Source organism: Salvelinus alpinus, chromosome 14, assembly GCF_045679555.1.
Source record: "Salvelinus alpinus chromosome 14, SLU_Salpinus.1, whole genome shotgun sequence".
Taxonomy (NCBI): Eukaryota; Metazoa; Chordata; class Actinopteri; order Salmoniformes; family Salmonidae; genus Salvelinus; species Salvelinus alpinus.
In genome coordinates this window covers 22,114,511-22,175,714 of record NC_092099.1, presented here as the reverse complement: position 1 = coordinate 22,175,714, position 61,204 = coordinate 22,114,511, and the positions used below count along the sequence as shown (strand labels likewise).

Genomic DNA, 61,204 nt, shown 5'->3' with positions numbered 1-61,204 from the left:
GCTATGAAAAGCCAACTGAAAATTATTCATGATTATTATTTGACCATGCTTGTCACTTATGAACATTTTGAACATCTTGGCATAGTTCTGTTATAATCTCCACCCGGCACAGCCAGAAGAGGACTGGCCACCCCTCATAGCCTGGTTCCTCTCTAGGTTTCTTCCTAGGTTTTGGCCTTTCTAGGGAGTTTTTCCTAGCCACCGTGCTTCTACATCTGCATTGCTTGCTGTTTGGGGTTTTAGGCTGGGTTTCTGTACAGCACTTCGAGATATTAGCTGATGTACGAAGGGCTATATAAAATAAACTTGATTTGATATCCTCTCTCTCATTATCCTTTTCTTTGGACGGACCAGGAGGCAGCAAAGGTAACGGTGTCTTGACCACGGCTGGCGCAGTCTCACTGGTCCAGCGGACAAGGCTGGAATTGCTGGAAGGACTGGGGAAGACGAAAATGTAACTGCGTCTTGACAGCGGATTGACCCGACTCCATGGACCACCCCAAACCCCAGCACCAGACCAGCTGCCTGTGGAGGAAATGACAGACTGCAGGCCTTGAGGCGAGTAGAGTGCTGCCGAGGCGGGCCTTACTCCCTCTACCCTTGGCCTGCAGCCCTCCTCCCCTGCCTTTCTTTTTTTCTTTTTTTCTTTTTTACATCTGCCCTCCTTAGGCAACCACCGACCTGACCAGAACCAGCAGAAGACCAACAGAAAGAGAGAAAAGACCAGACAGTATCACCACCAGAACCAGAGGCGTGAAGAAAGGATCAAAGACACCAACTAATGCCTGGAGTGAGCAGACCACAAAGGAGTGCCTCCATTGACATAAAGGTCACAGGCTTCCAGGTGTGTCTGCTCAATCTGAGGTTTGTCCTTCCTCCCCCTGCAGGACCAGAGTAGATCAACACCCTCCTTCTTCAAAACCCCCCCACCCAACCTGAACAAAATGACCGGGATGAACCCAGGAGTGATGCACAGCTACAACGCGGTGAGGCTGGCACTAATCCCCATCGAGGAGGCTGCCAAGGACGGAGCGCCGCCAATTGCTGGGGAGCAGCTGGAGCAACTTGAGCAGCAATAACAACCGCCAGACCAGAAACCATGACCCGCCTGGAATTCAGCAGGGCAGTTCTACAGAGAGGTATGGGCTTTGAGAACTGCCTGGTGAAACCCCCAGGACCAGGAATCATTTGAAGCCAGTTTCAAGATCCCCCGGTTACTAGAACAGTTTAGATTAAAATATAGAAATTGTAAAGATAAAAGGTCCCATTTCACAGTAATTACACTCTCAGACAGAATCATAAGTATATAGTAACAGTCCAATTCCACAACAAAAGCATCCAAGAGTATGACATAGAAGTTCGGTTTACACCATTTTGCCACTCAAGGCAGTGGCTAGGAGGGTCCTGGACGAAGACAATGTCTGGACTGGGGCACGAAAATGGCTGGTTCAGTTGAACCAGACCCAACAGGAGTGGGTGGAGTCTAACATCTCCCAGTACCATCATGCTCCGTCCACTACATGGTATGCCCAAACGATGCAGGAACTGCGGCCAACTTGTCCTTCTGGGCGCAGCCTGCACGGCCATCGCCTGCAGAATCTGTAACATGACCCTGCAACCTGAGTGGGGAAGGGGGCCACTTCTTTAAAACCTGCCCCAATTCCTATGCCGGCAGGGCAAAGCTTAAAGCAAGGTATTAAATCAATTCATATTTATATCATTTACATTTAATAAATATAAGTTTAATTGTTCAATCAATGCACATGCAAAAACATAGATATTGAAACAAACAATTCCTAAAATCAACCTGCAATAGAGCATGCTGGGAAATATAATGATGGCAGTGGTTTCAGCTCAAGTCTGGTTATTAACGGTCCTGTTTATCATGAAATTGGATGATATTTGAAGGAAACCAGATCAAAGTATGATGTTAATTATTTTTATACATCTCCCGTTTGGTAGGTCTCTTGTGACGTGGTTTTCAGCAGCACAGACGGATGTGCTGACTTGACAACTGCGTTTAAGTTTTGAACGATCCGTCCCCTCTTTCTTTCCATGCTGGCTGAAGACCTAGCTAGCCAGTAACTAGTTAACGCCAGACACAGATGAAAGGGGAAACACAGTATTAGTATCTTCGCCACAGATGAATAAGGTAAGCTTTTAATTATATTTGCTAACACCCTACAGTCAAATTCTGGCACCAGTAGAGTAGCTATGTAAACCAAAACCCTCTGCAAGCACACCTTCTCCTATGTTGGTTACAAGGCAGTACTTATTTAAATTAGGTAAATATCATGTTACCATTAGTGTATTAAAATGTGAGTTAGGGTGATGCCACCCTATCCCCTTAATAAAACTGCCTCCTGAATCCAAGTGTTTGACATGGGGAGGGGACCAGTAACTTTATGATCAAACTTTGTAGAAGCAACATTCATTTTTCACATTTTCATCATTCTTTTATCTGGTTTCATCCAAATGTCATCCAATTTAATGAAAAACATGATTTTTCACTGTTCATGACCTTTAAGGTAAGGGTTACGGTTGAGGTTAGGGTTAAGGATCCTGTATAGCGTCTACGATATGGAAATGTTAGCCTATTCTGATAATACAACACTGCCCCCTTGTGTCTGAATAACAGACTTATTAGATGAGTAAATTCCAATAGCATACATATTGCAATATAAAAGGGGGCTTTGAACAGAATTAAAATATCCAGAAGTGCAATGTGGATGACTACGCAACATTTTATTTAGGCTCCAATTCGTTGATTATATATGTTCTTTCCAACTATGTTAAAAAAAATGTAATGTGCATTTTTTCCATGGTAAGACATTACTCACATGAAGGAATGATCTTAACCTGGGATTAAATAATTACACTGATAATGTAATTGATAGAGATTGAGCTTTATAGTAGTGATATTTCATGGGCAGTGCAGTGCTATTGGGTTCCTTAATGTTAATCATTTGTCAATAAAAACAAACTTGTCTGGTGTCCTCAGGAAAAACATCACAATGATATACCATTTTTTAGGATGTGACAGGGAAGAAAATGTCTACAATTTTGATATTACAAAACCACTCCTCATACAAAGAGCTAAAAGGTTAAAATAACAAAATTACATAATAGGCCAAAACAAGCCTTTTATACAATTGCTGTAAAACTACAACATAATACCACCGTCAAATAAGAACCATATAGATAAAGTGTAATTAAAAAGTAGTGTAAGAATGATTTAATACAAGGCCTTGATTTAGACAGTTTGAAATAAGATGTTGGTGTTCTTCTTTATCCTGATGGTCTTTTGTGAGTGGGATCTGGAAATGGAAAACACAAATGACAAGTTGCAATCTTTCAAACACTTCTCTATGGCACTAGTCAAGAAACAAACATTGCATTCTTAAGGTAAATGCTATTTAGCAAAAACACGTGATGTTTAAACGAAAGGTCAAAGAGTGAAACAAGTGTGGCACTAACACACCTGTTTCAAATAATCAACTAGTCATGGTCTTCAGTCTGGATGTTGATCATTTGAATCAGGTGTGCTAATGCTGGGTGGGAACAAAAGCCTGCACACCCAGTAGCTCTATAGGACCGGTATTGGAGAAAACGGTAACTTGGATCTTACTCGGCTTCACACACATCTTCATGCAGTGTCTCTTGAGGACAAAGTTGTTCTTGTTGCCCCCACAGCTCCTGTTACGCAACCAATGACATCTCTTTGTCTTGGGGTTGTACACATATCTCCTTCCCGTTCTCCTCTCCTCTCCGTCACACATCGTGCCCTTGTTATTGGTACTGAGACAGAACTCTGGAGGACTGAAGTCTGAAAGAATTACACAAAGGCAATAGTAAACTGAAATTACGTACAACAATGACTCCATAATACCAAAGACACATTTTATAACACTAAAGAAAGTGTGTAGGCTACATGGCCAATGCAACTCCGATAGAACATACTTTAATAAAAAAATATATATATATTTTAGCTTTATGGAAATGAGGTTAATGGTAATCTACTGTAAAAGTGACTACCCACTGGGCACACACTGGCAGAAACAAGGTTATTTCCACACAATTTCAATGAAATTACACTGAACTAACATGGAATAGAGATCTGTACCCAGTGGGTACTTGATTCTACTACTTTTTCTTTTACATTTGAAATTTACCTCAACAAAGGAAACATTGTTTTTACTACCTCAAGAGTGAAACTGTGGAAAAGCCACAAGATGTCAGCCTTGGGTTACGGGAGTACTGTAAGTATCCTACATCACTTCACTGGAATGACAAATACGAATACAGAAACACTCCTTTCCTGAATTCACTGACCTGGGTGGAATTTTGTAACATGAATCATAACTACTTGTCTGTGACTGAGGGATGGCAGACTCCCTGTGCCCCCTTTTTACTGTGTTGTGACCTCTGTATCAGACAGTGGTGGTCTATGAGTACTTACTCACTCCTCATGCACCATACACTCCCATTTTAATAGCAGTGAATCAGTGTTACATGGAAGAAGGAGGTATGGTGGGCGATATGCTGCCTTTATAAGTTGTCGTTTGTTTACCTAACTGCTTCTGAAATGGTGCATATAAAAGTACTGTCCCTCTCACCTAGCTATTGCAGTTGCAGCATGGTATGTGTGCAATAGTACACATGAGAAATGACTGCATTCCTGGGTTACAGTACTAACCTGTGGCCTGGTGTTGATGATTCTGCTGCATGTGTGAGGCGCTTAAAGCAAACTCCCCTGAAAAAGAGGAATACTCAGCATTCACATGCTGCTTTCAATATGAGACTGGAGCATGGTGGAGCATGCATTTTTTCCTTTTACCAGTATTAGAAGTTGTGATACTGTAGTTAACTTAGGAGTTAATATCAACTCACCATGACAGAAGAGATATATACTGTAGCAATACAGTTCCACAAGTGTACAAGGTGTTGTCATTTCTACTATCTCTATAAAACTTCTCCCTCAGCTTTTTCCTCCCTCCCTCAGAATTCTCTTAAACAGAGCTGACAGGATAGCAGCCCTTCCACTTAGTGTCTGTGGTTCATAGTCTTCAGAGACCCCACAACCCCACTTTCCTGGCCTTGCCAATCAGAAGGGCTGACAGAATGGGCAGACTGGCATGCTGGGAAAATGAAAAGCTTCTTGGACAAACAGTTTAATATACTGACGCTATGTACAGTAGTATCATAAAGAAGTACTGTAGGGCTACATGCAAAATGAATGCACAAATGAAACAATGACTTTCTGTCTGGTTATTGAAACATTAGATCAATATATGGTTATGTTTATAGACATCCATTTTGTTAAATCAGATTAGGCCTGCCTGAAATATCTTTGGTGCTACTGCACAATTAATTGTCTTCTTTAATCAATTACTAGAGCTAACATTTGTTTAAGAAATAAAAATACATAAACATTGTCTTACCAGTTACTTTGACAGGTTGTACATTAGGTTTACTAGTGGGTTTTGGGATGGTGACCTCCAATATAGGAGTCACATCCAATTTAGGGGCCACATTGGTGTTTTCTGCCATGAAACCAAAACATGGTTAGAGTTTACTTACATAATAAGTAACAGCATGTAATAGAAATGTAATATAATACAAACAGTTTACTACTCTATTGTTAAAACCTGTTTACCGAGGAACTATTGTAATATGACATACTGTACAACATACAGAAGTTATTATACTTATGGATTCAGATTTATTAAAGAGAAAAAATATGAGCCCAAGCCTTCATTTGAGCCCAATGAAGATGGATTAGGGATTCTGATACAGAATGAAAATGTAATTATCTTTGAGTTGTCGTCAATATTGTTTTTTTTACATTGTTTGTCCATTTATATTAACATAGACTGCCAGCTAGCGTTGGTCACAGTAGAACAATTTATCCGTTATTTTCTTTGACAAATGCAGTAAATAAATGAATTTAAATTCATTCAAATCGGACAAAAATAATTAACTATGCTCAAAAGGCCAAAAAAAACGATCTAAATGCAAAATGAAGATGAAGCATGACTTGATGGTTTGAAAAAAATCCATCAACAAGATAATTTGCAAGGTAGAGCAATATCGACTGGTCAACTACATTGAAATGACTTATCTCCTGTGGGTATTTGGTCTTTTGAAGAGGTATGACTGCCTAAAAGCCCAGGCATCACAAAAATGACATAAATGCACTTTGGAGAAGTAATATACTCCCCTAGCACATTTCTATTAAAAGAAGCCTTGATAGTGCTGCTACGGCCATAAGTCCAAAACCTTTTTCCTTACATTTGAAAATATTGATTAGCCTCACTGATCAAATCTTTCTCGCAAACCATATGATTGGTTGGTCCCTTTTAGACTACTTGGGTGTAATGCAGTGTTTTGAAGGGCAGTTTTCGATGCCGATGCACTACCTGGGTTCTGGCACCTGGCCTGGCACTCTTTCATACTCTTAAAGTTATTGGCGTTGCCGAAGCAGCCTCCGTAGTAGAAGTGCTTGCACGCCTGGCTCTGGCTGTCAAAGAAGTAGCGCGTCACCAGACCGCGGCATGGCCCCGGAGCCTCATCCAGGTGACAGGGACTCTTGTCAGCTGGAGAGAGATGGCGGGAGATGGACAAAGAGAGATGGAGAGGGCAGAGAGAGAGAGAACATGATTGAGAAACTGAAAAGGGGAGAAATGGGTACTAGCAACTGGGTCATTTGAAAAGATGATAGCTGGGAAATGTGAAAAAGTGCAGTATAGGGAATGGGCTAATGAGACATCCTGTTCACTGAAATAAAATACAAATCTACACTAAGGACCCTTGGCACCCAGTCAATTGATTTCAAGGGAAATTGTGAATAATAGAAAAAAAGTGGTGGCATTAAGACTGGAGTGCTAGAGAGACTGACTGAAAAGATGGAGAAAGGTAGAGAGAGAAGACATACTTAGGCATGGAGGAAGATAGTGTGGGCTGCTGACACAGTCATGAATAGATAGATGTAAAATAGATGTGGAGAGAAAGGTGAATTGACTGCAGACAGAAAAAGAAAGAGAGAGTGAGAGAGAGAGAGAGAGAGAGAGAGAGGGGAAAAATACACCACATTACATTGAGGAGAAATGGAGGTGCAGAGATGCTGAGTTGAACATCTTACTGGAGCCATAGTCAAATGCTCTAGTGTCGATGAAGCATGTGATAAGAACTAAGCAGATACAGTGCATTCGGAAAGTATTCAGACTCCTTGACTATTTCCACCTTTTGTTACATTACAGGCTTATTCTAAAATGGATTAAATAGTTTTTCCCCCTCATCAATCTACACACAATGCCCCATAATAAGAAAGCAAAAACTGGCTGTACATAAAGTTTGCAAAAGTGCACCTGGATGTTCCACAGTGCTACTGGAAAAATATTCTGTGACAGATGAAACTACAGTTGAGTTGTTTGGAAGAAACACACAACACTATGTGTTGAGGGAAAAAAAGGCACAGCACACCAATATCAAAACCTAATCCCAACTGTAAAGTATAGTGGAGGGAGCATCATGGTTTGGGGCTGCTTTGCTGCCTCAGGGCCTGGACAGCTTGCTATCATTGACAGAAAAATGAATTCCCAAGTTTATCAAGACATTTTGCAGGAGAATGTAAGGCTATCTGTCCGCCAATTGAAGCTCAACAGAAGTTGGGTGATGCAACAGGACAACGACCCAAAACACAGAAGTAAAATCAACAACAGAATGGCTTCAACAGAAGAAAATATGCCTTCTAGAGTGGCCCAGTCAGAGTCCTGATCTCAACCCAATTGCGATGCTGTGGCTTGACCCCAAGAGAGCAGTTCACACCAGACATCCCAAGAATACTGCTGAAGGAGGGTCAACCAATTATTAAATCAAAGGTTTCACATACTTTTTACACCCTGCACTGTGAATGTTTACACGGTGTGTTCAATAAAGACATGAAAACATAATTGTTTGTGTGTTATTAGTTTAAACAGACTGTGTTTGTCTATTGTTGTGACCTAGATGAAGATTGGATCAAATTCTATGACCAATTTATGCAGAAATCTAAACATTTCCAAAGGGTTTACATACTTTTTCTTGCCACTGTGTCCTGTTGGAAGGTGAACCTCCGCCCCAGTCTGAGGTCCTGAGCGCTCTAGAGCAGGTTTTCATAAAGGATCTCTCTGTACTTTGCGCCATTCATCTTTCCCTCGATCCTGACTAGTCTCCCATTCCCTGCCACTGAAAAACATCCCCACATAATGATGCTGCCACCACCATGCTTCACCGTAGGGACAGTGCCAGGTTTCTTCCAGACGTAGATTGATGAAGAAAAAAATATAATGTTATCCATTTTAAAACAAGGCTGTAACGTAACAAAATGTGGAAAAAGGGAAGGGGTCTGAATACTTTCCGTAGTCACTGTATATCATTGATGCGATTTCGATGTTTGAGTTGCTTTGTGTATCACCAACTTTGTTTGAGATTATATTACTGCAACACTGCTCACTGCATCCAAGTTGCTTGACATAGGCGTTTCAAAGAGCTGTCAGTCAAGGCGAGCTCAAAAATATGAGCTCCCCACCCACAGCCTGTCTTTTCAAACTTCCTGGTAGTTAGCCATGAGAGAAAAAGTAACTTTCAGAATGACTGTTCAGGACCCTTAACATTTTTAAGAACTGTTTGTTTACGTACGCCATTCAAACTGGAACAACCATTTCAGTAAGGGATGCAAAAAAATCTAACTGATTGGATTAGTTTAGAAAAGGTATGTTATTTATCTTTATGTAGCATAAGATAAATCAATCAATCAATATACATGCAAAAACAATTTGAAAAAAAATCTATCTGCAGTAGAGCATGCTAGAAATATGACAACGATGGGTGTGGTTTTGATTCAACTATGGTTATTAACACCAACGGTGGGGTTATGTTACACCAATGAGTGGTTTTGGTTCGATGTGCTGTGTATGAGGTTCAGGCCCTTGTATTAGAGTAAAGCTTGGCCTTCAAAGTAAGGCCTTATGAAACACTTTTGGTATTGTGCTGCATTATATATATTTAATTTTTAAATTTTTATGACAACATTCACTTAGGATCTCTGTCACTAACAAATAGACATGGGTGGTAACTCTACAATTCACTCGAAAGGTAAAGCACTCTGGGAAGTATTCAAATAGGTTTTACATTAAACCAGTGGTTCCCAACTCCAGTTCTCGATTACTCCTAAGCGTACACATTTTTATTGTAGCCCTGGACAAGTACACCTGATTCAACATGTCAACTAATCATCAGGCCCTCAATGAGTTGAATCAGGTATGTTTGTCCGGGGCTATAACAAAAAATGTGTGCTGTTGGGGGTAAACGAGGACCGGAGTTGGAAACCACTGCACTAAGTAGTGTGTTAATTTAACACTGGTTCCAGTATGTATGTCAGGGTTTCCCAAACTCGGTCCTCAGGACCCCAAGAGGTGCATGTTTTGGTTATTGTCCTAGCACTACACAGCTGATTCAAATAATCAACTAATCATCAGCCTTTCATAATTGTAAATCAGCTGTGTAGTGTTAGGGGGGGGGAAATAGTGATGTTACGTTTGATACCGGCGCGATGAGGCATTCGTCGAAATTACGAAATTTGAAGCAGTATCCCGATGCTTATATGACTTTATTAGAAGCATGTGATCAATGACATCCAAAGATTCATTTTTTCAAACAACCACCTGATTGGTTTCGGTAGAAGACAAAAAGGCTGTCCTGCGTGTGTGACGTCATCTATAATAATTTGGCTGTTCTAAATTATTTTCACCAGCAGGTTCTACTAGTGTAAACAATGTTGCTCAAAGCCTCGCGTAATGAACCTATGACACAATTGGCTGGAAATGCTCAATGGCTTCAGGAAGCTTAGTTTCCCCATCACTAACAAAAACCAAAACGTTCACCCCTTGGGGTCCCGAGGACCGAGTTTGGGAAACGCTGGTGTATATGGTCCCACTCTTTCAGTGTTTTTAACACTGAATCATTTGCTGTACACGTAGCCAATCAGCCAACAGCGTTATTGTCCCAGTCTTGCCAATAGATTTGGCTGATAGTTTAATAGAAAAACATCCACATTTCTTTGAAATGGCACTGGGTGCATTATGGGAATGTGTTTGTGAGTAAATGTTTGGTCTGACAGTCTTATCAAAGTGAAAACAATGATAGCGTTCCTCCCAAAACCATAAAGCACTAAAACTATATTGCTAATTTTAACATATGATAGGACACTGGGAACTACTTACTATCATTCAATAAAACCTGCATTCTAAAGCAACTACGTCAATGATGTCATTGTGTTTATTGTCTCAAAGATAATGTCTAATCTATTTTGATAGATTGGTAACATGGCTGATGATTGTCTTGAAGAGGACTCAAACCAATAACATAGTAACCAGGGAATAAGTTGACCAGGGAACAAGGTAAAGCAAGTACAAACTACAAAAGGTACATATCCAAACAAATATGTATGCTTGCTTCAGGTGTCAAAAAAAAAATAACAAGTGTCGCTCTGAATATGCAGAATGTTTCCTGGTAGAAAAAGGAAGCATTTTTCACATATCAACAGTCACATTTTCACATTTGACCAGCAGAGAAATCAGAGAAAGGGTCCAACAACTCACCAGACACCAGGCACATTCCCTCACACGCTTCCAAGGTCTCAAAATTGTTGGCGTTGCCTCTGCAGCCACCGAACTTGAAGGACTCGCAGCGGCCCGTGTCAATTTCGAAATAGAAGCGCTCCTTTAACGCCTCGCAGGGCCCTTCATCCTTCTTTAGGGCACACAACTCGTGGAAAATGAAGAGCTCGGGCTGGGCTCCATCTGCTATGAAAGGAAGAAAGCCAAAGTTGGCATACAGCCATGCACAGATTCACAGAATTCATGGAAATGCTCTGGTGTAATTTAGGTCATCGCTGTGCTTAAACCTGAGGCTTTGGACTAGGTTAGAACTTCTCTGGTACATTCCAAACGACTCCAATTTTAGTAGTTCAAGACCCCTCGCTGCGTTTGGATAAATTATTTGACATTACAGCCTCGCTGGTAACTCTCAACAATCCTGAATAGAATTCAACATGTACAGAATTCTCAAGTATTCAACAAAACCCTAAAAAGTATAGCTGAGACTTTCACGGTGATTTTTAAATGCATTCCACTAAACGCACATACCACGTGTTCTACAAAACATGGGAACAGATGACTTGGAATAGTATCAAAACACTGTAGCATCTTCACAGCAAGCCATCAAGATGTTAAATCACCATCTCAGTCTGGGGCTAGATTCAGCCCGCTGTGAAAGATCAGGTATGGGGGGGTTGAATGACAGCCTGCTTTCCAGTGGTTGGATTACTTAACCTTCAACATCCTGATCTTCATCTGCCAAAAGGGACTGGGTTTTCCTTTTCCACACATTGTAGATCAGGCTAGTTGGCCCCTCTGTTTGCTTAAGGCTACCTTCTATCATATACAGCTGGTCACACATATAATGATTCAAACAACTGCAACGTGACATTCAAGATCGATACCCCTCTATCTTATGTCAAACATCAACAGTCATCCAGTGTGTGTCGCTTTGTTTGTGAGGGTTGTTTTGATAGCAAACAGCCTGACAACTATTAATTGCTGCGGGATTCCCTGCCCAGCAACACCTGCAGACTCCACAACCCCACCATGTTGCTCAGGCCCCAGCCAGCCCACAGCAGGTCAGCTGTCTTAACAAATACCCTCTCGACAGCCTGCTGCTAATGAGAACACAGGCGTGGCATTCCAATCTGCCACCTCTTCCACGGATACAATTCCTTCTTGTAACGAGGCCGGGAACACTAATCAAATACGCAAACCTCTGGGTTTATGGCGGTTTGCTTTTGCAGGGGAGATTAAATGTTTTCAGAGTATGACTCCAGATATTTTTCATTTACATTCCTTTGTCCGGGCAGATAACCAGAGAGAGAAGCGGCCCATCCAGGGGATAATTACACAGCAGGCAGGCAATCCACATTCTGTCTTCGTCTCTGTACCACTAGGCCCTCTTTGGCTGTTATAAACATGTATCTGTCCTTAGAATCCCTAAATAAACTGCACAGGGCAATAACGACAAGTTCATGCCTTGTTTCCCTCAAAGCCTATACAGCACCACCCTGGGTGCAACAGGAGTCACTTCGCTTGTCTGTCCTAAGATCTATGAAAAGTAAAAAAGAGACTGCTCATGTTCCACCGTGCTTGTTTTAAGTGGATACTGGGAAAACAGCTTGTTTTTTCAAAGATGTGTAATAAGCGAGGACAAGTCTTCCCAAAGAGGAAAGAGAAAACAGCATGTTCCTATTGATTTTATCTGCCTGGTGAGGCCAAGAGAAATACTGTACAACAGACCGTATGTATTTCCTTCACTTATTGTCCAATGTCCAGCCTTGCTAATGTGGGCCATCCAAAAAACAACACTCCTAGAGACAACCGTATCGCCTCAAATGTTGGGGAACTAAAAACTTGATCTGAATAAAAAAGAAAATCATTGTTATTGTACCAGAGACTATTTTCCATAAAATTATGATCTTAGAAACTTGAAAAAAGTTAGCCTTGGTGCACAGTAACTGTAAACAAGTTGTGTTCTACCTAATCAAACTATTCATTATTTGAAATAAAACAATTGGACATATCGTGAAAATCAAGTGAAACTTCACCAAATGACCTCATTTGACAGTACAGTGCATACATAAGTTATTTTTCAGACCCCTTCTCATTTCTCCCCTTCCACCCTCCCTCCCTCTCAAAGTATGTCTGCATCTCAAGAGTGGACCAATGTACCCTTGCACTGAATGCCAATGAGTTGGGGCTATTTATGTTCATCTTCCCACAATACATCAACAAAAGCCTGGTTGACGCCAACCAATAGATCAGCGTTTTCAGCTCACTCCAATACATGTACTGTAGAGCCTGGCACAAAACGTACCAATTACTCAACACTGGTGGTGAGCCTAACTTCTTGGTAACGAAGAAAACGGGCAGATTGCTCCGAGTAGAGGCTCAGTCGTAGCTTGTTTAGAGAAATGTCAGGGGGAAGGAAGCGTTAATTTCATTGAGATAGGAGACTTGACATTTGTCAGGCCTGAAAAACAAACATCATTCAAGATCAACAATGTGAGGGCATACTATATTATAATCCCATAACATGATAAATTGAATACAAATTGGATTGGTTTAAAAGGTGTGTCCAAGTGATTGTTCCAAGTAGTCCCAAGTCCAAATTAGTCACCATTATCAAAACAAAATGAATCGTGTGGATGAAGACGTAAGTCTAACTGTAATGTCAAGAAGTAAGGGTAGGTCAACTGATAGTAACATGAGTCAGCGATTATGTCGCCCTTATGACGGAGGGTTCAAGTGTCACCACAATTTATTTACGTGACCAAATGTTGCAAGAGAGGTTTTCATCCTAGTCATAAGGTAGGCAAAGTTGGGTGTGATCACTGTAATGACAGTATATAAAGTAAAGGGCACATCATCCCTGGCTGTGCAAACAAAGCCTAAAAAGATAACAGAGCAACAGGCCATGGTCATTTCCAATGAATTTCCAAGATGTAGGAGTTTGGTTCAGCTTTCCCTGTAAGGTTGAGAGAGAGAAGAGAGGGGAGAAAGAGCATGAAGTAGAGAGAGCAAGACAGAAATGGGCTGAGGAGAGGCAGGAAGAGAGGCTCAGAAATAAATAGGTGACAAGCACCATTCAACTATGAATCAGAGTATTAGAAAAGGAAGATAATACAAGGAGATAACGGTGATGACAGAACACGAGTCATGGGTCCTTGAGAAAATCTCACACAAATTAAAGGATACCTTTCAGAGGCGACTAATTATGACCTCATAATCACAAGCATCCTGTGGTTGCTATAGAAGAAGGCTTATCTCACTTCACATTAGAGATAAAAGATGCCTCAAGCTCTTTCCAAACGAGATCCCAAAAAACAGATCAAAGGAGCCTGGGTGAAGTGTTTTCTACATGGAGTACACTGTTACCACTTCCATTGATATTAAGTGCTTGGCTCTCCACGAGGCTCAGAAAAGCATGGTTCATTAGCAGACACCTTAGTGACCGCTAACTTCAAACCCATTCATTGTCGTCTCGTTTGCTGGAACTGCAAGCAAAGCCTTGCTTAATTTTCTACAACAAAAACCATGCATTTCTTTTATTAGTGTTGCTCAGATAGTTTCTCTCTCTTCCATAGGGACAACTAGGGATGCAATAACAGACGCATATGTTGTAGCTACTTTGCTCAATAACTTAACCCATTTGACCGGATTGGGCTTGAGTTTGGATTCAATGTAGGTTGTCTTTAGTGCAACTGCTCTACCATGATATGGCATCTCCAGAAACATCCCTGACAAGAGGCAGAAAGAGTTATTTGCGGCATCGCTGTCAAGGATGACCAGTGTGTAACCCAAAGGAAGGGACTTGGATGACACTAGTCGATGTGGCGCCGGAAGAAATGGCAGCAGTTTTACGGGCGCCCAACCAATTGTGCTATTATGTGTTTTTTTGTGTGTTATTTGTAACTTATTTAGTACATAATGTTTTTGCAACTGTATCTTATGGCAAAAAAAGAGCTTCTGAATATCAGGACAGCGATCACTCACCTCGGATTAGACAAATATTTTTTCTTCATCAAACAAGACCCAAAAGACATCCTCCAAACACCGACATCCACGTTATTTGCAAGAGGAAGCGACGAAGGTACAGACGACAGAGCCGAATGCCTGGTCAGGACCCGAAAAAGGCGAGTGGGAAAGCTGCGTTACCGTCAATACTACTCGGCAACGTGCAATCATTGGACAATAAACTAGACGAGGTACGATCACGAATATCCTACCAACGGGACATCAAAAACTGTAATATCCTATGTTTCACGGAATCGTGGCTGAATGACGACATGGATATTCAGCTAGCGGGATACACGCTGCACCGGCAAGATAGAACAGCACACTCCGGTAAGACGAGGGGTGGCGGTCTGTGCATATTTGTAAACAACAGCTGGTGCACGAAATCTAAGGAAGTCTCTAGATTTTGCTCACCTGAAGTAGAGTATATTGTGATAAATTGCAGGCCACACTACTTGCCAAGAGAGTTTTCAGCTATACTTTTCGTGGCTGTTTATTTACCACCACAGACAGATGCTGGCACTAACACCACACTCAGTCAGCTGTATAAGGAAATAAGCAAACAGGAAACCACTCACCCAGAGGCGGCGCTCCTAGTGGCCGGAGACTTTAATGCAGGGAAACTTAAATCAGTTCTACCTAATTTCCATCAACATGTTACATGTGCAACCAGAGGAAAAAAAATTCTAGATCACCTGTACTCCACACACAGTGACGCGTACAAAGCTCTCCCTCGCCCTCCATTTGGTAAATCCGACCACAACTCTATCCTCCCGATTCCTGCTTACAAACAAAAATTAAAGCAGGAAGCACCAGTGACTCGGTCTATAGAAAAGTTGTCAGATGAAGCAGATGCTACACTACAGGACTGTTTTGCTATCACAGACTGGAACATGTTCCGCGATTCTTCCGATAGCATTGAGGAGTACACCACATCAGTCACTGGCTTTATCAATAAGTGCATCGAGGACGTCGTCCCCACAGTGACTGTACGTACATACCCCAACCAGAAGCCATGGATTACAGGCAACATTCACACTGAGCTAAAGGGTAGAGCTGCCGCTTTCAAGGTGTGAGACTCTAACCCGGAAGCTTACAAGAAATCCTGCTATGCCATCAGACGAACCATAAAACAGAAAAAGCGTCAATACAGGGCAAAGATTGAATCATACTACACCGGCTCCGACACTCGTCTTATGTGGCAGGGCTTGCAAACTATTACAGACTACAAAAGGGAAGCACAGCCACGAGCTGCCCAGTGACACGAGCCTACCAGACGAGCTAAATCACATCTATGCTCGCTTCGAGGCAAGCAACACTGAGGCATGGATGAGAGCATCGGCTGTTCCAGGCGACTGTGTGATCACGCTCTCTGTAGCTGACGTGAGTATGACCTTTAAACAGGTCAACATACACAAGGCTGCGGGGGCCAGACGGATTACCAGGACGTGTGCTCCGGGCATGTGCTGACCAACTGGCAGGTGTCTTCACTGACATTTTCAACATGTCCCTGATTAAGTCTGTAATGCCAACATGTTTCAAGCAGAACACCATAGTCCCTATGCCCAAGACCACAAAGGCAACCTGCCTAAATGACTACAGACCCGTAGCACTCACGTCTGTAGCCATGAAGTGCTTTGAAAGGTTGGTAATGTCTCACATCAACACCATTATCCCAGAAACCCTAGACCCACTCCAATTTGCATACCGTCCAAACAGATCCACAGATAATCTCTATTGCACTCCACACTGCCATTTCCCACCTCGACAAAAGGAACACCTACGTGAGAATGCTATCCATTGACTACAGCTCAGCGTTCAACACCATAGTACCCTCAAAGCTCATCACTAAGCTAAGGATCCTCGAACTAAACACCTCCCTCTGCAACTGGATCCTGGACTTCCTGACGGGCCGCCCCCAGGTGATGAGGGTAGGTAGCAACACATCTGCCCCACTGATACTCAACACTGGAGCTCCCCAGAGGTGCGTGCCCAGTCCCCTCCTGTACTCCCTGTTCACCCACGACTACATGGCCAGGCACGACTCCAACACCATCATTAAGTTTGCAGACGACACAACAGTGGTAGGCCTGAACACCGACAACGAAGAGACAGCCTATAGAGAGGAAGTCAGAGACCTGGCCGGGTCTATCCCTCAACGTAACCAAGACTAAGGAGAATATTGTGGACTACAGGAAAAGGAGGACCGAGCACGCCCCCATTCTCATCGACGGGGCTGTAGTGGAGCAGGTTGAGAGCTTTAAGTTCCTTGGTGTCCACATCAACAACAAACTAGAATGGTCCAAGACAGTCGTGAAGTGGGCACGGCAAAGCCTATTCCCCCTCAGGAAACGAAAAAGATTTGGCATGGGTCCTGAGATCCTCAAAAGGTTCTACAGATGCAACAGAGAGCATCCTGACTGGTTGCATCACTGCCTGGTATGGCAACTGCTCAGCCTCTGACCGCAAGGCATTACAGAGGGTAGTGCGTACGGCCCAGTACATCACTGGGGCTAAGCTGCCTGCCATACAGGACCTCTACACCAGGTGGTGTCAGAGGAAGGCCCGAAAAATAGACTGTTCTCTCTACTGCCACATGGCAAGCGGTACCAGAGTGCCAAGTCTAGGACAAAAAGGCTTCTCAACAGTTTTTACCCCCAAGCCACAAGACTCCTGAACAGGTAATCAAATGGCTACCCGGACTATTTGCATTGTGTGCCACCCCCCAACCCCTATTTTTACGCTGCTGCTACTCTCTGTTTATCATATATGCATAGTCACTTTAACTATACATTCATGTATATACTACCTCAATTGGGCAGAACAACCAGTGCTCCCGCACAGTGGCAAACCGGGCTATCTGCATTGTGTCCCACCCACCACCCGCCAACCCCTCTTTTACGCTACTGCTACTCTCTGTTCATCATATATGCATAGTCACTTTAAACATATCTACATGTACATACTACCTCAATCAGCCTGACTAACCAGTGTCTGTAAGTAGCCTCGCTACTTTTATAGCCTCGCTACTGTATATAGCCTGTCTTTTTACTGTTGTTTTATTTCTTCACCTACCTATTGTTCACCGAATACCTTTTTTGCACTATTGGTTAGAGCCTGTAAGTAAGCATTTCACTGTAAGGTCTACCTGTTGTATTCAGCACACGTGACAAATAAACTTTGATTTGATGAGTATCTCCTTTGGAAATTGAATATGCTACATTTGTAAGGACATTGATAGGGGCATATTGAAATCCTTGTTCAACCATAATTAAATACTGAACAAAAATATACATGCAACATGTAAAGTGTTGGTCCCATGTTTTTTGAGCTGAAATGAAAGATCCAAGAAATGTTCCATATGCACAAAAAACATATATTTCTATAAAAGTCTGTTTACATCCCTGTTAGTGAGCATTTCTCCTTTGAAAAGATAATCCATCCACCTGACAGGTGTGTAATATCAGCTGATTAAACAGCAGGATCATTACACAGCTGCACCTTGAATTTCTGCACTAACTGTCAGAAACCGTTTCAGGGAAGCTCATCTGCGTGCTTGCCGTCCTCACCTGGGTCTTGACCTAACTGCAGTTTGGAGTCGTAATCGACTTCAGTGGGCAAATGCTCACCTTTGATAGCCACTGACACACTGGAGAAGTGTGCCCTTCACGGATGAATCCTGGTTTCAACTGTACTGGGCAGATGACAGATAGCATGTATGGCATTGTGTGGGCGAGCCGTTTGCTGATGTCAACGTTGTGAACAGAGTTCCCCATGGTGCCGGTGTGGTTATGGTTTGGGCAGGCATAAGCTACAGACAACAAACACAATTGCATTTTATCGATGGCAATTCGAATGCACAGAGATACCGTTATGAGATCCTGAGGCCCATTGTTTTGCCGTTCATGTGTCACCATCACCTCATGTTTCAGCATGATAATGCATGGCCGATTGTCTCAAGGATCTGTACACAATTCCTGGAATCTGAAAATGTCCCAGTTCTTCCATGGCCTGCATAGTCACCAGACATGTCACCCATTGAGCATGTCCGGGATACTCTGGATCGACGCATACGACAGCGTGTTCAAGTTCCCACCAATATCCAGCAACTTCGCACAGCTATTAAAGAGGAGTGGGACAACATTCCACAGGCCACAATCAACAGCCTAATCAACTCTATGCGAAGGAGATGTGTCGTGCTGCATGAGGCAAATGGTGGTCACACCAGATACTGACTGGTTTTCTGATCCACGACCCTAAAAAATTTTTTTACGGTATATGTGACCAATAGATGCATATCTGTATTCCCAGTCATGTGAAATCCATAGAATAGGGCCTAATGAATTTATTTAATTTGACTGATTTGCTATGAACTGTAACTTGTAGCATGCTGTGTTTATATTTTTGTTCAGTGTAGTATTGTATGCAAGAAAGAGAGAAGGGAAATGTGTTTGCATACAGGGATTTATTGATATATATATATTAGCTGCTGAAATGTAATTAGCATAATAACAAATTAAGCATCATTGGATGCATCTCAATCCACTACATCTGCCTATGTCACACTTCCGCATCTGCGGTGCAAGGTGACAGAGCTAGAGTGGTGTTTGACAGAACATGAGACATCCCGAAAATCTTTTTTCTCACAAAATTGCCTGTATCGTTCAAATGGCTTACAAACAATTTTGACTCTCACGGACACGATGGTGTTCTCCGTTTTGCTCTTCAACCCCCACAAGCGTCTTGGGGCTCATCGGAAGTTGGTACAGCCAATCTGCCAACTTCTGTCCGAAGAGTTTGGGTTACACACTAATATGGTCAGACTCTCAAGAACATGTACATGTCAGTTGTTTTGCTCTAGGACACCCATAGGCCTCACAAGACTCGACTGAAGGTGCCCGGGTACCAGTTGAAAAAAGAATTAATGGAAGTACAGTACAGTGGGGCAAAAAAGTATTTAGTCAGCCACCAATTGTGCAAGTTCTCCCACTTATAAAGATGAGAGAGGCCTGTAATTTTCATCATAGGTACACTTCAACTATGACAGACAAAATGAGAAAGAAAAAAAATCCAGAAAATCACATTGTAGGATTTTTTATGAATTTATTTGCAAATAATGGTGGAAAATAAGTATAGGACAGACACTTCAGAATAAACTTCCTTTCGTTTTTTAGGGGGGGGGGGGGGTGCTATTTGTTGTTCAATGCATTTGTATGGGCTAGGGATGACCCCATTTAGTCGACCAAGTATTTTTTTCTTTGAGCATGTACAGTTTTTTTTTAATGGCACATCTTAATTGATGCCTGTCTCAGTGTACGAATCCATTGCAGAGGCCGCGGCGATGGCACACCAGTATCACCAGTAGTACCTTTACCGTTAATTCCCATAATTTCTAATCTACAATGTTGATTTGGTAACCATACTTTCTGTTAATGCATTCAATATACTATTGTTACAGTCTTTTACTGTTCTCATTGTCAGAGTGGGCACATTGCTTGCAGAAAGCGCACAACCTAGGCTGAATAGTGTAGGGAATCATGGTACCATCTAAATCGCTGTGAAATATATTTTCAATTTTGTTATTGTTTTTACAGCTGTTTGATGCTGTAAAAATGATATTGGTTGTAATTGAAAATATATTTCACAATGATTTATATGGTACAATGATTAAACTTTTTTTTAATTACAATGCAAAAACTCTAAAATACCCTATGTGTAGCACCTTTAAGCTTGGTATAGTTAGCATACTTATTATTTATACTGTATACAGATAATTGACCACTTTCCTTTCATAACACTATTTAATTGGAATATGTGTGTGGGGAAAATCATTATTGGTTTCATGGTGGTATCTTCATGGGGATTATTGTTGTGTTTTCACAAAACAAGAGAACACAAAGCTCGTATACTGTATGCACACAGGAGACCTTGAACAATCAGCAGAGTAATCACCTCTTTGTAATTGTTTGTGTTTGTTTGTTAAAAAGGTCTCCCGTCTGCCAAGTGAGTCTGAGAGGGACTATCGTGGGACCTCTACATTGTAACAGTCTTTTCAGCGGTTGGCTCCGCTAGCACATCCAAGGACATCACTTAAATTATTACCCTTTGAATTTAAGAACTTAAGAAAAAGGTGCTAAATAGACACAGCTATTTAGCCTGAGTTACAACAAGAAACATTTACAAAAAGCTGAAACAAGTGTACAAGCGATACCTGAAGTAAAAGAACAAGCCAAAAGTGCAGCTACTGTCTCTAAAGTAAACCAATGTATACTTGAGGTTACTATGAGGTTATAGTGCTGATTTTGGACTGAGATATCTGAAGTACAAAGCAAACAAGTCAGAGGCACCTGAAATATCTGAGAGTTTCAAAGACACAATTCACTATCCAGTATCCATGTGAAAACGTTGTTTTCTGCCTACCAACGAGTCCATCCTTGAAGAGGACGTGATTATACTGTAGAACCGATGGAATAGATAGGAACCCAGAAAGAGCTTTGTCTGATGTCACCCTTAGACCGATCCACACTGTAAATGCGCTCTTGATTAAATGGTAAGATCAATATGTACTTATTTTCAGCAATGCAGGTTATCAACATTCAAACAATACAAATTAGGAAAAAGGGACTCCACATTCAATATACAGTTGAAGTCGGAAGTTTACATACACTAAAATAAAGTGCTTATCCTAACTGACCTAAGACAGGGAATTTTTACTTGGATAAAATGTCAGGAATTGTGAAAAACTGAGTTTAAATGTATTTGGCTAAGGTGTATGCAAACTTCCGACTTCAACTGTATATACAAAAAGGTGTGTGGACACCCCTTCAAATTAGTGGATTCGGCTATTTCAGCCACACCCGTTGCTGACAGGTGTATAAAATCGAGCACACACCTATGTAATCTCTATTGACAAACATTGGCAGTAGAATGGCCTTACTGAAGAGCTCAATGACTTTCAATGTGGCAACGTCATAGGAAACCACCTTTCCAACAAGTCAGTTCTTCAAACTTCTGCCCTGCTGGAGCTGCCCTGGTCAACTGTAAGTGCTGTTATTGTGAATGTGAAATATCTAGGAGTAACAACCGCTCAGCCGCGAAGTGGTAGGCCACACAAGTACACAGACCAGGACCGCCAAGTACTGAATCGTGTAGCGAGTAAAAATCGTCTGTTCCCAGTTGCAACACTCACTACCGAGTTCCAAACTGCCTCTGGTAGCAACGTCAGCACAATAATTGTTCGTCGGGAGCTTCAGGAAATGGGTTTCTTTGGCAAAGCAGCCGCACACAAGCCTAAGATCACCAAGCGCAATGCCAAGCGTCGGCTGGAGTGGGGTAAAGTTCGCCGCCATTGGACTCTGGAGCAGTGGAAAAGCGTTCTCTGGAGTGATGAATCACACTTCGCCATCTGGCAGTCCAATGGACAAATCTGTGTTTGGCGGATGCCAGAAGAACGCTACCTGCCCAAATGCATGGTGCCAACTGTAAAGTTTGGTGGAGGAGGATTAATGGTCTGGGGCTGTTTTTCATGATTCGGCCAGGCCCCTTAGTTCCAGTGAAGGGAAATCTTAACGCTACAGCATACAATGACATTCTAGACGACTCTGTGCTTCCAACTTTGTGGCAACAGTTTGGGGAAGGCCCTTTCCTGTTTCAGCATGACAATACCCCCTGCACAAAGCGAGTTCCATACAGAAATGGTTTGTCGAGATCGGTGTGGAAGAAATTGACTGGCCTGTGTCATGTACAAATCTTCCCAGCGTGAAATAGTTCCCAATCGTTCTGATTGTGTTGTGATTGTGACGTCATGTTGTAAAATTTCTCACAGTGTGAAAATAATAATGGCACGCGTCTCTTTGTGTGGATGGCTGAGCTCGTGCGGATGTCTCTCTCTCACCCTCAAAACTTTTGTCGGCGCGTGCATTTGCTAAATCTGCCAATCCAGACTCAAGCGTTAAATGCTGAGGGTTTATGTGAGGAGATGTTTTGTGATTGCAAAGACTTGGCTCTACTTTTTCGATTGATAGCCGTCTTGAACAAATATATGCACTCTCTCAAAACTAATGTTCGAGGCTGAAAAGAAGCAAGTCCCCACAGCAATGTTCCAATGTTTTAGAACACACTTTTTGCAAAACTGTAAACACAACTCACTGCTTTACTCAGGTTGCAATTTAATTACACACTTCTAGCAAAACTGTAAACATTGGTCTCTACATTGCTACACTATTTCGCCAATTGCCTTTCCATATTGACACATGTAAAAACACTTTTAGATAATGAGTTCACTTACAAATCAGAGCTTGAACACTATAAATAGGCCACAGGTAAACATTTGGTTTGGACAACAATGGAGTTCAATAGTGGACAGAGAGTAAGAGGGGTGAGAACTAGAGGAGGACGAGGAAGTGAAGAAGTAACAGGAGGACGAGGAGGAGAAGGAAGAGGTGAAGTAGGATGGGGGAGAAGGAGAGGACGGGGAAGAGGAAGGGGAGTCAGGAACACAATAACTGATGAAATCAGAGTGACTGTGGTTGACCATTTTGACAACCATGGGATGTGCATGAGGGAGGCTGGGCAACGGGTTCAACCAAATCTGAGCACCTATACTGTTGCAGGTATCATCCGGAACTTACGAAATGAGAACCGGTAAGTAACTATAAGTGCTGTAGTCTTACTGGTACAGTAATATGTACTGCTTTCATAATGAGAAGGATCTATCACTAAAACCATTCAAATATTTTTACAGAACTGCAAGAAAACCAGTATCTGGTGAAAGAGGTTGACTGTTCACCCCAGAGCAGGAGACCCACATTGTAAATATGATCATTGCAAATAACTGCAGACTCAGAGAACTGCAGGACCACATAATGGCAGATAACACCATATTCCAAAACGTCAACAGAGTGGGTCACTCTGCACTGTCTCGTCTACTGAAACACAATAGAATTAGGATGAAGCAGCAGTACAGAGTCCCTTTCGAAAGAAACTCAGACCGTGTAAAACAACCGAGATATGAATATGTGCAGGTAAGCTATACTATCCTATCATCGGTACTGGATCTGCAAGTGTATGGTGCTACATCACATTGACTGATCCCTGTCTTTTCGTACTGTGCTAAATTGTTGTCTTGTCTCTTTCAGAGAGCCATGGAGCTAGAAGCAGATGCAGTGTATCATGAGCTAATACATGTGGACGAGGCAGGTTTCAACCTTGCAAAAGCAAGGGGCCGCGGCAGAAATATCATCGGACACCGTGCTATCATCAACGTTCCGGGACAAGATGGTGGCAAGATAACAATGTGTGCGGCAATTAGTCAAAACGGAGTCCTTCACCATCATGCAAACCTAGGCCCATACAACACTGCACACATTTCTGGACAACAGACTAATCCCTAATGACCAGGGGCCAGAGGAGCCCAGGTACGTTATCATCTGGGACAATGTTAGTTTACACCGGGCTGCTGTGGTCCGCAATTGCTTCACAGGTCACCCACTTTTCATCGCACTCAATCTCCCCCCATACTCTCAGTTCTTGAATCCTATTGACAAATTCTTCTCTGCATGGCGTTGGAAGGTGTATGATCGCCAGCCCCACCAACGCATACCCCTTCCACAGGCAATGGAGGAGGATTGTGGAGACATGGATCAGGGGTCACGCCAGGCCTGGATACGGCCAGGCAATACTTTCCACGGTGCCTAGCTCAAGACAACATCGCATGTGATGTGGATGAAGTCTTATGACCAGACCCACAAAGGCGAGATGTAGTCAATGTTTTCTGTTCTTTTTTTTCTAGCACCAATGTTTTTGTTTTCTTCTAATGTGCTTTTGTTGTTTGAGGAGTGTTAGAACATTTTGAGAAACAAAATACACTGCTCAAAAAAAATAAAGGGAACACTAAAATAACACATCCTAGATCTGAATGAATGAAATATTCTTATTATATACTTTTTTCTTTACATAGTTGAATGTGCTGACAACAAAATCACACAAAAATGATCAATGGAAATCAAATGTATCAACCCATGGAGGTCTGGATTTGGAGTCACACTCAAAATTAAAGTGGAAAACCACACTACAGGCTGATCCAACTTTGATGTAATGTCCTTAAAACAAGTCAAAATGAGGCTCAGTAGTGTGTGTGGCCTCCATGTGCCTGTATGACCTCCCTACAACGCCTGGGCATGCTCCTGATGAGGTGGCGGATGGTCTCCTGAGGGATCTCCTCCCAGACCTGGACTAAAGCATCCGCCAACTCCTGGACAGTCTGTGGTGCAACGTGGCGTTGGTGGATGGAGCGAGACATGTTGTCCCAGATGTGCTCAATTGGATTCAGGTCTGGGGAACGGGCGGGACAGTCCATAGCATCAATGCCTTCCTCTTGCAGGAACTGCTGACACACTCCAGCCACATGAGGTCTAGCATTGTCTTGCATTAGGAGGAACCCAGGGCCAACCGCACCAGCATATGGTCTCACAAGGGGTCTGAGGATCTCATCTCGGTACCTAATGGCAGTCAGGCTACCTCTGGCGATCACATGGAGGGCTGTGCGGCCCCCCAAAGAAATGCCACCCCACACCATGACTGACCCACCGCCAAACCGGTCATGCTGGAGGATGTTGCAGGCAGCAGAACGTTCTCCACGGCGTCTCCAGACTCTGTCACGTCTGTCACATGCGCTCATGTGCTCAGTGTGAACCTGCTTTCATCTGTGAAGAGCACAGGGCGCCAGTGGCGAATTTGCCAATCTTGGTGTTCTCTGGCAAATGCCAAACGTCCTGCACGGTGTTGGGCTGTAAGCACAACCCCCACCTGTGGACGTCGGGCCCTCATACCACCCTCATGGAGTCTGTTTCTGACCGTTTGAGCAGACACATGCACATTTGTGGCCTGCTGGAGGTCATTTTGCAGGGCTCTGGCAGTGCTCCACCTGCTCCTCCTTGCACAAAGGCGGAGGTAGCGGTCCTGCTGCTGGGTTGTTGCCCTCCTACGGCCTCCTCCACGTCTCCTGATGTACTGGCCTGTCTCCTGGTAGCGCCTCCATGCTCTGGACACTACGCTGACAGACACAGCAAACCTTCTTGCCACAGCTCGCATTGATGTGCCATCCTGGATGAGCTGCACTACCTGAGCCACTTGTGTGGGTTGTAGACTCCGTCTCATGCTACCACTAGAGTGAAAGCACCGCCAGCATTCAAAAGTGACCAAAACATCAGCCAGGAAGCATAGGAACTGAGAAGTGGTCTGTGCTCACCACCTGCAGAACCACTCCTTTATTGGGGGTGTCTTGCTAATTGCCTATAATTTCCACCTTTTGTCTATTCCATTTGCACAACAGCATGTGAAATTTATTGTCAATCAGTGTTGCTTCCTAAGTGGACAGTTTGATTTCACAGAAGTGTGATTGACTTGGAGTTACATTGTGTTGTTTAAGTGTTCCCTTTATTTTTTTGAGCAGTGTATATATAACTTTTTCCCCTTATTACTATTGATAATGTGTTATGTTCGGAATCCACATCCATACTTTACACATTTGGATACCTGTGCGTATGTGTGTTTACTACATGTATGACAAAACTTTATTGCAAACTGCTATGCACTGCACAAAGAAAAAGACACAAGTATTGTTATTTATACTATCAGTGCGTAGTTGGTGCTTCGTGTACTTATTCAAATGATGGTTTGTGTGTACTGTATTGATGCAAAAACACATTTTTTTTTTAAAGAGTGAAGAGTTTTGTTGTTTGCAAGAATTGTTTGCTTTTGCACGAGATGTATAATGTTTTGCTGGTTTGGTGTAAGTATTTGTGGTTAGTGTGTTGAGTTTTGCAAAATAGCCTATAGTTTCAAAGATAGTGCCTACGTAACTGTAATGCCTTTTATTTTGGAATGAGATGTTCGACGAGCAGGTGTCCACATACACTACATGACTAAAAGTATCTTGGCAGCATTGAACTGAACTGCTTTGGAATTTAGAGCTGCATTCAATACTATTCCTTAGAGGGATTAACACTACACAACGCCAAGATTAGAGCACATACTTGTTTTCCTATAATAACACATACAAACTGTGAAACTGAATGGAATTCCACAATCAGTACAATTTGCCCAGCTTCAGAACACCAAAATGGAATTGTCATTGTTATTTAAAGTACTTCCATCCTTTTCTTGCTTGGTGCTCCCATATTAAAAATATGGCAAACACACACACATACACACACACTTTTAAGAGTACCTCTGCGCTCCATCACAATGTCAGTCTAATTACTGTTACTGAGGTCCCCACAGAGGTGATTAGCAGAATCCAATATGACAATATAGCATGCCCTTTCCCTGCACATTCCTCACCCACTACTCATCCCTTTCAGTTGCTAAATATTGAAATATATGCTTAAGCAGGTGAAAAGTGTATTTTTTCAGGGTAGATTCAGATTCCTTTTCTGTTTTGAAGAAACAGAAAGCCCTCATGACCTACAATATGTTTTCCCGATTAGACTTTTCTCCAATAACTAGACAATTTAGCAATAGATGTCAATTTCTTCTCTGTGACTATGGTTTCCTTCATCAACACATTTGGACTACTGGGGCGATGGTGGAGAGACAAATGCAATGAGGGACACAAAAGAGCAGTAAAGTGTGACCAGAAGGGCTAAAGGTGTAGGTTCCAAATGTGTTCTGGCATCAGGAGAGAATCTTTAAAATCAGAGCCACTATCAAGTGGCCAGGCCTTCCATTGTTACTAAAGTGAGAGAGGGATGAAGAAAAATGCATAAAAGCAGGATAAGTTATACGACCTATGAAACAGACTGAAAGTAAAGGTTGACTATGCCAAGTCACTAACATAAATGTTGATCTCAAAGAGCTCCTCTTAATGCACATCCTTTAAAGGCCCAGTGCAGTCAAAAACCTTATTTTTCTATGTGTTATATATATTTAAAAGTTTGGACACACCTACCTATTCAAGGGTTTTTCTTTATTTTTACTATTTTCTACATTGTAGAATAATAGTCAAGAAAATACAATTATGAAATAACACATATGGAATCATGAAGCAACCAAAAAAAAAAGTGTTAAACTAATCAGAAAATGTTTAATATATTAGATTCTTCAAAGTAGCCACCCTTTGCCTTGATGACGCTTTGCACACTCTTGGCATTCTCTCAATCAGCTTCACCTGGAATGCTTTTCCAACAGTCTTGAAGGAGTTCCCACATATGCTGAGCACTTGCTGGCTGGTTTTCCTTCACTCTCCAGTCCAACTCATCTCAAACCATCTCAAATGGGTTGAGGTTGGGTGATTGTGGAGGCCAGGTCATCTGATGCAGCACTCCATCACTCTCCTTCTTGGTAAAATAGCCCTTACACAGCCTGGAGGTGTGTTGGGTCATTGTCCTGTTGAAAAAACAAATGATAGTCCCACTAGGTGCAAACCAGATGGGATGGCGTATCACTGGAGAATGCTGTGGTAGCCATGCTGGTTAAGTGTGCCTTGAATTGTAAATAAATCCCTGACAGTGTCACCAGCAAAGGACCCCACACCATCACACATCCTCCATGCTTCACGGTGGGAACCAAACTTGCAGAGATCATCCATTCACCTATTCTGCGTCTCACAAAGACACAGCGGTTGGAACCAGACCAAAGAACAGATTTCCACCGGTCTAATTTCCATTGCTCGTGCTTCTTGGCCAAAGTAAGTTACGATAATGCCCTTTTAGTGTAAGAGCTGTTTGAAAAGACCGCCTGAAATTTCAGCCTGTTTTGGTAGGATGGAGTTTTGGCCTGCCTGGTGACATCACCAAGCGTTATATTTTAGTTCAAAACCTCTCTGCCAAAAAGAGCTAATTTGCAGTTCTCCTCCGCACTCAGACAACTCCCAGACAGTCCAACAAAAATTATTGATTGAGAAATTGCTATTTGCTATGAAGCTATTTTTGTTCCTTCAGAGTAAGGTACTTAATTGTTACCCCGAAATTATTTCATTATGAGATCAAACAGCTGCATTGGGCCTTTAACAATTCCTTACCCTTGCCCTAACACAGAGTACATCATTGGACCTCTACCACTCCCACCCCATTATAAGGAAACAAATTAAAAGCACTTAACATAGAGGACAACTAATAGCCCGTATTGCTCACTCTGTTCAGATCTCTTGTGAAAGGCAAGTTCCGACTTAGTTCAACCAGGCCTCTTTTCCACACCTTTTGTACACTCTGATATCAGTTGTTCTGCATGAGCACTTAGTATATCATTGTGCAACATCTTGTTATGACTTTCCCTACCACGTTACGTGAGAGTTCAGATCTTTTATCTCAAACGTATTGTAGGCTATACACTTAGCAGAATGCCAGGCTGATTGTATCATAGATACCTAAAAGGCATGTGTCTGAACAGATCTCTCTCTATCCCTGCATCAGAAGAACACTTGACCTGGATCTGCTGTTTTCATGAGAGTTAACTTCTCACAGTGTGGCTTGTTATTCTATACAGAGTGACATTTTAACTACAGAAAAATGTGAAGATGTTAGCAAAAATCTATAGGCCTAATTAGGCAAGTAATTTTCATGAATGTCACAATTATTTATTTTTAAAAAGTGTATGTGTATTGGAAAAGGCTTGAGGGCAGTATGTAAACTGGTCACTAATGTGCAGTGGAAGATCAGGTAGATCTAGGAAAACATACACGTCTTAAAAGCAACTTGGTCATTGCTCTTTTCATCAGGCTTTTCATTTTATTTCCAAGTCTTCCAGTAACTCAAGCCACATCTCTCGTGGAGCCAGTATCATGTAAATACCATGGATTCCTGACACACATCCCTATAAATAATTCGACTTCAGCAATCATTTGTAAGTCAGCCAGGAAGAACATAATCCTATCCACTAACAGATGCTCAGTGAAATCCTGATCAGCTCTAACAGACTCAAATAGACTACATACACTCAAAAAGTTGCTGTACAAGTACTAATATATCAGTATCAACTCAGACATGCACCAGCCTGAACTGACTCATAGGAAGAGGAATGACACATGGGGGGCATTAGATGGCTGAACACAAAGCTCTAAGTAACACCATACAGTCTGTTACTCCTGGCAACTGCTATAGAAAGTGCAATTTGGCCCTTTGTTCAGTTTTCCCAAGGTGCATTCTGTTGATATTAATGTTTAACTCCTAAAATACACACAAACCCATGTCTTAATGATTTTGAAAGACAGCATTGGATTTTATAAGCTATTAATCACATACTGGAAAGTATTGGAAGCCCTTATGAGATACAACTTTTTTTTTTCTTGACCAACTTTGTATTGAGGGTGAGGGATAGTCTGATAGCTAGTTAGTAAAAAGCTGATGGAAGGAATGGGCCAGGAGTAGGCATTGCTTCTCCAGATTAGGGCTGGGCGATATGGCCAAAATACCATATTACGGTATTTTTCAAAGTTTTGACAGTATTTTATGTTTTAAATTTGCTTTATGATAGTGCGTGACCCTAGGGTGGCTACACATACACTCTACGTGATTCCAATAGGTCTTTCTCCAGTCTGATTGTTTTATACTGTTCAATTAAACTTCAACCATAAAATAATTTTCTGCATTTCCATCAATGTGCATTTCCTGCACTCATTTGAGATCATTTCCACACTGCCACGTCGGGCTGCAAAAAAAACCAAGGCCTTATTTTTAAACAATTGTTGCAATTGCGATTTGACTTGCGATTTAGATCAAAACACTTGGGTGAAATGTTGGAATCACGGAAATATAATTGTTATTCTAATTCTACAGTTAGAATAAAAAATAATAGTCTTTGAATACAGTGTTGTTTGACATGACAACGAATTAAAATGCCAGGGAGGAGTTATTGTGGCAGGGTAGGAACCAAAGTAATGGTCAGTGTTTCCTAGGGGACCCTATAATCTTTGACTACATTAAATGTTTCCTCATGGCTGCGTTTCAAACAACTTACCCTAGTTTTTTAATTTAATTTTTTATTAACAACAAATCAATACAGAAAGTACATAAGGGAACACAAGTATATATAGATTATATATAAATGCACAATCGAGTTAGGGGGTACAATATCACATTACAATTACACAAGGACCTTAAGGGACATACATACACTTACAATTCTAACAACTTTTTTGTTAGTAGACTATTTAACTGTCTTAAAATACAGTTCAATTTATTTTTGTAGGGTAAGAAAATGTGTTTTTTTGTTAGTAAATTTACATTTGTGTATATGAAATTTGGCCAAAAGAATAATGAAATTAATTACATAAAAATGTTTCAGCTTATTTTATCGTATGTAAAGAATCCAAACAGTACATCTCTCCACAATAGTGTAAAATCTTCATAAATGTGTTCAATTATAAATCGAATGATGTCTTGCCACAGTTTTCTTACATGAATACAATGCCAAAAAAGATGCAACACTGTTTCTGGGTGGTCATTACAAAAGGAGCAATTTGAGTTGATGTTTTCCTTAAACTTCTTCATATAGTGGTTGGCAGGATAATATTTATGAATAATTTTAAAGGAAACTTCCTTAATTTTGTTAACAAGTAGGTATGTGTGTGGAAACATCCAAACTTTTTCCCAACAGATATTATCAATAAATCCATTCCAATAAGGCATGACATAAGGTATAGATACAACATCCTGCTGAAACAAGGTTCGTATCGCTCTGTTGTTGAATGGACCAGAAGAGAAACAAATCTTTCCTACTGATGAGTCAACAGGGTGAATAGAAGGTAGGCTCTGAGGGTCAGGTCTTGACACGTTCCTGAATAACAGAGCAACACTTGAGGGAATGGCGTCTAAAACAATTGCAAAATCTTTAGGTGTTACAGGGACCTTGTAAAGTGATAAGAATTCCTTATAACTGAGTAAAAAAACCTCTGCATTTACCAGTTGGCTCACCAATAGGATATTATTTCGGAACCAATATTCTAAAAACAAAGAATTATTTTTATACAATATATCCCGATTATTCCATATATAATATCTGTGTGGAGAAAAATTGTGTTTATAAATTAAGGACCATGACAAGAAAACCTGCCGATGAAAAGCAGAAAGTTTCACTGGAATTTTGTCAATATTATAATTGCACAACAACATGAAGTTAAGGCCACCAAAAGTAGAAAAGACATGATGAGGAATAAAATTCCAGATAGAAGTGGGTCTTCTTAGGAATTGTTTTATCAAATTGATCTTAAAAGTATTATTTAAAGTAGTAAAGTCCAGAAAATTCAGTCCACCATTCTCATAAGTGTTCATTACAACAGTTTTCCTAATGTAATGGGTACGGTTTCTCCAAAGAAAGTTGAAAAGCATCTGGTCCATCTCCTTGCTTATTTTACTGTCAAGATATAAAGATAGAGCGCCATATGTTAGTCTAGAGATACCTTCAGCCTTGGTTATTAGGACTCTACCTTTTAAAGATAAGTCCCTCTGTAGCCATTGATTTAGCTTCTTCTGGGTATTTTTAATAAGAGTGTTAAAATTTAGTAAGCCTCTAGACTTCTGATCCTTTGTAATGGTATGCCTAAATATGTAAGTTCTTCTTTTACTGGAATACCATAATATGAAGGTGTCACACAATCTTTGACAGCTATGAGTTCACATTTACTAATGTTAAGGTATAGACCAGACGCTTTGGAAAAGGATTGTATCACATTGCTCGATATGGGAATTTGGTTAGCGTCTTTCAGAAAAAGTGTAGTATCAGCCAGCTGGCTTATAATAGTTTCTTTACCAGCTATGGAAATACCTTGTACAGGACTATTTTTAAAAGAATTTGAAGAAGTTAGGTGATTAATAAAAACAGATACGGGGAGATAGGACAACCTTGCCTAATTCCTCTCTTTAACTCAAATCTAGGTGAGGTGCCATATTTCAATTTGATAGAGCTGTTACCATTTGCATAGAGAGTCTTAATAGCCTTACAGAAAAAAAACCCAAAGCCAAGTCTCTCAAGGGAGTGGAAGAGAAACTGATGCTCTACTGTGTCAAATGCTTTATAAAAATCTAAAAATAATATGAAGCTATCCTCAGTTATTAGGTCTGAGTAGTCAAGTATGTCTAATACTAGTCTGACATTGTTAGAAATATGTATTTTCCTCATGAAGCCAGACTGTGTTTCATCAATGATTGCATCCAGGACTTCTTTAATTATTTTTGCAAGTAGTAAGGCTAATATCTTATAGTCATTATTAAGAAGACAAATTGGACGCTAGTTATCGATGAGCAGCACTTATTTTTTTAGGCTTTGGTATCAGTGTTATTAACCCCTGACTCATTGTAGGAGGGAGAACATTGTTTTTAATACTCTCTAAAAAGACTTCAAATAGGATGGGAGCTATTTATTCAGAAAATAATTTGTAAAATTCTGATGTAATTCCATCAACACCTGGTGATTTATTGTTCTTTAGATGTTTGATAGACCCTATAATCTCTTCAACTTTGATGGGTTCATCACACTGTTTAGATTCTATATCACTGATAGAGTGAACATTATTCAGTGAGTTAAAAAACATATCTGTGGATTCCTGACAGTACGTAGAGCTATACAATTTTCTGTAAAAATTGCTACAGTATTTAGCGATTCATTTTTGGTCATCTGTAATAACACCATCAATGTTTAATTTATGGATAGTGTTATTTTTAGAGTGAAATTTCTCAAGTCTAAAGAAATAGGATGAATTCTGTTCTCCCTCAATCCATATTTTCCTAATCTAATAAAGGCTCCTTCTGCTTTTAATCTATATATATTATCCAGTTTATTTTGTAACTCAATTAGTTCCATCTTCTCCTCCCCCGAGAGGCCGGCTGGGGACCTCTGAGAAAGAGAAGTTATCTTAATGATCACCTTTTCCTCCTCAGCTCTTCTGGTCTTAGCAAGATTACTACCATATTTTCTAAGGTATTTGGACACCTCAAATTTAAAGAGCTCCCAGTTCTTGCAATAAGATTTTTCTTCACAAGCCCTTTCCCAAAAGTGTGAGAGCAGATCTTTAACCTCAAATTTAACTATATCATTATTTAATAATGAGCTATTTAGCTTCCAGTAGGATGCTCTGCCAAGGTTAGTATCAGGGGTAAATATTTTGATATCTGTCAGAGTCTATCTAAAAGATAGCAAAGGAGTCAGGCGCAGGACACAGGTAAGAGTAACAATCACTGATTTACTCAATCCAAAACGTAACAAAATCCTGTTCCAAACAAGGACAAAACAGGACTCAAAATACAACACACCGGAATACACGAAAGACAATCACGCACAAAACAGAAAGGGAAACCAGAGGGTTAAATAAGGAACATAATTATGAGATGGGAACCAGGTGTGTAAACAGACAAAACAAAAGGAAAAATGAAACATGAATCGGTGGCGGCTAGAAAGCCGGTGACGTCGACCGCCGAACACGCCCGAACAAGGAGAGGGAACAACTTCGGTGGAAGTTGTGACAATATCAATGTAAATGGCCCTATGGTCTGTGAGGGGAGTAGTATAGATATTTGTAGTAACACACTCACTATCAATACATTTGGATATAAGCCAAAAATCTATTCTGGATTGTCTGGAACCTGTTTTGTTACTCCAAGTGAATGATCTGTCAGGCAGAAACCTCTCCCTCCATATATCAGTAAGATCAAACTTTTCCATAAAAAGTATTAAACCCAAATTCTGATTGGTTGGTCTACCTGGGGGCCATCTATCAGTTGAATTATCTATAATTATCTATAGTTATCTATGTTAAAGTCCCCTCCTATCAATAATAACGAATTGGGAAATTTAGATAACCAATGAAGTATATGTTTCTCTATAGATTCAAGCAATTCATCATTCTCATGTTTGGTGTTGTACCCGTAGAAGTTTACAGTAATGAGCGTAATGTCATTGTAACTGATCACAAGACAAATAAAGTGACCAAAGGGGTCACATTCCGAGTGTAGAATATTACCACCAAAGGTATTTTTCATTGTAGTGACACCAGCGGACCGTTCAGATCCATGGGAAAGACAAATATCATTGCCCCACTGTGACCTCCAAAAGTTGGCATCAGCCGAAATTGAGTGAGACTCTTGAAGAAAGCAAAAATCTGTTCGAAATTGTTTAGCAAATAAAAATAAGGCCTTGCGCTTCACATTGTTTCGTAACCCCCTAGCATTAAGAGAAACTAAAGACAAAGACAAAACAACAAAGATTATATACAAGTATAAACTGTAGTAGGATGAGTCAAAGACGTAGGAGCAGTGAACGTAAACGATAAGGAACCGAGATCTGCACCATTTAAGTCAATTTAAAGTGAAAATATCTTATTCCATAAACTTTGAGCTAGACTTTATCCTGCTTTGAAATTCAACTCAACTGAAAATTATGTTCAAGACCAAACCAAGGGTTCTTGTAGTAAGAGAGACTAAAAACCTTCTTTAGTGCAATCAGGAACTATTCTGAGAAATAAAATACAAAATAATAATTTAAATAAAAGGGTACCTACTATTTTAAGTGCATATGAAAACTGATCATAAAATAATTGAATAAAAAATGTTTTACATATACACGTTCCTAAGATCTTTTTTGGGAAATAAGTATTAATAACTAAATGGAACAATAACCGTGTAAATTCAGAGCAGACCTGTATGCCCTTTAAAACAGTATCTTAGTTACTGTATACATAAAAAATAAATGCAGCTTTCAATCTTCTTCGTAAGTTTGTAAACAAAATAGGTCTTCTGGTCATACAAGAACAAACTAATAAATTGAAGTACTTGAGTATTCCTGAAAAATAGTCACCTGATGCTTGTTAGGTAAACAACATAAGGAAAATGAGAATACCATGGCTGAAACCAGTTCCTTCTGGTGAGATTTTAGGGAGGAATATGGAATCCTGAACCGTTGATGAAGCCTCGTCTTCCGACGAAGTAAGCAGTCTTTCCCTCATTTCGTGCTATCTTGATCGTTGGCCACAACTTGTTCCTTCGTTCTATGTCCTCCGGGCTGAGATGCTCGGCGAAACGCATACCATGGCTCTGAAGGAAGGCGTTCTTCCTAGCAGCTTTCCAGACAGCATCCCTGTAGAATCTGGCAGTGAAGAGGGTGATGATACCCCTTGGTATTGAATCGTTTTGCTGTTGCTTCTTGCCAAGGCGATGCACAACGTCGATGGTATTACCAACTTTGTTCTTCTCTGCAGGTATAACTTATTGGCAGATATTATTGGTAGCCTCTCTTCGCACATCTTCATTCTCCACCTCTGGCAAGCCGTAGAGTCTCATTTTCCATCTTCTTGTGTATTGTTCCAGATCAGTGAGACGTCTATGGTAAACATTGTTATTCTTTTCCACACTTTTTAAAACTTTTGCCACTCTCGTTTTCACATCCTTGATTTCACCACATGCAAACTCCACAGTCTTTTTCAAGCCTTCGATAACCATGGTGTTCGCGCCAACCATTTTCTCAATGGCGTCAGACCTGGAGTTGATGAGTAAGGAGAGAGTAGCCACGATGTCAGAGTTCATGTTGGGTTTTTTGGAGGGTGGAGGTTTGCACGGAGTAACCGGTAAAGAGGGGAATTCGTCATCTTCAACAGCATTCGAAAGCATGATATTATCCATAGGGCAAGCGTAGTTATGGCAGTTGTCTATACGCACATTTCTCTCTTGTTGATTAGCAATAGAACAGCTAACTTCTTCCTTTCTTTTTTTGTCACGACTTTGCATGGACATGCCAAAATAAATTATCCAATTATTATTCCAGTAACAGGAAAGGTCTTATATCTTGAACAAATAAAAATAGTAATGACTGTAAACTTGGTTTTTTTCACAATCTTTCTGAAGTTTGGTACGGAGCTCGGTAAAAAAGCATCTGTTCAAGCCGCCATCTTGGCACCACCTGAACTTACCCTAGTCTTATGCCCGTGGGGGAATCCCCGTGGCCATCTTTGCCATCGGTCCAAACAATTAGCCAAGTAAGGGAAGTTGGCAATGTAAGCCCTCGTTTGTAAGCGTACAATTCTGTTCACTCCAGGGCCTGAAACACCCCATAATTCAATTCGCAATGATTGTACATCCACTAAGAACATACAAGTGTAAGTAAAAACTAATAATTTTAAAAAGTTGCTACGAATGCACATGACGGTACTAACACATATAGTTTAAGTAAGGATGTTTTTGTTTGTTTAGCTTTAGGAAACATTAGCTAGCGCATACAACTTTCCATGACATTGCACTTATACATTGTAATTTTCGATTTACCTGATATCGTCAGATGGCTAGCATTCGACATCTGTGGATGCGTTGTCTTCTAGCCAATATATGAAATGAAATCATTATTGACTGTAGCTTATATAAAGCGTGCAACAGCTACCGGTGGTTCCATGATGACTGAAAACACAACCGTGGGATGAACAACTGACAAATTTCCGGACAAGGGCGGGCCATTTAAAATGTATTAATTCTTCCCTTGCCCTGCAAGTGTCAACTCATCATATGACATGATACGTCATCAGAAGTGTCCACTTAATTTGAGGGCTTCTGGGAGAGTGGTGTCTTTTGTGTTTGGAATGCAGCCTGTGTAGCCAACATATTCATGCTTCGCCAATTCTTCTTTGACTTAGAAGATACTGTTGCCCAAACAACAATGATTTAGGCCTACAACAGCACTGGTATCAGGCTTTATTAGCTAGCTATGATTGCTCTGTAGATTTATTATCTACCTAGCTAGCTATTTAACTAGCAATTAGCATTAATGGCTAACACGATTTATATAAACTTGCTAAGAAAAAACAATCTACCTGTTTGCAGATGTAAGAAACATAAATAGTATAATAATAGTATAACATTTATAGCAAAGTAGAAACATCGTTGTCATCAACATTGTTGCATGTGATGCAATAACCATGCAGACGGAACATGGTCTCGTGGTCAAGCAACAACAAATGCGCTCTGAGTGATAAGGGGCGGGGCAAGGTCTGTGGGGCAAGGTCTGTGAAGAAAGCGGCATGGAGAGAGAGAGAGAGAGAGAGAGAGCGCGCGAAGAGGGAGGACTCAAGTAGAAAAGTAAACTATAAAAATGGACGTTACACACGGCATATCACATTTTAACAAACCAAACATTCAAAATACTGGTATAGAAGGTAAAGAAAAAACCCAAACCGGTCCGTGCATCACTACCGCTATATAGTAAAATACCCAGCCTTACTCCAGATATAGCGTTGTAATTTGAATCACACCAATTTCTCCAAGTGACAGTGGACAGGACATAGGGATTAACCTGTGGCTGATGCTCCAGCCAAGTACTGTACATTTGTCATTTTAACGCTGTGTCAAGCAAAAGTGCACAGCCATTTTCTCACATACTCCACTGTTTGTCACTTCATCCCTGTGCAGTGCAGAGCCACACACAACAGAACTTTATATGTGCAACTGAACTGACTCCCAAGAGAAGACATATCTTTTCCTGCAGCGACAGAAAAGTGTTGCTGACTATCTGTGTCGCTCTGATGAAGATAAAGCTGAATATGTATGACAATGTTTTACACCGGATATTTCTCTTTTTGTTTACTCTGGCTGAGGGAATAGAAGTGACGGAAAGTGAAAGTAAATAACAAAAATATGAACGCAACATGCAACAATTTCAAAGTCTTTACTGAGTTACAGTTCACATAAGGAAATCAGTAAATTTAAATGAATTAATTAGGCCCTAATCTATGGATTTCATATGACTGGGAATACAGATATGCACCTGTTAGTCATAGATACAGTTCCTTAATAGAAAGTTACAAGTAAAAGTGTAAGTCATCCAGTAAAGTACTACTTGAGTAAAAGTATAAAAGTATTTGGTTTAAAATATACTTAAGTATCAAAATGAAATGTAATTGCTAAAATATACTTTTAAATTCCTTATAATGTGCAAATCAGACGGCACCATTTTATTGTTTTTAAAATGTATGGATAGCCAGGGGCACACTCCAACATTCAGACATTATTTACAAAAGATGCATTTGTGATTAGTGAGTCCACCAGACCAGAGGAAATAGGGATGACCATGTGTTCTCTTGATAAGTGAAGGAATTTCACAATTTCCTTGTCCTGCTAAGCATTTAAAATGTAACGAGTACTTTGGGTTGTATGGAGTAAAAAGTACAATATTTTATTCAGGAATGTATTGAGGTACAAGTAAAAGTTGTCAAAAATATAAATAGTAAAGTCAAGTACAAGATACAAAAAAACTACTTAAGTAGTACTTTAAAGTATTTTTACCTAAGTACTTTACACCACTGATAATGACAAAACGAAAACAGGTTTTTAGACATTTTTGAAAATAAAAAAGAAACCTTATTTACATAAGTATTCAGACCTTTGGCTATGAGACTCGAAACTGAGCTCAGGTGCATCCTGTTTCCATTGATCATCCTTGAGATGTTTCTACAACTTGATTGAGTCCACCTGCAGTAAATTCAATTGATTGGACATGATTTGGAAAGGCACACACCGGTCTATATGAGATCCCACAGTTGAAAGTACATGTCAGAGCAAAAACCAAGCCATGAGGTCAAAGGACTTGTCTGTAGTGCTCCGAGACAGGATTGTGTCAAGGCACAGATCTGGGGAAGGGTATCAAAACATTTCTGCAACATTGAACAAGAACACAGTGGCCTCCATTATTCTTAAAAAGGAAGAAGTTTGGAATCACCAAGAATCTTCCTAGAACTGGCTGGGGGAGAAGGCCCTTGGTCAGGGAGATGACAAAAAAACTATGGTCACTGAGCTCCAGAGTTATTCTGTGGAGATGGAAGAACCTTCCAGAAGGACAACCATCTCTGCAGCACTCCACCAATCAAGCCTTTATGGTAAAGTGGCCAGATGGAAGCCACTCCTCAGTAAAAAGGCACATAACAGCCCGGTTGGAGTGTGCAAAAAGGCACATAAAGACTCTGACCATGAGAAACAAAATTCTCTGGTCTGATGATACCAAAATTGAACTCCTTGGCCTAAATGCCAAGCGTCACTTCTGGAGGAAACCTTGCACCATCCCTACGGTGAAGCATGGTGGTGGCAGCATCACGCTGTGGGGATGTTTTTCAATGGCAGGGACTGGGAGACTAGTCAGGATCGAGGAAAAGATGAACGGAACAAAGTACAGATAGATCCTTGATGAAAACCTGCTCCAGAGCACTCAGGACCTCAGACTGGACCGAACGTATGCCTTCCAACAGGACAACGACCCTAACACACTCAAGACAACGCAGGAGTAGCATCGGGACAAGTCTCTGAATGTCCTTGAGTGTCCGGAAGCAAGACGGTGTCCGCGAGGTGGTTGGTTTTCCTTTTATTATCCGTGATTGTCTGTAGACCCTGCCACACACATCTCGTGTCTGAGCTGTTGAACTGGGACTCAACTTTGTCCCTACACTGACGTTTAGCCAGCTTGATTGCTTTGCGGAGGGAATAACTACACTGTTTGTATTCTTCCATATTCCCAGTCTTCTTGCCCTGGTTAAATGCCGTGGTTCGCGCTTTCAGTTTTGTGCGAATGCTCCCATCTATCCACGGTTTCTGGTTGGGGTAGGTTTAAATAGTCATAGTGGGTACAACATCTCCTATGCACTTCCTGATATACCAATACGGTGAATGAGTGTGTCGATATTATTTTCTGAAGCTACTCTGAAAATATCCCAGTCCGCGTGAACAAAACAATCTTGAACCGTGGATTCTGATTAGTTAGACCAGCATTGGATAGTCCTTACCATGGGTGCTTCCTGTTTGAGTTTCTGCCTATAGGAGGGGAGGAGCAAGATGGAATCATGGTCCAACTTGCCGAATGGAGGGCCTTATATGCATTCTGGAAGGTAGTATAACAATGATCAAGAGTTTTTTTTTAGCAGCACGAGTACAACAATCAATATATTGATAGAATTGCGGGAGCCTTTTCCTCAAATTTGCTTTGTTAAAAATCACCAGCTACATTAAATGCAGCCTCAGGATATGTGGTTTCCAGTATGCATAAAGTCCAGTGAAGTTCTTTGAGGGCCGTCGTGGTATCGGCTTGAGGGGGGATATAGACCGCCGTGGCTATTATTGACAAATTCTCTCATGAGATATCTCACAATCAAATGCTGACCGTGCTAAGTATATTCTAGTTTCATCAGCTATCCAAGTGGCTGGCCTCAGACGATCCTGCAGGTAAAGACGCCGGATGTGGAGAGCTGGCGTGGTTACACGTGGTCTGCGATTGTGAGGCCGGTTGGACGTACTGCCAAATTCTCTAAAACATCGTTGGAGGCAGCTTATGGTAGAGTATTGAACATTCAATTCTCTGGGAACAGCTCTGGTGAACATTCCTGTTCAGTATAGATGGGACACTTGACCAATATAGATCAAGCAAAATCATATTTACAGAGCATTCGGAAAGTATTCAGACCTTGATTTTTTCCACATTTTGTTCCGTTACAGCCTTATTCTAACATGGATTATATTGTCCCCCCCCCCTCATTCTACACACAATACCCCATAATGACAGAGCAAAAACTGTTTTTTAGAGATGTTTGCCAATATATATATATATATATATATATATCACATTTACTTAAATATTCAGACCCTTTACTCAGTACTTTGTTGAAGCGCCTTTGGCAGCGATTACAGCCTTGAGTCTTCTTGGGTATGATGCTGGAAGCCTGGCACACCTTTATTTGGGGAATTTCTCCCATTCTTCTCTCCACTCAAGGACATTCCACTCCTGTGTTGTCCTGGCTGTGTGCTTGGGTTGTTGTCCTGTTGGAAGGTGAACCGTCGACCCCAGTCTGAGGTCCTGAGTGCTCTGGAGCACGTTTTCCTCAAGGATCTGTACTTTACTCCATTCATCTTTCCCTTGATCCTGACTAGTCTCCCAGTCCCTGCCGCTGAAAAACATCCGCACAGCATGATGCTGCCACTACCATGCTTCACCTAAGGATGGTCCCAGGTTTCCTCCAGACGTGACGCGAGTTCAATCTTGGTTTCATCAGACCAGAGAACCATAGCACTCCAAGCGGGCTGTCATGTGCCTTACTGAGGCGTGACTTCCGTCTGGCTACTCTACCATAAAGGCCTGATTGGTGGAGTGCTATGGTTGTCCTTCTGGAAGGTTCTCCCATATCCACAGAGGAACGCTGGAGGTCTTTCAGAATGACCATTGGGTTCTTGGTCACCTCCCTGACCAAGGCCCTTCTCCCCCAATTGCCTAGTTTGGCCAGGCGGCTAGCTTTAGGAAGAGTCTTGGTGGTTCCAAACTTCTTCCATTTAAGAATGATGGAGCCCACTGTGTTTTTGAGGACCTTCAATGCTGCAGAATTTTTTTGGTACGCTTACACAGATCTGTGCCTCGATACAATCCTGTCTCGGAGCTCTATGGACAATTCCTTCAACCTCATGGCTTGGTTTTTGCTCTGACATGCACTGTCAACTGTGGGACCTTATATAGACAGGTGTGTGCCTTTCCAAATCATGTCCAATCAACTGAATTTACCATGTGGACTCCAAAAAAGTTGTAGAAAGATCAATAATGATCAATGGAAACAAGATGCACCTGAGCTCAATTTTGAGTCTCATAGCAAAGGGTCTGATCATTATTTTTATATATACATTTGCACAAAAAAAATCTAACCTGTTTTTGCTTTGTCATTATGGAGTATTGTGTGTAGATTGAGGGAAAAAATGTATTTAATAAATTTTAGAATAAGGTTGTAACGTAACAAAATGTGGAAAAAGTCAAGGGGTCTGAATACTTTCCGAATGCACTGTATGGTATCTGTTGTGCAATTGATTTAACTGTAAAATGTTTTCACTTTCCGTATAGTACCAGAGCTGATGTATAAGACCTAGACCCTTCTTGCACTCTACAGGTTTACTATTCTGATGTCTTCTCAATTTGTATTATTCTGGTTGCAAAAGCATATTACTTAAACTGCTGAAATTATTCACCACAAAATGAATCCACCGCAATATAATATACTCATCATGACCATGACACTGTCTGTTAATAACCATCTCATTCCAGTTTGAAGTGGTTTTATGAATGCTTATAAATGGCGAGAACATGTGCAGGGGATTTTTCTTTTTTACTACTTGCAAGAATGCGATTGCAACAGTAAGTTTTTTTTTAAATCATGGGGCAGGGTACTGAAACAGTCTCATGTATACAAGGAGGAAAATTACCTCAATGTTCAATGTACTGAGCCAAGTCAACAGATTTCATGATATAACCACATGCACAAACAGACAAGCTCCAAGTTCCACTGCATTAATATTTCAATGTGCCGTTGCGAACACCAATCTATTTTTAAAAACAGCTTTAGTAAAACATTCATGACAATAACAACCCTGTTTGGATCAGTTCATATTGCGTGTATGCGAAGGATGCAGATATGTGGAGTGGTTGAAAAATGAGTTTTAATGACTCCAACCTAAGTGTATGTAAACGTCCGACTTCAACTGTATATGGTCCTATGTAGAATCCTTCTTGCCTTCCAAAGTGTCATCAAATATCCCTTTCTTCCAAAAAAGTTTAGGATGTTAAAGGTTCTAAGTAGAACCCTTCACCTTACAAAGAACCCTTGTCTCCCAAAAAGGGTTCTTCAGATCAAAATGGTTCTTGGTAGAACCCTATCTCTCTGCAAAAGAGCCCTTTGGAACCCTTATTTCTAAGAGTGTAGTTAAGCAGGTCTGAAAAGTTTACCAGATGGCTTACTGACAAAACAAACCCAAGAAGCATGCTGCAGCTTAAATTGCCTGCAGGTGAGATTTAGGGTCAATTGAAATGGATGCTGTCCCATAGAAATACAAAATTGGGGCCGAACACTGACTAAGTGTTGAAATACTAACACATTTTCACTGGTAGACCACACCAAAAAACGTTGCTCTTTTACAGATCTCCTGTAAAAATATGTGATCTAGCTACAGTAGCCTCACAAACTCACAACAATACAACAGAGTTACAGTAGATGTTACTGAAGTCAAACTGCTATGCAATTCCCCTTTGCATATGGCCTGGGGTTTGAGCATAACGAACCACATCAAACACTGAGTGAACAGCTAATTAAATTTCCCCATAAATTAATGAGAGTGAGATTGTTTATGCTTTTCGCCTTAAAGGGATTGTGCGAGAGTTTGTATATTTACCCAGAGTCAGATGAACTCATGGATATCATTCTTATGTCGTTGCATCCAGTATGAAAGAAGTTAGGTAGTTTCAATGAGTTCATCTGACTGTTTTTATTTTATCTCTATTTAACTAGGCAAGTCAGTTAAGAACAAATTCTTATTTTCAATGACAGCCTAGGAACAGTGAGTTAACTACCTTGTTCAGGGGCAGAATGACAGATTTGTACCTTTTCAGCTCAGGGATTCGATTTTGCAACCTTTTCGTTACTAGTCCAACGCTCTAACCACTAGGCTACCTGCCACCCCTGTGGGTAAATAGATAAAAGGCTTAATTGCCAAAATATCGCACTACCCCTTTTAGAGTGCGGATCCATTTCACTGTTGGTACTACTGTTGAATTTATAAAAGGCTACGCTACTCTATGACTGTTTTTCCTCTAATTCACCCAAATGATATGCAATTAGCGAATGACAACATTCTTCGATAAGCAAACCCTTTTTGCAGAGTGCAGAAAGCAAACACTGCTTATTAGCGTTCAAGCATATTGTATATTCTAAGGTTATGGTTGTGATATACAGGCCAAATAATTGTTGTATGTGTGCGTTTGTGTAAATCATTAAAAAAAATATTATCAAACTTGTACAATGTGAGGTGCCATAAAAAGGTAAGCATGCAAACAGGCAAACTTGTTAAAGACCAATCTTATAGGGGCTCAATGAACACAACACATTTTCCAGTGTTAAATCAACACAGTGTTAAATTAATATTGAAAATGTGGACTTGTATAAACACTGGAACAGTGTTAAATTGAAGGTCCCGAACTAGTCTTTCTGATTCCCATGTAAAATAGCCTTTTCAGTGACTAAAATACCACCCGTCATATTTTTGGAGGATAGAAATTCTAAAAATGTGAGTTATTTTGTTCTCATGGCTAACTATCAGGAAGTTTGAAAAGACAGGCTGAGTTGGAGCTTATATTCATGAACTTGCCTTGACTGACAGCTCTTTGAAATGCCTATGTCAAGAAACTTGGATGCAGTGTTACAGTAAAATCATCTCAAACAAATTTGGTGATACGCAATGCAAACAACAAAAATGCGTCAATGAAGTACAACTTTGTAATACATGTCTCTTGAGCTGCAGAGTTTTGAATGACCCCCCCCCCCCCATTTTGGAGGCAGGTGGTCCAAAATAGTTGAGGGTTGTCTAACTTTTATGTATGTATTTTTTTGCGTTGGAGGGTTGTGTGTTTTTTTTTATTGGTCACAAGGGAGAGCAGTGTGTTTTTTCCCAGGTTTACATTCACCATTTTGCAGGTTTTACTGTATAATTTCTTCCATCCTAGACAAATTTCCTTATCTGCTTATGCGCAACGCTTTTCCGCATGCTAACTATACCAGTCAAGTCAATATAGTCTACCAGTCTAACTGTCTATCCTGCCCTTTAGCCACCATTCATAATGGAAATAGTGGTGGGTGGATCGTTTTTCCAGATCTGCAATATGCTAACTAGCAATTATACCACATATAAAATCCTCCAAAGCTGCACCAATTTTCAATATAAGCGGAGAGGCCATGGTACGTCTTTGCGAATGAAAGAACAGTGAAGACATGAGACATGCAGCTCAAAAAACTCCTATTGATGTTGTTTAGGGACAATACAAGTATCCTACCTAGACTAGCCTCCAACACCACATTGCAAAAAATAATTGCATTATTGTTTTCAAATGAGTGCAAAATTCTACTCTACACTGCAGTGAACATGGCAGTGGAAATGTAATTAGAATAACAGCAACAAAGGCCTGTGATTTGAATATTTAATTAAAATTTGGATCAGTTGTATGTCTACTCTTGACAGTTTACAAGGTTTAGAAAGACATAGTAGCAGGGCAGTCTCGCTGTATTTTAATTGCTGATACTGAGATGCACTGTCTGTTGCGGATCATTATTCTCCCAAGTCGTCCCAATAATGTGGCCACATCACAGGAGGCTGCTGAGAGGAGGACAGCGCATAATAATGGCTGGGATGGAGTGAAATGAATGGTATCAAACACATGGAAAATTTGTATTTGATGTGTTCGATACCATTCCATTGACTCCGTTCCAGCCATTACTATTAGCCCAACCTCCCCAATTAAGGTGTCACCGGCCGCCTGTGGACCAAATATGTTCCCAGCAGGCCCAGTTATTCAGGAAAGATTAACGCATGCTCTGCCTCCTCTCCAATCCGAGCGGCTATTTCTTGAGCACCTAGAACCCATAACGCTTCAATAGCCTAAATATTTGTAATTTCACTTTTTTAAATGTATTACCTTTTATGTGTGGCATAAACACAACCATTCACAATTGTTTAAGCTGATTAGTTTACTCTCCTGTAGGCTACCTGCGCACGTTCGTTCAAAATATAATTCCAACAACCAAACTGTGCAGATTGCGGTGTTGAAAATGCAAACCATGATGTAATTTGTCAGTAAGCTTTGCTTATTGGTTGTTGACCAGAAACCTGTTGGTGGAAGATGCGTTGCATATCCTGTATTTTATATCATTATAAATATACAGTAGCGTCCACAACTTTGAAAATCTGATTTCTACCTAGCTGATAATTGTCTGCAGCCAGGTCTGATCATAGTGTAGGTCTAATGAATCAGGAAGGGTAAATTAGTTCTGGTGGTCGGTGAACCCTGACCTCAACCCTGCTCCTGATATCGCACAGCAGCAAACCAGCCAGCCTTAGTCCAGACCCTCCGAACCGCCTTCACCACTCTCAGCATCCCCCATTCCAAGTCAATACAGGGGGCCACCAGGCAGTCAGTGGTAGGTATGTCAAGAGCTGTGAACAGCCAAGAACCACCCAACACCACAAACGACCCGCTAGAGGCCCTCATCCAAATCTGCAACGAAATGATCAGACCTGGAAATACAGTTTGTTGCTGTAGTCAGGTGTTACATTAATATGCTGTAAATGTATTTACTGGCTTCTGCACTGCCAGTATGTTATTGTACAGTTACAGTAACCTACAGTCTACTGTGCTGCCAGTAATTTACTGAAATTACTGGACATTTTTATAGTGTAGTTTGGAAAGCAAATTGCTTATGCTGTAAAGACAAGACAATAAAGACTAATCTGTCTTTTAGTTATAAAAATGCTCAACTTAATTGAGTGACCAATATAGCCTATGTTATTGGCATCAGCAGAAAGCATCAGCCATATTCCTGGTGAGTGCACATATTCACTCTTTATCATTGTTGGGTCAGTGCCACTTGACAGCTTGTTTTCAGAGAATCATTTCCTCCTCCAGGTTAGATGAACATCATATTGTATTTGTGTCTCCCCTTCTCGTGGGCCAATTATATGGATCAGATAACGCTGTTTTTATTGATCTGTTTGTCAGTGTCAGCAGAGTAGGCCAAAATGTCATTTTTCTCGTATTAAAAGTGTAGCAGAATTGCATGAAATGTGTTTATAAAAGGCAACATTTTAGCCGTGCATAGAAAGAATACATGTATCTAGCCTAGGCCCAAAGTCTACGCGCTCAGCCATGCTTTTAAGTGATTGAGTTATATTATTAGCCTAAATTATAATTAACTATCTAATCTACAGTACTCATCAGATTAGGAATAGTATGCTATTTTAGACAAGTCTGCAAATGGGATACAAGAAACGCTTTATTAAAGGTGCATTTTTATTGTGAAAATTATCTACCCCAAACACCAAACTCACGCGCCGCCTATGCGATTGTACGACATGCACATCTGTGCACAAACACAATAACCCTTATGATTAACTATTAACAATGATGAAGGTACATTATTTGCAACAACATAACTGAACTAAAACGGGAATGAAGCATAACTCCGTTTTCTGTTTATCAATTGTGTGGATATCACGCGCCATCAGGTGATATTGAATTTGCGAAATCCAAATTACGCACGGGCTTCTTGACACATGAAGTCTATTCGGGATAAATGTTGTAAAACATATATCTTGAAACAACTAAACAACTGTAGATCGTTGCATGTACACACAATGGAGAAAATTATTCATCAATAAGTAAAAATACGTATCTTACCTATTTCGGAGTCCGAATCACAAGATCCGAAATAAGCGAAATGAACTAAAACAATGCATGAAATCAACCAGCTAATCATTGCAGCCATATCAGCGTTCAGCGAGTAGACTACAGTAAAGTTGTGGTGTGAAAACCTAATGAACTTTTCTTCAAGAGATTGATGGTAGTAGCAGTTCACCCATGCACTTCCGGTTGATAATATACTATTGGCTATATTTATTCTCCTTGATATTGAGCTGAACACAAATTCTTAAAACTGTTCATATTCATATTTTCGAAATTAAAATATATGACAACATTTCGGGTATTATTATCATCACTGTTGTTATTCACTCCTACTGTATTGATGATAGTGCGGTGTTGAATTTGTGTATGAATGTTATCCTACACTTCAGGTAATATAAATAGCTAGGAAAACATTTACATGAATAAATTGTGTTCATACTGTGACGCCCGCCGTTTGGTGCGACGCAAACTCGGTGGAGAGCGTGGTGAAATGCAGAAACATTAGCTGTGTTCGAATACCCATACTAACAGACCGTATACTACATACTGTTAGTTCATTTTAGTATTCTGTAAACTAATGGTATCGTTTCAGTTGAGCATACTAGAGCTTTGCCTGTCTACCGAAAGTTGATGCTGTTGCTATGCAACCTCTTGCTAGCTTGTTAGCATAACAAATTACTAGCTAAACATTTTATGATTTTGGGTGTGTTTGTAAATTCAATCTGGACTGCCAGAGTGCGCTCTGGGGGTTCTTAAATCCAGAGCGTTGTACGTTCTCAGAGCATCTGAACGCACACTAGACGCTCTGGCCGAGGAGTAGGGTTGATCCGAGCTTTCAACAGCAGTCAAGCACCAAAGCTAACTGGCTAACCTTGGCTAGCTACTTCCAGACACAAATGAGAGAACACCTCACTCTGACCATTTTACTCGCCCTAGCAGAGGTGGTTAGGCTGTTTTCATGTTATCAAGAGCATTGGTGAATGTAACTCTGCTGTTGGCAACAATTTAACTATGTTTTTTTTTCCAGACAAACAGCCATATTCAACGAGTGGTGAGCATTTGCAAATTCATCAGTTAGTTATTCAGTGTGAGAGTGCTCTGAAATCAGAGTAGATAGCCAGAGCTAACAATGTTCATTGAAAAGTACACTGCTCAAAAAAATAAAGGGAACACTTAAACAACACAATGTAACTCCAAGTCAATCACACTTCTGTGAAATCAAACTGTCCACTTAGGAAGCAACACTGATTGACAATAAAGTTCACATGCTGTTGTGCAAATGGAATAGACAAAAGGTGGAAATTATAGGCAATTAGCAAGACACCCCCAATAAAGGAGTGGTTCTGCAGGTGGTGACCACAGACCACTTCTCAGTTCCTATGCTTCCTGGCTGATGTTTTGGTCACTTTTGAATGCTGGCGGTGCTTTCACTCTAGTGGTAGCATGAGACGGAGTCTACAACCCACACAAGTGGCTCAGGTAGTGCAGCAGGACCGCTACCTCCGCCTTTGTGCAAGGAGGATTAGGAGGAGCACTGCCAGAGCCCTGCAAAATGACCTCCAGCAGGCCACAAATGTGCATGTGTCTGCTCAAACGGTCAGAAACAGACTCCATGAGGGTGGTATGAGGGCCCGACGTCCACAGGTGGGGGTTGTGCTTACAGCTCAACACCGTGCAGGACGTTTGGCATTTGCCAGAGAACACCAAGATTGGCAAATTCGCCACTGGCGCCCTGTGCTCTTCACAGATGAAAGCAGGTTCACACGCACATGTGACAGACGTGACAGAGTCTGGAGATGCCGTGGAGAACGTTCTGCTGCCTGCAACATCCTCCAGCATGACCGGTTTGGCGGTGGGTCAGTCATGGTGTGGGGTGGCATTTCTTTGGGGGGCTGCACAGCCCTCCATGTGCTCGCCAGAGGTAGCCTGACTGCCATTAGGTACCGAGATGAGATCCTCAGACCCCTTGTGAGACCATATGCTGGTGCGGTTGGCCCTGGGTTCTTTCTAATGCAAGACAATGCTAGACCTCATGTGGCTGGAGTGTGCCAGCAGTTCCTGCAAGAGGAAGGCATTGATGCTATGGACTGGCCCGCCCGTTCCCCAGACCTGAATCCAATTGAGCACATCTGGGACAACATGTCTCGCTCCATCCACCAACGCCACGTTGCACCACAGACTGTCCAGGAGTTGGCGGATGCTTTAGTCCAGGTCTGGGAAGAGATCCCTCAGGAGACCATCCGCCACCTCATCAGGAGCATGCCCAGGCGTTGTAGGGAGGTCATACAGGCACGTGGAGGCCACACACACTACTGAGCCTCCTTTTGACTTGTTTTACGGACATTACATCAAAGTTGGATCAGCCTGTAGTGTGGTTTTCCACTTTAATTTTGAGTGTGACTCCAAATCCAGACCTCCATGGGTTGATAAATTTGATTTACATTGATAATTTTTGTGTGATTTTGTAGTCAGCACATTCAACTATGTAAAGAAAAAAGTATTTAATAAGAATATTTCATTCATTCAGATCTAGGATGTGTTATTTTAGTGTTCCCTTTATTTTTTTGAGCAGTGTATAACAACTATACCACTTAGCTAAGAATGATGTGAATAATCAAGTCAATAAATGTTGGGTAGTTAGATAGCAGATAGTTAATATACTGCCTGGCAAGTTTGATGTATTAGTAGCCAACTAATGTTAGGTAACTAGTTAACATACTGGTACACACTGCTGTAATGCTTTGCGGTTCGTAAGGATAGCGTAGCCAACATAACGTGTAATGTAACTTATTTGAAAAGTCATTACTTTATTACTGTACATTGCTCAACATTAGCTTAACATTTGTCATAAATAGTTCAAGCAATGAATTTGTATCCGCTCTCGTTGGACTTTGGCTGCATATTTTCCGCCATTTTCTTCAAATCTGAAAAAGTTGTTATGCCACCCCAATTTTCTGAAGAATTGCATTATGGGCCCTAAAAGCACGGAAATAGTGTCCACTGCATGTATACTTTGTATTTTGGCGAATTTAGTATGACATCCTGGAACTTTTGGCATACTAACCATATCCATACTATGACCAATAAGCATACTATATACTCAATTCACGTCACAAATAGTATGGTTAGTGTGGTCAGTATGAGTATTCGAACACAGCTACAGTCTGACCTGCTAAGTTTTGATGCAGAGTCTTTGCCCGACAAGGTCAAGTTAGGATGTGTTAAATATCCTGTGAGAGCTTTTTTGTTCCTGAAATACTATGGTGTTTTAAGTGCCAAGCTTATGGTCATGTTGCGGTGTATTGGAGTGAAGAGACGAAGGAATGTGTAGTATCAGTGGAGAAAATTGCGTGTGTCCGGTGAGAGAAAGGCAGGTTGAGGTTGCCAGGGTCAGAGTAGTACCAAAAGTGTAGAATCCTGAAGCAGTTAACCCTCCTGTTATGGTGTGAGTCAGTTTTACCCATTTCCACTTTTGAGTTGTCTAAAATACTAGTTAACCTTTCTTTTTCTCCATGAAATTAAATAACTTTTCCTCATTTAGGGTCATGAATCTAACTTAAAAATGTGGACACACTGATGTGTTGTGGAATGTCTGTGCAGATTTTGTATACAAATATGATGTTGTGGGTCATTTTGACCCGGAGGCTTTCATGTGTATCGATATTTGCACAGGTCCAAAATAAACAAGGGTCTTTTGACGTATTTGGCGTTGACTGGTTCTGATTGCACTTTTATAATTATGTTTATTATCATCCAGAGAAGAGAGGACATGGAAGTCTAAAGATGGTAATATAGAATGTTAACTCTCACCACAACGAAGTCAAGGTAGACTGTCAGCTTCCAATGTAATCAAAATTGTTCCAGGGCCTACACAACTTGCTCTGCTCCCCTTGCCAAGACAGTAAAACCAGCACCACTTGTGTAGAATGCAACAAATACATCTGCAGTAAGCAAACATGTACAGAAGACTGATGAGATAATTTTGACCAATGGGGACAAATCACACCTAAGTGTTAATGTTACTGGGAAATACAAAAAATGCCTATTGGGGAAAGAAAATGCTTGTTTGTGAGAAATATGTTTAACATAGTTCTTAAATAGAGTTTTTTAATCAAATGTTCTTGTAATTCTTCTTTCTGAAAGGTCTGACAAGACAAAGTTTTGTCTGTTTTTATTTGATTCTTTGACTGTCTTGAGTGTGTTTAAACTGTCCGGGTCAATCTGACCCATACCACAATGGATGTCATTTTTTTTCAGCAAAGCACAAGGGTTAAGAGAGTGATAGAGGAAGATGGGTACAGGGTGAGTGATCCTCAGAGGATTCCTGTAAGTAGGCAGAGACCAAAAGAGAGGCATGGGAATAATACAGTGGGTATAGAAAGTCACACCACCCTTTCAAAATGTTCACCTTTTGTTGCCTTACAGCCTGAAATTAAAACACATACAATTGGATTTATTTACACACACTGACCCACAATAAAACCTCAGAAAATGTATTATAAGTAAAACAGTAATATACCCTATTTGGATAAGTGAACACCCCCCCCCCCCCCAAACTTGATGAGGTGTAACCAACCACCTTCCAGATCACAAATCAAGCTAATTGACTTCCATCTGTGATCAATTGTAGTGACTTTGATTAGTTCAGAATAAAAGCAGTTCATAGAGGGCTCCACTGCTTAGTAGTGCAATTCAAAGCAAAGAATCCACTATGGGTGGAAAGGTACTTTCAAAAGATCTATGAGATAAAGTTGTGGAAAGGTACAAGTCAGGGGATGGATATAAAAATATTTCAAAGGCTTTGTCTATCCCTCGGAGCACAGTTAAGACCATTATTAAGAAGTGGAAGGCGTATGGCACCACCCAGACCTTGCATAGATCAGGCCGTCCCTCCAAACTGGATGAACGGGCCAAAGAACACCATGCCTACACCTGGCAAGGAGGAGACTGATCAGAGAGGCTACCAAGAAGCCAATGGCGACTTTGAAGGAGCTTCAGTTCAGGCCTTTATGGCAAAGACTGGTCAATGTGTGCATATGACCACAATATCACAAGCGCTCCACAAATCTGGCCTCTACGGGAGGGTGGCAAGAAAAAAAGCCACATAAAGTCTCATTTGAGCTTTGCCAAAAAGCACATTGAAGATTCCGAGGCCAAGTGGCAAAAGGTGCTGTGGTTAGATGAGAGTAAAATTTAACCTTTTGGCCTGAATGCAAAACGATATGTTTGGTAAAAACCCAATACATCTTTTGACCAAAAGAACACCATGCCTACAGAAGAGCACTGTAGTGGGGGTGTTAATCTTCAGCAGGGACTGGAGCACTTGTCAGTATAGAAGGGAAAATGGACAGTGCAAAATACTGACAGATTCTTGAGGAGAACCTGCAACCCTCTGCCAGGATGTTGAAAATGGGAAGATGGTTCACATTTCAACATAACAATGACCCAAAGCAACCGTAACATGGCTGAAGGACATGAAGGTGAATGTCCTTGAGTGGCTTAGTCAGAGCCCCGACCTAAATTCCATAGAGAATCCATGGAATGACTTGAAGAGAGCAGTCCATGATCAGTGACCATGAAATTTGACTGAGCTTGAACAATTCTGCAAGGAAGAATGGGCAAATATTGCACAGTCTAGGTATGCAAAGTTAGTAGAGATGTAATTCAAAGAGACTCGTGGCTGTAATTCAAGCAAAAGGTGGTTCCACCAAGTATTAACTCAGGGGGGTGTTCACTTACCCAAATAGGGTATTTTTCAGTTTTTTTTTCACTTGGATATTGTAGGTTGTAGGTTATTGTCTAAATAAAGCTGGAAAAGGTTTTATGATTTTATGTGTGTTCATTTCAGGCTGTAAGGCAACAAAAGGTGAACATTTTGAAAGGGGATGGTGACTTTCTATACCCACTGTATGTGTTTCAGTAAGGTGGCGTTCTTAGCATTCATAGCCATGGTTGTCAACTATACTGCAGAAATAGAATGTAAGTCAGATAAAATAGAGGTTATGGTGGCGGCTGCAGAGAACTACTTCGAATTGTGAGGTTTTACTGCTGAAGTTGAGTGGTAGTCTTCTGTTCTCCAAGACCGTTGGCCTGGTGTAGGATTAGATGGGGTTAAATAGAGGAATGGAGTGGTGGCTTCTATTTTATTTTATTGTGAGGGCTAATAGTTGGCAGGGTAATTTTCCTTCCCAATTTTGTATTACCAGAAGTTAATGTAGCTAGGCCGTGACTGGCCTTGTACTCCAGTACAGTAGGTGGCGGTGAATGCACCTAAAAGTTGGATGCGATCTGACAACCCATTCCGAAAGAAGAAGCGATCATTTGGTTCCATTTCAAATCTAATTTTATTTGTCACAAGCGCCGAATAAAACCGGTGTAGACCTTACAGTGAAATACTTACTTACAAGCCCTTAACCAACAATGCAGTTTTAAGAAAAATATGTGATAAGTAAAAAAGAAATAAAAGTGACAAATAATTAAATAGCAGCAGTAAAATAACAATAGTGAGGCTATATACAGGGGGTACCTGTACAGAGTCAATGTGCGGGGGCAGCGGTTAGTCAGGGTAATTGAGGTAATATGTAAATGTAGGTAGAGTTAAAGTGACTATGCATAGATAATAAACAGAGTAGCAGCAGTGTAAAGGTGGGTGGGTGGGGGGGCAATGCAAATAATCTAGGTAGCCATTTGATTAGCTGTTCAGGAGTCTTATGACTTGGGGGTAAAAGCTGTCGTGTGGTAGCAGAGAGAACAGTCTATGGCTAGGGTGGCTGGAATCTTTGACAATTTTTAGGGCATTCCTCTGACCGCGCCTGGTATAGAGGTCCTGGATGTACTGGGCCGTACGCACCGCCCTCTGTAGTGCATTGCGGTCGTAGGCCAAGCAGTTGCCATACCAGGCAGTGATGCAACCAGTCTGGATGCTCTCGATGGTGCAGCTGTAGAACCTTTTGTGGATCTGAGGACCCATGCCAAATCTTTTCAGTCTCCTGAAGAGGAATAGGATTTGTCGTGCCCACTTCACGACTGTGCTTGGACCATGTAAGTTTGGTGATGTGGACACCAAGGAACTTGAAACTCTGAACCTACTCTATTACAGCCCCATAGATGAGAATGGGGGCGTGCTCGGTCCTCCTTTTCCCATAGTCCACAATCATCTCCTTTGTCTTGATCACGTTAGGGGAGAGGTTGTTGTCCTGGCACCACACGGCCAAGTCTCTGACCTCCTCCCTATAGGCTGTCTCATCGTTGTCGGTGATCAGGCCTACCACTGTTGTGTCATCTGCAAACTTAATGATGGTGTTGGAGTCGTGCCTGGCCATGCAGTCATGGGTGAACAGGGAGTACAGGAGGGTACTGAGCACGCACCTCTGAGGGTCCCTCGTGTTGAGGATCATGTGTTGTTACCTACCCTTACCACCTGGGGGTGGCCCATCAAGAAGTCCACGATCCAGTTGCAGAGGGAGGTGTTTAGTCCCAGAGTCATTAGCTTAGTGATGAGCTTTGAGTGCACTATGGTGTTGAATGCTGAGCTGTAGTCAATGAATAGTATTCTCACATAGATGTTCCTTTTGTCCAGGTGGGAAAGGGCAGTGTGGAGTGCAATAGAGATTGCATCATATGTTGATCTGTTGGTGCAGTATGCAAATTGGAGTGGGTCTCGGGTTTCTGGGATAATGGTGTTGATGTGTCCATGACCAACCTTTCAAAGCACTTCATGGCTACAGACGTGAGTGCTACGGGTCGGTAGTCATTTGGGCAGGTTACCTTAGTGTTGGGCACAGGGACTATGGTGGTCTGCTTAAAACATGTTGTTATTACAGACTCAGACAGGGAGAGGTTGAAAATGTCATTGAAGACAATTGCCAGTTGGTCAGCGCATGCTCGGAACGTCCTGGTAATCCGACTGGCCCCGTGGCCTTGTGAATGTTGAACTGTTTAAAGGTCTTTCTCACATCGGCTACGGAGAGCGTGATCACACAGTCGTCCGGACCAGCTGATGCTCTCATGCATGTTTCAGTGTCAACATATTTATTAGTGAAACCAAAGTGCTCTAACATACTGTATATACATTAAATCAAATAGCCTAGTACACACAAACCTTTCAAATGTTCAAATCAAAAGGCTATTGCACAGAAAAACCTGGACACTCATGTGCATCGCAAATCCAGAACTAAATCACTGATCATTGGGAACAAGATCAGAATGACTGGTAAGAATTGGTCCATCAATTAAATAATGAAATAGGTAGCATGGCCTACAAAACTAAAACAATCCATATGTTCCAATCAAAAGGCCTGATTACGATTACCTCAATAACTGAGCAACATCCCAGGTTCCCAGTGCCAACACATTCAGAAATCAAAAGATGGTTTAGTGAAAAAGCTCTGACGAAGGCCAAGAGAACAAGAAAATAGAAGTGCAATTTTGGGAAAAAAATACTTATTTTTTCAAAATGTAGCCTACGGTGCGGTGCAATACTCGTGATAATTTTAAGCTGAACAAAAACTACTTAGCCTACATTTTAACACCACCGCAGAAGCTTTGACCTTCCCAATTAAGTAGCCTAGTTTTGTTGTTTGGCTACTTGAAGAGAACTAGGGACTATTACGTGCAGCCCACCTCTTCCAATGCATTGAGGAGAAAAGTGTTCATCGAATTCTACTACATCGATGAAGAGCCAAAATGAGTATAGCATCCTGGCATTTAAACAATACTCGATTTTTTCGAAATGTGGAATACTATTAAACATTCTATTTTTGCATGCATGATTACTTTGTTTCCCGCTATTCGTTGATTTCGGTAGCGCATCCCCATATCTAATTGTTCAGCTGTTGTCAAAGCCGAAATCAGTATGACATCCAGGCATTTAAAGTATTCTCGATTTTCGAAATGTAACATACTATTAAACTGTCTTTTTTCGGTTACTCAAACAGCCTATTTTTAGTCCTATGGACTTCACCAAGTGAGATCTAAAGTAAATACTGTGTGTTATCATTAACATTTTATTATTTAAAGTTCATGAACAGTCAAAATCATGTTTTTCATTAAATTGGATCAAAGTATGATGACCAAAGTATGAAAAATGACTGTAGCTTCTACATTGATAAAGTTTGATCATAAAGTTACTGGTCCCCTCCCCCATGTGAAATCACCCTAACTCTCAATTTAATACACCAATGGTAACATGTTATTCTCTTACCTAATTGAAATAAGTACCGCCTTGTAACCCACATTGGAGAAGGCGTGGTTTATATAGCTAGATAGCTACTAGATAGCTGCAGATAGCTGCTGGTGCCAAAATGTTATTGTTGGGTGTCAGAAAATATCATTAATGCGCCTCCCGAGTGGTGAAGCGGTCTAAGGCACAGCATCGCAGTGCTAGAGGCATTACTACATTATTCCCGGGCTGTGCCATAACTGGCTGTGGCCTGGAATCCCATAAAACGGTGCACAATTGGCCCAGCGTTGTCTGGGTCAGGGGAGGGTTTGGCCGGTGGGGCTTTACTTGGCTTATCGCAATATAGTGACTCCTTGTGGTGGGCCAGGTGCCTGTAGGCTGGTTCCTGTAGGCTGACCCCCGTAGCCAGTTGAACGGTGTTTCCTCTGACACATTGGTGCGGTTGGCTTCCCGGGTTAGGTGCGTCATGTTTCGGAGAACGCATGACTTCACCTTTGCATCTCCTGAGCCCATTGGGGAGTTGCAGCGATGAGACAAGATCGAAAAAGGGGGTAAAATACAAATAAAAAATAAGAACATTAAATTAAAAGTTTACCCTAATCATCTATGGCAAAGATACTTATGTTTCCCTTTTAATCTGTGTCTGGTGTTAACTATATAGTTACTGGCCAGCTAGGTTTTCAGCCAGCATGGAACAAAAGGGGGAGGGTCATTCAAAACTCAGACGCAGTTGTCACGTCAACACATCTGTCAGTGCTGCTGTGAACCACATCAGAAGGATCATTCAATGTTGTTTGAGTTGATTTGTGTATTACCAAATTAGCTTGAGATGGATTTTCCTGCAGCCCTACATCCAAGTTTCTTGACATAGGCGTTTCAAAGAGCTGTCAGTCAAGGCGACCTCATGAATATAAGCTTCCTGCCCACTAAGCCTGTCTTTTCAAACTTCCTGGTAGTTAGCTATGAAGAAAAAGTACTGTTCAGAATGACTGTTCGGGATCTTTAACACATCACAGTTGTAACCTTTCATATTTGGCCTTCTTTGGCAACCAAATGAAATTCTCTCTCCATAATTTCGGATGTGATGAACAGTTGCAAGATATCCCACCAAGCAAAATGTAGTTGAAAAAATGATTGTGCCCAACTTCCAGTCTGTTTGGTTTTGGTTGAAAGTTGAAAATATTTATTTTTCAGGTTGTTGTTTCAACAACTTGAAAACAACTTAATTTCAATGTACTTGCAGCCTATACACATGACGCAATATTTAAAATTGCTATATGTACAATTTTATTAACAATCATTCAACCCCAGTATTTACAAACAGTATTTCTTTACAACACTTAAGTGCTAAATGTCTTTATTCCACTACTGAAGAAGCATTTCTCAAATCATCATACTTAGTTATTATTTCAAATATCCAGCGTGACAAAAGATAAAAATGTTATTATTCCATGCCTCACCATTAAGTTAATTATTGCCAATACATATTAACAAAGAGGTTTCTATTCGGTTTTGATATTTCCATTTCATGTAGCATTTAGTAATCATCATTATTTATGCAACCAACTGAGAATGTTTTTGTACAATTATATTGTATGCTATTCTTACTCTTTTAATCAATGTCATCATATTGCAAAAAAAAATGGACCCAATGAACTGACCAATCAACCGAATCTTGCAAAACCTATTTACAAATATGTGTAAAAGCAACACATATCTTTGTCCATCTAAGTATGAAAAACAGTATAAATTCAGTATGTACACAACATGACCAAAAGTATGTGGACACCTGCTCGTCGAACATCTCATTACAAAATCATGGACATTAACTCTTCTGGGAAGGCTTTCCACTAGATATTGGAACATTGCTGCAGGGACTTGATTCCATTCAGCCACAAGAGCATTAGTGAGGTCGGGCACTGATGTTGGGCGATTAGGCTTGGCTCGCAGTTGGCATTCAATTCATACCTAAGGTGTTTGATGGGTTTGAGGTCAGGGCTCTGTGCAGGTCAGTCAAGTTCTTCCACACCGATTTCGACAAACCATTTCTGTATGGACCTCGCTTTGTGCATGGGGGCATTGTCATGCTGAAATATGAAAGGGCCTTCCCCAAACTGTTGCCACAAAGTTGGAAGCATAACTAGAATGTCATTGTATTCTGTAGCGTTAAGATTTCCCTTCACTGGAACTAAGGGGCCTAGCCCGAACCATGAAAAACAGCCCCAGACCATTATTCCTCCTCCACCAAACTTTACAGTTAGCACCATGCATTGGGGCAGGTAGTGTTCTCCTGGCATCCGCCAAACACAGATTTGTCTGTTGGACTGGCAGATGGTAAAGAATGATTCATCACTCCAGAGAAGGCATTTCCATTGCTCCAGAGTATAATAGCGGTGAGCTTTACACCACTCCAGCCAACGCTTGGCATTGCGCATGGTGATCTTAGGCTTGTGTGCGGCTGCTCGGCCACGGAAACCCATTTCATGAAGCTCCCAACAAACAGTTATTGTGCTGACATTACTTCCAGAGGCAGTTTGGAACTCGGTACTGAGTGTTGCAACCGAGGACAGACAATTTTTATGCGCTACGTGCTTTAGCACTCGCCGGTCCCACTCTGTGAGCTTGTGTGGCCTACCACTTCGCGGCTGAGCCGTTGTTGCTCCTAGACGTTTCCACTTCACAATAACAGCACTTACAGTTGACTGGGGCAACTCTAGTAGGGGAGAAATTTGACGTTGAAATCCCTGAGCTCCTCAGCAACGGTTGTGGAAGAAATAGACGAATCCACTAATTTGAAGGGGTGTCCACATACTTTTGTATATATAGTCTATCTTCCACTATGTCAAAACTGTGCATGGTAATTAAATTTAGTATCACTTTTCTACTAATCCAGTGCATTTTTGTTGAAAATTAGGTCAAAGTGTTCAACTACTGAAAACTGAAACAAACAAATTAATCAAACAAAGACAAATAGATTAATCCCACTTTTCCAGCCTGCTGAAGGCGTGTGGTGTTGGCTTGGTAAACAGCGCCCCCGGCTCTACCAGGGGCATGCTTCGAGGTGGTCACGTTTTGTGGCCTTGCCGTTCCATTTCTTGACTGCCCCTGCAACACAAACACAAACAGTTATATTAAATCAAACTCTCAAAGTAATGGATATGGAGCATCTGCTGTATGGCCTCGGTTACACCCAGCACTTAAATGCGACTTCTGTCTTCCAAACACTCCAAGCTGCATTAGGTCTGGATGCACGAAAGTCACATTGTACTCGCATTAAGTTCAGATCTACCAGGGAGGGAATTGTGTTCGGAATTTGACATAGTCTGGATGCAATCAGGCCACCAAATATGCATATGTAAAGAGTAAAGCAATGTAAAGAGATGGGGTGAATGACTGGGGAAAAGTACATTCTACACAAATTACTTTTATAATAGCAAAGAACAAATGTGTGTGCCTGAAGGGAAATACGTTCATACAGCGAGCTAACACATGAATATCGGTGGACAATTTGTGCTAATGTAAATGAACATAGATAATGTAATGTAACATATTCCCTTTTGCTGACGTGATGAACCTCTAAGGGGATATAAATATTTACCACCATATTTACCAACCATGTGTGACCTCTCACCTCTCGGGGTGTAGAAGTGTTCTTCCTAACCAGTCCCACAACAGCTCTCAGACTGAGCTCCACCCTCAGAGGAGAGGAAGGCTGGGGAGAAATGGAGGGATGGAAGGATGAATGGATCAATCGTTCAACAAGTCAGCAAAAAAAAAGATTGCGTTGATAAGCTTAAATGTCCATCTCCCACCCATGGAGAGACCTACAGTATATACTGTATATTACCCTCCAAACAGCATGGCTCGTCAGCTGATATATCTGTAACGGGTGAGCGAATCATCACTGGTTCATAAACACACAGGACAGGAACATAGAGCCTTGTTAATACACCACTACTATACCATGCCTTTGTAACTGCCCGTGGGAAGATGATTTAAGTTGTAATGATTTGAATTAAATATAAAACTTCAGTCTCACAGACAACATTTTATTCATGAATGTAGTGTATAACGAGGTATTACAGGGTTATGGGTTTGAGTATAATACCGCTATCTCTTACCTATCCAGCTCTGGCACAGCGACTGCAGCCCC

At 41.1% G+C, this 61,204-nt stretch overlaps 1 protein-coding gene and 1 long non-coding RNA gene across 5 annotated transcripts; both read right to left on the bottom strand.

Annotated features, from left to right (window-relative positions):
• Window positions 1–2,726: 2,726 nt before the first annotated feature.
• Window positions 2,727–48,049, bottom strand: LOC139538596 (tissue factor pathway inhibitor-like). 4 transcript variants are annotated; one of them, XM_071340800.1, is made up of 7 exons: window positions 47,865–48,049; window positions 10,641–10,844; window positions 6,420–6,596; window positions 5,442–5,543; window positions 4,697–4,753; window positions 3,629–3,826; window positions 2,891–3,317 (listed from the first exon to the last, which is right to left on the bottom strand). In XM_071340800.1, exons 1-7 carry the CDS (start codon window positions 47,950–47,952, stop codon window positions 3,289–3,291), a joined length of 855 nt encoding a protein of 284 aa, XP_071196901.1. In that variant the 5' UTR covers window positions 47,953–48,049; the 3' UTR covers window positions 2,891–3,288. The 4 variants fall into 4 exon arrangements, with proteins under 4 accessions (XP_071196899.1, XP_071196901.1, XP_071196898.1 ...); XM_071340797.1 differs by having other exon boundaries at window positions 10,641–10,841; window positions 47,865–48,042; XM_071340798.1 differs by lacking the exon at window positions 5,442–5,543 and having other exon boundaries at window positions 2,727–3,317; window positions 47,865–48,048.
• Window positions 48,050–58,314: 10,265 nt separating this feature from the next.
• On the bottom strand, window positions 58,315–60,808 carry LOC139538182 (uncharacterized). The gene is made up of 2 exons (XR_011667686.1): window positions 60,683–60,808; window positions 58,315–60,156 (listed from the first exon to the last, which is right to left on the bottom strand). It is a non-coding gene; the product is annotated as an uncharacterized lncRNA (long non-coding RNA).
• Between the last annotated feature and the right edge of the window lie 396 nt (window positions 60,809–61,204).

Excerpts from the sequence above, each read along its gene's own strand:
- LOC139538596 (XM_071340800.1), bottom strand. The coding sequence starts at position 47,952 with ATGGCTGCAATGATTAGCTGGTTGATTTCATGCATTGTTTTAGTTCAT. Across the intron at positions 4,754-5,441 it reads ACAACCTGTCAAAGTAACTG|GGGAGTTTGCTTTAAGCGCC; the intron begins GTAAGACAATGT and ends CCTCTTTTTCAG. Across the intron at positions 3,827-4,696 it reads TCATCAACACCAGGCCACAG|ACTTCAGTCCTCCAGAGTTC; the intron begins GTTAGTACTGTA and ends TAATTCTTTCAG.